Genomic DNA, 72,089 nt, shown 5'->3' on the forward strand with positions numbered 1-72,089 from the left:
GCACCACTACTGCAACTCCCTGATTTTGGTAAGACTTTTGAAATTGAGTGTGATGCTAGCGGATTTGGGATAGGTGGTGTATTGATTCAAGACGGTAAGCCTGTTGCATATTTTAGTGAGAAATTAAATGGGCCTAGTCTTAATTACTCTATTTATGATAAGGAATTATATGCTTTAGTTCGTGTTCTTGAAACATGGCAACATTATTTATGGCCCAAGGAATTTGTTATACATTCGGATCATGAATCACTTAAACATATTAGAAGTCAAGCAAAATAGACGTCTGCTAAATGGGTAGAATTTGTTGAGCCATTTCCTTATGTGATTACACACAAGAAAGGTAAAGAAAATGTCATTGCTGATGCCTTATCTATACGATATACCATGTTGTCCCAATTGGATCATAGAATTTTCAGTTTGGAGACAATAAAAGATTTGTATGCTACTGATTTGGACTTTAAAGAAGTGATAGAACATTGTAAAGAAGGAAGAGAATGGAATAAATATGTGTTGAATGATGGTTTGTACTATCGTGCTAACAAGCTATACGTTCCAGCTAGCTCCATTCGTCTTTTGTTGTTGCAGGAGGCACATGGAGGAGGTTTGATGGCGCATTTTGGAGCAAAGAAGACCGAAGATGTGCTGGCCACCCACTTCTTTTGGCCAAAGATGAGACGTGACGTCGAGCGCTACGTGTCACGCTGCATTACTTGAAAAAAAGCTAAGTCTCGCTTAAATCCACATGGTCTTTATATGCCTCTTCCTGTTCCTAGTGTACCTTGGGAGGATATTTATATGGACTTTGTTTTAGGGTTGCCTAGAACAAAGAGGGGGAGGGATAGTATTTTTGTGGTTGTGGATCGTTTTTCAAAAATGGCACATTTTATACCTTGTCACAAGAGCGATGATGCTACAAACATAGCTGATTTGTTTTTCAGGGAAATTATTCGCCTACATGAGTGCCCAATACCATTGTCTCAGATCGCGATGCAAAATTTTTGAGTCACTTTTGGAGGTCACTTTGGAATAAATTAAGAACGAAGCTACTGTTTTCTACTACATGTCATCCCCAAACCGATAGACAAACGGAGGTCGTTTTGAAGAAAAACTTGAAGCTGTGGAAAGAGTGTTTACGTCATATAGAGTTTGCTTACAACAGGTCCGTCCACTCCACCACCAAGGTAAGTCCGTTTCAGGTTGTATATGGTTTTAATCCACGTGCTCCTATTGATTTGCTACCTTTGCCTACTTCTGAAAAGTTGAATTTTGATGCTAAGACATGTGCTGAACTGATTCTTAAAATGCATGAATTAACTAAAGAAAATATTGAGAAGATGAATGAAAAATATCGTGCTTATGGTAGTCAAGGTAGGAAACATTTAACTTTTGAACCGGGTGATCTTGTTTGGTTACACTTGCGTAAAGATCATTTTCCCGAGATGAGGAAATCTAAATTGATGCCACGAGCTGATGGTCCTTTTAAAATACTTGAGAAGATTAATGATAATGCATATAAGCTTGAGTTGCCTATAGATTTCGGGGTTAGTCTCATATTTAACGTTTCAGACTTAAAGCCGTATGTGGGAGAAGAAGATGAGATTGAGTCGAGGATGACTCCAATTCAAGAGGGGGAGGATGATGAGGACATCACTCCTTCGGTTACACGCACCACAAATATTCCTCCTCCCGCTGCTATAATTCAAGGTCCTTTGACATGAGCTCGTGCACGAGAACTTAATTATCAGGTGAACTTGTTCCTCGCTGTCCATACAAATGTTTCTAAGGATTGGATGCTACTAACTTATTGCGATGATTTTATTATCCTTAGGAACCTGAGAGAAGATCCATATAAGCACAAGTGTAACCGGAGGGCTACCGCGTATAAATCTAGTTCTGTCCCCAAGATCAATTCGGAATCAGAATTACAGACAGCACCAAATTCAAACGACCATAACTCTTGATTCCGAAAAGTGGTCGAGGCCCATGAGTACTTGTTGGAAAGGTCGCGGAGTCTACTTTCATACGGATCCAACCTCATCTCCAAATACCTTCTGTGCTGTCCAAAATCGGAAAAATAAGTCACATCGCTCTTCCAGTCCGAATCAGTTTGGGCCTTGGGCCATGTAATTGAGTTGTATTCGAGCTCCATCAATTGTGGCCGAATCCTTTCTCCTCCTAGCTTATAAATAGATAGCCGCCCCCTCTTCTAGGGTTTGCGTTTTGCTTAGATTACAACTAGACAATTTGTTAATTTTTTGCCGTTCATCGGTTTGTGGAACCCCAACTCATGTGTTTCATCTTTATTAGCAATTCAGATTGCATCTTCCTTGTTCTTGTGAGTTACTTCGATTGCTTGCAAGAACAATAACCCTCGTGGTAAGGTCGATCGTGTGCGAGCGTGGTTGATAACGATAGTCGTGCGGGTGTAACGAATTGCGAGGTAACAATCTGCCGGTTGAAAGCCTCCAAGTGTCAATGTCCTTACGACGAAATCAATCGAACCTATCGGAAGATCGGGCCGCTGTTCTAATCAGCATCCACCTCGAAGGTCGCCACAAAAAAGAAATACAGATTATGATCCTACCTCAGGACCACACCTGGTTCCCCTGATCCTCTAACAAGAGGACCCATAGCATCGTCAGCATTCGAGTCAACAAGACCAAAGTCGAAGTCCACGAAGACCATGCCTCGCCATTGCCTCTGGCCGTGACCCACAATATCCAGGGAGGCTCGGTCCTTCCCCCGGTCATCGCCGCCACCCTGGCCCTCGCCTCCGAACTGATCGCTCACACTCCCAACCCGCCTTAGGTATTTCTTGTGAACTAGGGGTACCTTCGACGACTCAGACATCGAACCAGTATGCGAGCCTCCGGATGCTGATGGCCGCTAGGCCTGGAGCGTCCTTGTGCTAATGGTGGGGGGGGGGGGCGCACATGCTCGTTTTCTAGCAGACCTAGGCTCTGGAGGATCCCGCCATGCCGGAGCCCCCATGCCAAGGTAAAAACAGACACGATTGTACCACTCCCAACTCTGTGCTAGGGCCACCCGCCGCTCCTGCTCTGCAATAGTAGGGGGCCCAGGATCACCTCCGCGATCTCTGTCGCGCGCTCTAGTGGGAGGTAGCTCTCTAAAGAAAAAAGATGGCTCACATCGGTACATCGAGAACCCAACTACAAAAGGAACTCACCAGTGTTGACGGGTAGACCAGAATACACCTTCGGCCACTCTTCTGCACCTTTCTCAAAACCACAGTTCCAGCGTGTTTGGAGGGGCCGGACACGCAACATGGTGAACTCCTACATGAGGTCATGCATGCTCATCTTCTCGGACACCCTCCGAAGAAGGGCTAGCCATGAGGCGAACTGGTCGTCCGTAATCCCCGTCTCTGGCTCTGAAACATATGACATATCCCAGTTCGTGGAGCGAAGGGGCGATGCAGGGCCGACGCTATAGTAAAACCACCGCTGCAACCAGCCGGTATACCACCGGTCGTTGATAGCCTTCGCTGGGAAGGCATCGCGATACTGCGGCTGTATCCAGAAGTTGATACTCCTGAAACTGAGGGGCCTCTTTGTCTCCTTGAGCTTGATCAACTTCGGCTGGCAGTTGGCAAAGTGGAGGGCTGCGAAGAAATCCGCCCTCCCTTCACACCCCTCTGCCCACATGGCCCACTCAAAGGTGGCCAGGCGGGCAATGGCATTGGCGTGGAGTTGTGGGAGCTCCATGTAGAAGTGGCGAAGAACCTCTTCAAGCAACGACATCGAAGAAAAACCCAAGCCCGCCACAAAGAAGGCTTCAAACACCATGACCTCATGGACCAGAGGCTTCGGAACCTCCTTGCCCAGCAAAGGCTGAGCGACGGCTCGGGAGGGGATCTTTCCCACCCTAACCATCCGATCAAGCTCCTTGTCACCAATGACAAACGATCCCAGCATGGTGGTTTGCCGGGAGTGGCTTTTGCTGGCACGCCAGAGCTCCACTCCCGACGGCGGCCCCATCAGCAATGGGGAAGCCGATGACAGCTGAGGGTCACCTGCCATGGCTACTCTGGCCATCTCCCCTGCCGCCCGAGTTTCGGCTTCACTCGGGGTACTCAGGTCAGCCATATGAACCGCAAGAGGATGGTGAAAGGTGCTGAACGACGAGAGAGTGGGTAGTAGAGATCAAGGAACAACTCATGCAAGGTAAGAGGTGCCGAAGACAAAGGCAGATGAGAATGAGGAGTCAGCAAAAGGGTTGTTCTGGAAAATCCCCCTCCTGCTACAAATAGGGAGCAACTTGCCCCCCCAGGTGGTGGGCGCACGCAACATCCTTTCACCTAGCAGACCGAAATCATGGGGGAGTGAAACCGACTCCCTTGCCCCCCCCCCAACGACAAGACAACACGCGTCCCACGCTCCGCCAGATAGGGTTGGACTACACCTCTCCCCAGGGCGCATTTAATGTCCCCTTTCGCCAACGTCATCCAACATGTCGTTCTGTCACCCAGGTCAAATTGTCCTGGGCAAGCCAAGCGATTCTCGAACCACGAGCCATCAACCACAAGCCAGGGACACCGGGGGTCCTGCTTCCAAGGAACCGTGGGCCCGACCGCTCCGCTGGCTGCCCCCGGAAGGAGCTACTGTTGGGGGTCGTTATTAAGGACCCCCAACAGCCCCATGGCTTAATTAGCTCAGCCTCTCAAAGGCTGAGCCTATTTCCGCCTTCCGAAGCCCCGCCTTCCGAAGCCCAGCCTCCCGAAGGTTCATTTTCTGAGGCTTCAGCCTCCCGAAGGTTCGTTTTCTGAGGCTTCATCCTCCTGAAGGCCTGGTCCCCGAGGCGTCAGCCTCCCGCTGCCCAGGACGGCTTCCTAGAGATTACTGGGTGAGTCATCAGGCCTCAGGAAAAATCTGCCAAAAGGGAAGAACCAGTCGTACTTTGCCTGCGAGAAAGTGACCGGCATTAAATGCCTAGGCTAGTGGACGCCGCTCTGACACCCCAGCATGATGGTAACTATCCTAACACCCCTGGTGGTGTGGCACCAGGCCGCAATTTGCGACCGACTCGCCCCCTTCAAGGGACAGGTACCATGATAATTACCATGGCGGATATTTATCTCCCGATAAGATAGAAGGTAGTCATCCGGGATAAGGCTCAGTAATTTGGCCGGATCTTGGATATTTGTACATTATGATAATTTGTATGTCAAGCTACGCATGGCCCTATAAATAGGAGGCCATGGTCCTCTGGGCAGGGGACGGACGCAGAGCACGCATCACAGTGAACCTGTGATACTCCCCCTAGATCGATCCATTTTTCCTACCATCAATACATCCGTGGTGTTCCTTCCTCTTAACCTTCGTCTCCAAGATTGAGTCTCCTCCTTAGAAACTCTCACCGTACTTGCCGGGGCAAGACGAACTCTTGCTCCAACAGGCACCGCCGAGGGGACAACCAGACCAACCAGTAGGCTTTCTTTCCGAAGTTTCCTCTCGGGGCCCTTAAATCATTGAATTCATAGGCATAAGAGCGTCCCAGGCAGTGGTTCATTCAATGAGAAAGAAAGATAGAAGGGCAGGATTTGTCGTGTCGGGTGAATTCTTTCCGGGAAAAAAGGGGGAAGGGAGTCACCTGAGCTATGAGAAGGGAAGGGAGTCGTGGGCTGAGCTGGAGGTCCCTTTTCCCGATCCGTCTCGAAGGTTTTTTCCCTTTATCGCCCCATCATCGTACCCAATCCCGCTACCAGCTCAACCCTATCTATGCATCTCTTTTTTTACATGGATATTTTTCTCTCTCTTGTTCGTAGATCTTGAAAGCGGATCAATAGAAATTTCTCAAAGGATCTATCTATAGATAGATCTAGATCTCTATCATCATCTATCTCTATATCTAAATATGGAAGAACCCTCAAAGCCTATCCCCGACGACGATGCCCACTGGGCGAAAGGAAAGGGGCTGCCATTCTCTTTCTTTCCTCAGTCATTTTGATCATTTCTCTCATTCCCTTTTGTTTGTTTGGGGCCCCGGGTTGGCTTGTTTCCTCCTCCAATCTACACAATTCTCTATCTTCGTTTGTGATTTAGGTGAAAGGATAGGTATAAATTTTGTGGAGGGGCAGCAGTGAAAGGGTGATCCCCCCTTTTCCTTTGAAGTAGGGAAGGGGGTGATTGATCTTTTTTGAATTAGGCCTTACCAAGTGGTGGTATAAGCTTCATTGCAGATGAAAAGAAGTCCCTGTGAGCGGAGCTACAAAAGGAAGTTCAAGCTCATGAAATCCTCTCAATAGGGATTGGGCAAGCAAGCTGTTTGTTTATTTGATCTTACCCGGTTGTGAGATGGGATGTGAAGTCAACCAAGTACATGTGTGTTCATAGTGTCCCCGGCACCTTCCCCCTAGCTGAGTATGGATGCTGAAGTTCGCTGGAGTGTGGGGCGAGTGCGTGGTAGATGGAACTCCTATTTACTGCATTTCTTCTTGCACTTCCAACTTGAAGAGGAAGAAGCATCTCTCTTTTCATCTTCAATAGATAGGAAAAAAGGATCTTGACCGGAAGCCTTTGACCAAAGAAAGTAAGAGTTGGTGAAGTCAGAGGTGATTTTCCTTCCCTAGATTCATGGAAGGACTTTTTGACTCAAAGGTTCAAAATTGATCGAGAAATGAATGATGAGTTGTTTAAGTTCCTGTTGAATCCACTATTGTCAATGTAGGTAGAAGGGGTATAAAGCCACGGAATGCAGAAGGGAGCAGCAGGAAATAGATTTTGTAGGGAAGTGGGGCATAAAGTATTTAACTGTGCCAAGAAAAGGCCATTGAAGCCGATAAGGGCCCAGAGAGAAAAAATGGAAAAAGAGTGTCCTTTTATTCTCCCTCAAAAGGCCATCAAGTTTGAGAAGGAGATAGATAAGTTCCTTGTGGTCAAAGCTTCGGAAAACCTCATGGCGGCCAGCCGACGTTGAGTGGGAACTTCACTACTACTAGCGCGATGGATGGAGATGGTTGGCGAGGAGCATGGGGGAAAGTAGATTCTTGGTTGAATTTGAAAGCCCTAGGCTCTTGAGATGGGGTCCCTTGAAACAAATGGAAGGTTTCTTCACTTTGACCCTGGACCCCCGGAGATGGAGAACCCTAAGGATATGTTTGAGACATGGCTTAGGGTGAGAAGGAAAATATCTATAGACCCCTCAATGTGGTTAGATTAGAAAGTGTATGGCCATGCTAATTTGATTAAAGAGTTAGTCGTGAGTTTAGTAATGCACTACAAGATTGAGCGAATGATAGAGCTATAATAAAGATGGCCATGTCTTGCCTTGAGGTTGACTATTATCATAAGGCAAATTGATTGGTGCCTGTGTATATCAAGGTTCAACTGATATGATTTGTATGTATACTTGGGAGTCAATATGCCCTGCTAGGGACCGCTATTGATTTCGGTTCAGAAAAATGATTTATGACTTCTGACATTTATATATGAATCTAACCGGTCACATACTTAATGGATTGGAACAACATAAATGGATTGGATCCATTAGTGGGTTTGATTGGATTGTGATACATGGGGTATTAGAGTTCTAATGGGCCACCAACGTGGGAGCACATTATTAAGCTCTATATAAGGGGAGGCATGTGATGTGGGCATGCACAGTTCAGCCACTCCAAACCCTAGTCACACCTCTCCATGCGACCTCCCAACACCCTAGTCATGTGTGCGGTGCTGTAAGATCGAATATGCGCAAAATACCCAATCAGAGAGGGGTGAATGATCACGGAAACCAAATTCAAAGATTAACTCACCCAAATCAAAAATTGATTTAAACTCGGTATTGCACTCGAAATAGATTGTACATACTCTAGTAAAAACAATGTAGAGAAAGATCTGTTGGTCCGATTGCCCTGAAATTTGGACAACAAAAACTAAATTCAAATGCAAAATTATTCCATGAAGAATCGAGTCAATCGGATATATGGATCAAGAATTATGCCTAGTCCAAGTAGACTATATAAACCAGAATTGAGTAGATCAAAATCTAGTCAAGTTGACCAAAAAGCAACTCAAGATCAAACCAAAGCCACTTGAATTTTTCTCAAATAAAACACTAGATATTCTAGCAAAGTTTTTTATGGATTAAACTAAGATTAAACTTGCTAAAAATATGAAATTAATCAAAAACCAATATCAAGCTCGCAGAATATAGAACACAGAGAAAATTCCGAATCAGGAACTCATCAACTCACGAAACTTCATTTTCATTGCATAGATGAGTTTACAAGATGCCTCTTCAAAGCATCCAACAAGAATTTTCATGAAACCCCAAAACAACCCTCTCTAGGGTTTCTCTATCTTTCTTTCTATGGTGTTGTCTACCCAATACAACAGACCTCTCTACTTATTGCATAGCCACACGCACAAATATGACTGAATCGAACTCAACTCTAAGTCGTATTCAACCTAATCTCTATCCTCCTCTAATCACAAGAGGACAAATAATTTCCGCTAATTAAGCTAATTAGTCAAAACTCTCACATAATCATGCATGCAACATCTCACATGCATATATGCATGTACATGACCAACTCAGAGTCTGTCTCTGACACTAACTCTTGTCTCAAGTCCAGCCACCACATGACTCCCTCATGCCTGCTCGAACTCGAACACGAATTAGTCTTCACATCCTCTCATGATCAGATTGCCTCCTACGTCCATCGCAAAACCTTGTCTCCATATGAATTGTTCTCTCAGCTCGAACGTCCTGCATGACATCCTCGATCACCATGACCTCAGTTCCTCTTGAACCTAGTCGCCGAACCTTAGTTCTTCCCTGAACTTAGTTCGTTGATCCATCATCGACCATGTTTGCCTTTGAGCAACACCTGCATATGAACCAAATGAGTACAAGCACAAGTCCTTCCCAACTTGACTCAAAATCAGTTCACGCAACATTACTCATAACAGTATATTCCATCATCTCTACACTAACACCAGCGTATAAGCATATCTAAGCAGCATCTTAGCAACTCATGAATATTATCCTAATGTCATTATGCTAAATCACTTTGCTCTACCAAACCAATTTTTCATCACATGATCTCACAGGTGCTAGCACACCGGCGCACGCCATTCCACCCCAGGATGTGTGGATACCATAGAGGCGCTAATCGACTTGGCAACTAGAACTTTAAGCTACTGCTAATTAGATTCCTATTCATTTTTGAGTCAAAAGTTGGAACACTCCCGACTAGGAAGTTGATCCTAATTAGGAATTGGATTGCCAACATCTACTCGAGGAGACCGCGTGGAAGAGATGACTCCCCTGCTAAGTTCAGCTACTTCCTCTACATAGACGTACACAATGTTGGACCAGTTTGCTCTAACCCTTCTTCCGTTGTGCTACGCATCTAGTGGTAATGATACATGTGCCCTACTCGCATGGCTTCCTGGTTGAACGTGGTAGAAATTTTTATTTTGTGCTACCATAGCCTACCTTTTCCCTGTTGGAGGAACATCATGAGGTCAACGCCTTGGAAGCCAGGAACCAAGGGGACGAGGATAATCCCAAGATTCACCCATCTTCCATGGGCAACCAACCTATTACCACCATGCCACATGAGGGGTTACCTACAACTCCAACTGCAAGTAACGGACAACTCGTCCTTCTGCCTCCTCCGATGAACCCCCCTTGAGATGACTGACCAAACTCCAAGTCAAGACAATGGGATCTCTAATCCTTATGAACTTTTTCATCTAGTTTTCTAGCGCTCAGTACACATCCAATATGGCATGACTGCTGGAGCATGCCAAAATATTACTTTCTTACCCTCCAAAGGGATTGGGTGAAGTCGGTGTTGCGCACTAGATGCAAGAGATGGCTGGATGTATCGTTGGAGCTTAGCAACTGCCCGAGGCTTTTGTTCAATAGAAGAGCGGCATGCCCCATGGTAGTTAGCACCCTTCTAAAGGAGCTGAGTTGAGGCTTGCACCAGAGAACCTTTCTCCTCACCCCCTACAAAACCCTACTCGCAAGACCCCTATGGAGAACTTGAGGGAGGACACACATCGTGAAGTCAATAGTCAATACAGCAAGATGAGGGATCATGGAGAACCCTTTGAAAGACATTACCAGGTTCCCATAATTCAGACTCGACTGGATTTTGGAGGGTGAGATGAGAGTGATCAGAGATGTTCTGTGGTTATCGGATGTCGGGCTTTCACTCCTAAGCTCAGATATGTGCGTTGGCCGCATAGATTCTGACTAGTTCGATTGAAAAATACAATGAAAGTATTAACCCAATGGAATTTCTCTAGATCTATACAACAACTGTCCCCTCTACTAGGGGAATGAACAAGTCATGGTTAACTACCTCCCCAAAGAACTCATTCGTGGCTAACCAATCTATCTCCAGATTCAATTGATTCCTAGGGATGACTGTGTGACATCTTTTATGCAAATTTCCAGGGGACGTACAAATTCCCCAGTAAGGGGGATGATCTCCACCACCTCCGAAAGGAACTCAAGGAGTCACTCTGAGAGTTCATCAAGCAGTTCTGCACTGTAAGAAACACGATCCCATAGATTATCGATCCCTCGATCATTTGCACCTTCCAACAAGGCATAAGAGATCATAGGTTGATCAAAGACATGGCCATGTGACCTCCTCGAGACATTAAAGAACTCATCAAGTTAGCCAACCGTTGTGCATCTGCTGAAGAGACAATTTCCTAGAACTGGTAGATTTACAAAGGTGACTGATTGCCTCAGTCGAGCAAGGAACCTGAGGGATTCAAGTCAACTAAGAAGCACAAATCTAACAAGAAGTTGGGCAAGGCCAAGAAGTAGAACAAAACTGGGGGGGCACACTGTCATGGCCACATCCAACAACAAGACTTACACTTCTTGTAAGATCTCCAACAAGAGGAAGAAGTCAGCATTGGGAGAGAACTCGAAGAAGAGATGGTGTACCTTCCACGAATCGGACCCTCATGATTCAGAGTTCTACCACTCTAAGCTCAAGTAGCTCGAGCAACAATGATAGAACGGGCAGCACTCGGGGAAGGCCTCTGGCTCTAAGCCATCGAGGGAGGACAATGATGATCTCCCATTTCAAGAGGGCCCTCACAAGGTGAATGAAAGGATTAGTGACGTTCTAAGAGGGGGTGATGAATTAGGACACTCAAAACTAATCGGCTCAAAAAACTTCACAAGATAAACCTATATCAATTTCCATATAAATGTACTCTAGGTTCATCTAGTGTTTCTATTCTATCATTCAAAGGTTTGCAACCTATAGCAAATCCTAACAAACTACTCTATGAAGGTAAACATGCAAGGATAGATTGCAAGAAGTAAATACGGAAACGTAAATATGATAGAGAGAGCAAACTCGGCACAAGAGATTTTTATCTCGTGGTATTGATGGCATAAACGTCATCTCTAGTCCACGTTAGAGAAGCCACCTACGCTATAGCTCCCGGATGGTACCCGATCACAGCCCTTGAGCCACCTAGGCCTCAAGTAGGTTAAACCACCAAGCCACTAAGGTAAGTCCTCACCACAAGTCTCTCTTCTGGTCACTTGTCACCGTCTTCACTTTGAAGCTTAAGCCACCAAGGGAAGCATCTCCATATCTTCATACAAGAGTTTTGTCGTCACTCCACACCAAGTCGGAGGGTCAATAAGTATGAGCCACCAAGGCTCACAATGCCAGCGAGTCACCAAGACTTTAAGGTGCTGGCGTACCACTTGGTACAATGTAGGATCACTCCTTGATCCCCTCTCAAGGCAACAACACCTAGCAACAACTCTCTCTAGGACTATTAGCACTAATCACTCCTTAATCATATACTTAATTGCCTTGAATGATCACTTTAAGTACTTTAGTGGCTTGGATGTCTTCTCAAGTGCCTATGAGGTTTCCTGGACTCCAGCACACTCAAATGGCCGAGTAAGGGGCGGGGTATTTATAGCTTCAAACCCACGCACTAGCCATTGCTCTAACGGTCACCAAAGACAGTGAACACCGGATGATCTGATGTTAACACCAGTATAAACACCAGACCATCCGATGTGTACAGCAGTAGAAAACTAGCCATTGGAACCCCACTCAAAACTATTGTGAACACCGGATATTCCAGTGTAACTTTAAACTCCATCACCGAACTATCTGATATGTATACTTGAGCCGACCGAGCCACATCTTCTACACTGTTCATTGTCCGATGTGTATACTTCTGATCATCAAACTATCCGGTGTATATAACCACACCAGACTAGAATTTGCAAAAACTTCTGGAAAATACTATGATGAAGCCTCTGGTGTTTACTCCTTTTCATTACCAGAACATTCAGTATTCAAAATCTTTCTGTAACTGAAAAACACCTCCTAGAAAATGCTCTGGTGCTTCATACCAGTGAACACTGGACCATCCGGTGTACTCAACTACACCCTTTTGAAGAATTTGCACTCCTCTTGTAGAACACTCCGGTGTGCATATTGGTTCAACACCGGACAATTCGGTGAAGTCTTCATCTCTTTGCATATAACAAAAATCACATACATGACCCTCTTATTGAAAACTACAATTTAATCAATTGTTGTCCCAGTTACGATGGCTTCTTCATGTTTTGCGTCCATGAGACCTACTAAAATATATACTTGACACATATGTTAGTCCCATTTACTATGTTATCATTAATCACCAAAATCACACGCATGACCCTCTTATTGAAAACCAAAAACCAAATATAAATAGCACAAGGCCGTACCTACTTGCTTGGATGCATGATAAGAACAAACAACGATAGTAATTGCAAGGGAAAGATCACATCTTTATCATACGTTGTTCTTACTTTTATTTTATCCCTATTTTGTTGTGGCCGCCATGGAGATAGTTCTCCCCTTATCGCCACTACCTCCCTTGATCGATCCATACAAGAGCTTTTTCATTTTGTCCCCCTTTCGTTAATCTTGCCGCCCCTATATATTTTGCTTCCTTGCTTATTCTTCCCCTAGACATGTCATCTTGCTTTGGTTGCTAAACTTCTCCTCCTTTGTCAACAATCTCAAAAAGGCTACAAACACATGTTGATTTTAAGGAAAAAATGTTAGGGTAAACGGGAGAGAGCTTCACAAATTATGATCCAATGAGATGATACCACTTGTAGGAACAGATATAAATCATAATTTATGAAACTCACATAATATGGTCTAAACTCCCCTTATGTGTATGCATATGATTAGGCCCACTTGTGATGAACCACTTATAGATACGTGACAATACTTTCACACTTAACAATATATCAAGATAGAAAGTTTAAACCATATTATGTATAGAGGTAGCTTAAATGTACAAATAATTTGATAATGATACTAATTGAAGTCTTTAAGCATTGCATACCTCCTGAGATTTGACTTGCTACACATGTTAGTTTCAAAATCACAACTCATAGGATATTCTCCCCTAAATGTGTGCATACAAGTGTCAAATACTTGTGAGAGAGACACACTGGTCATTGATAACTATGGAGAATTTATCCTATAGATTAGACTCATGACACATAAATAAAAAAACTTAAAACATGTATCATAAAAAGAACCTACAACTAATAAACTATGTAGGTTGCTTATGAGTTAGAAAGACATACAAGCAATCCACCATATAAAAAACTTACGCTAGACAAGTTAAAAAAAATAAAATATGCACATACAATCCTAAACAAGATAAATATATTAAATATAAAATAATATGTATGAAAAAAATCTAGCTTCCATTACCGTTTAACTTTTGGATGGGGAATTTTTATTTTTTTAATATTTCATTAAATGTGCATGACTTGGATGGAAAATAGGAAGTCTTGTCACTCTTGAAAAGGTAACCTTGGAATTTGAGCCACCAATAATGCCATTTATTGCGATGTTAACTGCGGCACATTTCCAGAGCCGCTACCAAATTACTCTTCCCCGGCCCATAAGTAGGAGGGATACACCATGACCATTTCCATCTGCTCTCGCTTTCTCAAGCTCTCCATCTTCCTTAGTGGATAAGCTTTCCCCTTACTTAAACCTCTCACAACCAAGTCTAGGTCTTTCTCCTCCCTCCACTTGCGAATAGCAAGATTGCTATGGGTACCTCGTGGGCGATCTAGGCAAGTACGGATGCTCGCATCCAGGAGCTGGTGGCGGAGGAGTTAATTGCCGCCAAAAACATGATTTAGTGGAATTTGGCGGCGGGCGAGGAGTTGCCGAGCCCGGATACCAATAAGATTGTGGTGTTTGAGGACTGCATCTGCCTCCCCATCTCCGACTTCGTCAAGGAGGCCATGCGCTTGTATGAGATCAAGCTAGTAAACCTTGATCAATCTCCACTCCTTCACTATGCTGGCCATCTTTTCCTATCTCTGCAAGGTGTTCGTGGGGGTGAGGTCGTTCATCCTCCTCTCCCACTACTTCTGCCAGCAGAAGCTTCATTCAAGTGGTGGAGTAGTGAGCTTTTTCAGCTTCCGCCTCTGAAAAGGCCTTGTCGATGAGTACATCAACATTACCACAAAATCATCATGGTCCGGCTGGCACAAGCGATGGTTCTACTTTGAGTGCCAGGTCCAGCGCGTCCTCGAGCAGAAGGCCGAAGCCAATCTGGCAGGAGGCCCAACCATTCACCCCGCACCTCAAAGTCTTCGTCGACCGCATCAAGAAGCTGAAGGCCGTGGGCCTGACGGTGTAGCTAGGACGTGGCGCAGGACTTCATCCAGCACCGACTCACGCCCTTGAAGGTCTAAGAGCACCTAGCCTGGCCTCATTGGCTGAACGTGTTCTGTGATGTTTTTGGTGGCAAGATTTGTGTTTTCCATCGCAGAAATCATGCTGCACTCCAAGTATCAATAGCAGGTCCAGTATTCCGACTTCAAACCCCATCAATCTAAGTTGGTGGTTTCTTGTCACGACCAGCTAAAGATCATTGGCCATCTCACAACATCAACTCGGATGAATGACGTCAATTCCCTTTTCATGCCTAATTTGACTCTGGTTCCCCAACCGCCGGATCTATAATCAACAGCAAAGAAATAAAATGAAAAGTTGTCAGAAGAGAACCTTTGAGTGAAGACCAGACTAAAACACTCCTTGTTTGGTTATAAATAAGGGCATGTGTCCTCATTCCGACACATTCAGTAGGCTACAATCTTCAACTCTCACCTTTTTCTAATCCTCACATTCCACGATAAAGGGTAGCCAAAGCTTACTGTTATTTTATCACCTGTAAGATTGTCGACCGTATCCTTAGTTCCTTCCCTTGTCCACAAAGGGAACACCCCTCCCACCCCACCATCACCACCACCAATTATTACGGACTATAAGTACAAATTCTCGTAATGTTTAACAAGAAAAGAAATAGATGTTTTAGCTCTATAAAACATTGCAAGTAGTGACCAATTTCATTATTGACATGATAAGTATTGCTGATGCATAACTTAACTAGGCAGGATACATATTTGACAAAATAAAAAAGGAGTGTTTAAGAAACCAAGTGGATATATACTTAGTTTATATGTGATGAGTCATTGACAAATATAGAGGTGAGTTGGATCTGGTTTGCATGAGCATGTCTATGTATTACAATACATAACTATGATTATGACTACTCGGAGATGGAGAGAAATGGAGTTGGAGGAACTGTGCGATTGCCTTATGATGTGTAGGTGATCAATACAACTTGACGGTCGACGGAAGGATGATTAGGGCTAAGCAGGGTGTTTGGTGTCGGACGATCAAGGAGACAGGATGGAGTCAAGGGTGACCCTAGCTATAAATGTGGAGAGCAAGTAAAGCTTAAGAAGATAAATGAAGATGGCGTGTTGACAAAGTCAAGCGAAAGAGATACCGGTGCAAGTGACAAGGCGGCCTGAGGGATCGAGAGTGGGAGAGACTTTCCAGTAGTTGAGATCACAAGACTGAGTACATATGTCATCATCAGGAAGGTTACTTAGCATGCAAGAAATATAGGTCACTTGGGATGCAAGAAATCTAGAAAACTTGGTATGCAAGAAAGCTCATATGGCCTATAAATATGAGGGAAGGGCTGTGAGAGGCTCCATGAGCCATCTATTTGAGAGTTGTGTTCACGGTTTTAAAAGAGAAAGAGATGAATGCTTAACCTATGGTTTATGTGAGAGCTGTGTATCCAAAACCACTTTGTAATCAGTCGAAATAAGGCGCTCTTCTACAAGTAATAAATATTGTGTTGCATCTTACCTGTGTTCATCTCCTTCTAGTTTCCCTCTTTTGGCTCCCTTACATGATTGCAAGTTCTTTTGTTTTCGTGTGATTTTCATTTTTGTTGGAGAGCTGAATTTTTTCATTGTGTTGAATTTATTTTTTCTTGTTATTAGAGGGATACAAATCATCTATAAGTTGGTCATGAAGCATCCCTTACCTGTAGATCTATCAAACTGGAGAGTTTCTTCACTCGATGCCTAGTTCTTTGGATTTGATTGTTTCCTCATCGAGTTGCAAGTTTTTGTGAGCTATGACACTTTGAATGGTTTTATATGAAATCTAGGGTTCAGATCCATCCGTTGGAGCTATGATCAATATAATCTTTTTGGAGATGTCCGGTGTGATTTATTCTTATTTCTCTCAGTTTCTTGCTTCTGTTTTTATTTGAGGCGCATTGGGTAAAAGATTATGATAGACCATCAAATAATTTGGTGAGGCTCCTATTCACTCTCTCTAGTCGCCTTTCTCGGTCTCACAATTGGCATAATAACCGAGTTTGATGACTAGTTGACTTTAACCGATTTTGTGATTCGTAGGCGATAATGGCGAGGAATGGAAAATACCTTTTTTTGAGGGTAGTGACTATTCATATTGGAAGGTACGTATGGAGGCTTATCTCTTAAGTAGAGGAAGTGCTATTTGGGAAATTATTGACTCCAACTATGAAATTTCTACTGCTCCTACTTCTTAGGCCAAGACTGATCAATATGGGGCCAACAACAAAGCTAGAAATATCTTGTTCACTAGTCTGAGTCATAGCGAGTTTGATTGGATTCAACACCTTCACACTACTAGATAGATTTGGTCTACACTTAGTGTTTTTCACGAGGGCACAAACTAGATTAAGGCTAGGTGTCAGGGCACTTACAATCAAGAGTATCAATTATTTGTGCAGGATCCTGAAGAGTCACTAGATGTCATGTTTGAGATGTTTGACAGGAGTGTGAGCAATCTTAGAGCCACTATGGTTTTGCCTTATTCTGATCATGAGAGGGCGATCAAGCTTCTATATGCTCTTGACAATAGCATTTGGGAGGTGAAGATATCTAGCATTGATGAGCTTTTAGCAAGCTGAAATCCATAGAGATAGTTAAGGCAGCTAGGATTGGTCTAGGAAATCCCCTGTCCCAAAACATGGTGTTGGCTTCAGGATCTAGTAGTGGTAGTCATGCGAGAGGTGGTTTTTCTTGTGCTAACTTTTCACTTGGTGGTTTTGCTTTGTCTTCTTTGGTCTCTATTAAAGAGGAGTAGGTGGATGAACTTGATGATGAAGATCTAGCGTTGGTCGTGAAGAAATTTACCCACTTCTACAATAACTGATGAGACCAGAGGAGAGGTGGTCCTTGTGCTTGCTATGAGTGTGGTGACATTACTCATTTCAAAGCAGTCTTCCTCAAGTTCAAGAAGAAGGGAGACCTCAACCACGACTATGACAAGCACCTGAAGAACAAGAAGCCTTTCTACAAGAACCGCGATAAGATGGTCAAGAAAGCAGCCAAGGCAGCTTCACGAGCCTTCGTGGTGGCGCTCAGCGACATCAACACTTCCTCAGGTGAGGATGAGAGCTTGAAAAAGGAGGAGCATCTTGTGAAGAACAAGAAGGAGAACAAGGACTTCACCGGCCTATGCTTCATGGCGGGTGAGAACGACAACCTCGATCTTGATTCACATGAGGTACAACCATCTTATGATCAGCTTTTTGTTTAGGTAGTTGTTTAACTGATATGTTGATTAGTCAATATAGGGTGGTTCGCAGTGCAGCTATAGAGGTTAAGGAACTCAAGTCTAAGTTAGAGTGTTCATTGTCTGAGCTTGAGTTGCTTAGGTCTAGGGCTAACGATGAGGAAAAAGAGTGTGAAAGTTGTGTTGTAGTCATGACTGAGCTTTCCAAGCTTCAAACTTTTCATCCTCAAGTTGCCAGTCGGCTTGAGACTACTGAGATGAAGTTTCTTGAGGAGGAGTCTAGACCCACTCTTTTAGGTGCTTACAAAAATTGCACTTTACTCGCAAAGGATGTTGAAATGAAAGTCAAGTGCATTAAGGAGTTAGAGTCTAGATTGGAGAGTAATGGGTGTTCTAAGGATGTGCAGCTGAATTGTTCCACCTGCATCGTCTTTAAGGAGAAACTCAGCTAGGTAAGAGAGCAAGTTTAGAAACTCATGGCTGAAAATAAGTACCTCCTTTCTCTTATGGAGAAATGCTCCAAAGGCAAGGACAAGATTGGTTTGATTTTGGCCAAGAACAAGATGTGTACGGATAAGACAGGATTAGCTCTATGTTTAGGTTTTGAGAGAGTGGCTTACAATAGGTTTGGCAAGATTGCATTCACCAGATTCAGTACCTTTTAGACTGAAAAATCCAAGATCAATGCCACACAGCTTATGTCAGAAAAGAAAATTCCCATACCACAATGTATGAGAAGAGAGCTTCCATAAAATAACCTAGGAGAGCTCCTCAACTTGAGTGGAAGGCCCCTATGAGAGATTCTAGAGTGATCAGCAGGTCAGTTCCTGAGAGACGCGAGGGTCACCTAGTTGAGTTATATTTTTGCCGTAGGATAGATGAGCGACGTGAGTGGGAGTGGAGCACTCACGACATGTACCATCCTTCTTGTAACACCCTGGTTTTTAATTTTCTAATTGCCTAAAATTTTGCTAAAATTTTATTAGGGTTTAAATTAACAGATTAGGGTAAAACCTATTTTTGAAAAATAAATTGAATTTTACCCTAGGTTATATTTTTGTGTTGCATTCATGCTGGAGTAGATGTATTAGAGTTTTATGTGTGGAAATGAATTTTTTAAAAACCTTGAGGCACGTCGTTTAATTTAAAAAAAAGATTTGAAAAGGGTTCTTTAAAAGAAAATTCCTTTTTTCTCTACTGGGCCAAATCTCTCCTTACCCTTTTTCTCCCTTTTCCCGGTGGCCCATCCTTTTTTCCCTGGGTGGAGCCCGCTCTGCCCCTTCCTTCTTTCTTCCGCCTCCCCACCCGTGTGGGCCGTAGCCGCACCTGGCCCAGTGGCGCACCGCTTCCCGCTTGCACTCTCTCCCGATGTTTGCTGCCTCTTAGCACCGCTGACGTGTGGGGCCCGCTCATTAGTCGTCATCTCCGAATCGAGCTCGAGCTTTGGCAGAGTCTGCATCCTGCTCGATGCACCGCCGCCTCTTGACTGAATTCTAACAAACCCCAACTGAATTCGTTCACCCCCGCGTACCTCCGCCTATATAAGTGCGACCCCCTCCCCTCTTTTCCATTTGTGTCGCCCGCACCAATCCACCGCTGCCGCCATTGTTGCTCTCGTTCGAGCTCACCGACCGCTGCATTCGCCACCTCTCCGCTGCATCCGACCGCATCTTCGGGACCGCATGCTCGCGAGGAGCCGATTCCGCCACTCCTCGTCGCGTCCCTACCACTTTCTCAGACCGCGCCGTGCTAGGTAAGCCATCATATCGAAAGCCCTCACTCTCCCGAGTATTTTGCGCCGCTCGCCGTCGTCATCCTGCTCGGCGATGAGGTTTCCGCCAATCTACGGCAAGCCCGCCACCGTGGGTTCCCTCCCGCCGCCGGCCGGTTAATTTCTCCCTGAACTCTTAGCCGTTGGATCCGAGTTAGATGGCCACGATTAAATCCAAAATACCCCTTCGCTTGAGCCAATCACATGTTGCCACAAGGCCTCCTTAATCCAGCCAGCTGCCCAGGGCCACATCATCGTCCACATCAGCAAGCCACATCATCCAAACCGCCGACGTGTCAGCCACGTCATCAAGACCATTATCCAGTCATTATTCCTAATTGTTCTAATTCGGGAAAAAGGTCAATTTTGCAATAAAGCCCTAGGACTTTTCTGAATTTACCAAAAGCCCCTATATTTTAACAGTTTAGACCATGAACTTCTTTGTAATTACAAAAAGAGCCCTATCTTTTTACACTTAGGTCCCTAAAATTTTTTAAAATTACTTTTAGGTCCCTTTTTTTACAAAAAGGCCCCTGATCTTTTTGTTTTATCCAAAATAGGTCTTTTTCTTTTTCAAATTAATCCTAAAACTTGTTTTTAGCATACCTTTCTCGTTCTAGCTCCGATTTAGGCGATTTTCGTGCTTCTGCATTTGTAGCAGCGTGTACTATTGTTTAGTACCTTTTTCTCAGATGTTAGATACTTTTGGTGTATTGTTCTTAGTTAGTTTTATTGTGTATTTTTTCAGTATGTTTCGGGAGCAGACGAGGAGCAGTTCGAGAATCTCCAGGACCAAGTATTTGAAGAGTCTGAACAGCACGTTGGAAGAGGCTAGTGTCCTTGAACATTTTGATCCCAGTTTTTAAATGCGTCCTTTATTTCAAACATGCATGCTATTAATTCTGAATCCTATGTACTTATAGGATCCTGTTCCATATATTTCCTTGTCGCCTAGTTGTTAGCAATGGATATGATGGGTAGTTATGCTTAGCTTTGCACAAGAGGATGAAAGGGTTAATTGTTAAATATGACTAATGAACTATGCAACTATGAGTTGGGAATACTAGAGATGGTATAGAAACATGGAACCTTAGGCCTTGAGTATCACACCCGGTTTTAACGACCAAAACCAGATATGACTTATGTGTGCCCTAGATGTTCAACACACATAAGGGCGTCACAGGTGAAGTAACAAAAGTAATACTTTTATAGAATAAACGTTAAACTCTTACAGCAATTGACATATATTGTCTTCTATGAAGATATCTGCAGCGGAACAGAAGCACTGGTGCCCAACAACACTGCAGGCAACCGACCGGGAGACACGCGCCTAGAATGTCACAACCTCGTCTTGATAGTCTTCAACATCTTCACTCACTGAGCAGCAGCATACATGTCGCATGACATAGGGAAAATAGCAAGTATGAGCACATGAAGCGCTCAGCAAGTGTGGGAAAGATAATGATATGCAGGTTTATATCAAGAATAGGCTAACACTTGGTATATTTGCGTAAATGCGAGTAATGAAAACATATTTGGATTCAAAGGCATTAAGCAATTATTAAATGAATGTAACTCATACAGTCCAACACGCAGCATACAAGGCTCCCCACCTTGCATACCATAACCGTCTACTACTCCCTGTACTATAACTGAAATCATAATCATCTAGTACTCCCTGTACCAGAACCATAACCATAACCACAATCATCTAATACTCATTGTTCCAGAACCATAACCACAACCATCTAGTCCTCCCTATACCAGAACCATAACTACAACCAAACTCATAACTACAACCCACTAATCGCAACCCACTAATCATGTGAGGATCCAAGTCTCTCATAACCGCGAGCACGGCTGTTATAACAGTTTTACACTCTACAGAGGTTGTCCAGCTTTCCGCACGAGTCGTGATTTTCATGTTGCTGTGTTAGCTAGACACTTAGCACACGCCAGTGGTGTGTCGCCCGGAAAGTCACTTCAAAGCCGTTACAAAGTTTCATCCAGTATGTGCATGCCCGCTAGGTTTCACCGCCGTCAAAGTGGCATTCACACCACCTAGAAGCCCCCTTTTGCGCCTTGTAGCTCTAGAAAGTTTTCACCCTTCCCTTCCACTACACATCTCATACCACTAACCAAATGGTTCTGGCCTTTGTCGTCCCGACACATCCGCTCTTCCATTTGGAACGCACAAAAACCGGAATCCACTAATTAATAGGCCAGGCCTGTCCCATACCAGGTCTCATGGTTGGTGTGGCATTTAAGCATGCTTTTGGGATACTGGGAAGTGTCATAAGCTTGACTAATGAACATATGCAACATTGGTGGTTAATTTGTTAATGGTCTAGCAATATGGAACCTTAGGCCTTGAGCAAAGTAGTGTTGTTGATGATGATGGTTAAGTTGTTGGATTAGTGTTTGCTCAAGTGACCTAAGTAAGAACTGGTTCGTGGAGCGATAACCCAAGAAATGCCATACCAACCACGAGATCTGGTATGGGATAGACCTGGCCTATTAATTAGTGGATTCCAGTTTTGTGCATTCCAAACGGAATAGTGGTTGTGTGGGGACGGCAAAGGCCAGAACTATTTAGCTAGTGGTATGAGATGGGTAGTGGAAGGAAAGGGGTGAGAACTTTCTAGAAACTACAAGGCGCAAAAGAGGGCCTCTAGGTGGTGCAAATGCCACTTTAATGGCGGTAAAACCTAGCGGGCATGCACATATTGGATGTAACTTTATAATAACTTTGTAGTGACTTTCCGGGCGACATACCACTGGCGTATGTTAAGTGTTTCACGGACACGCAATAAGGAATTTCACAACTCGTGGGGAAAGTTGGATAAACTCTGCAGAGTGTAAAATCTGATATATCAACCGTGCTCATAGATATGAGAGACTTAGATCCTCACATGATTAATTAGATGAGTTTGGTTTGGTTCAATTGGTTTGGATGCCTGATGTGGGATTCACATGGTTGGGAAATATGTGGAAATGTTTCTAGGAGTTGGAAGTATAGAGATGATTCACCTAGTCAAATAAGATGCTTTTATAACTCTTTGTTAGCATAGTTAGCTTTTATGCAAATTTAAACTGTTATAGATTGTTCCTTATTTAAGCTTGTATGACATTTATTTTCCCACACTTGCGGAGTACGATATGTACTCATACTTGCTATTTCCTTCCAAATGTCCACAAAGCGCTGCTCAGACATTGAAGAAGAACTAGACTTCTACATCAATGAAGATGAAGGTTGCTAGGCTAACGGTTCCCCCGGTCAATTGCCTATGGAAGTTGGAGCTTCGCTGTGTTTAGTTCGTGAGCTTTTGTTTAAGACTTTGAGGTCTTTCTATTTCTATTTTAAGTAAAACGTTGTAATAATGACACTGTGTGTGATACACTGATGAAGTCGCTGCATGTATGAAACTTGATCTTGGTGTACATGTGGTTTACATCTGATTTTGTGCCTTTCAAAAACCCGGTGTGACACTTCTTTTGGTGTATATGAGCCTTTTACTTGCCCTCACTCGCGGGTTTCTGACACTTTCCAATTTCCTTCTAGAGGTGGTGCCCGAAGTAGATCATACTATGGTATATATGATTTTGGTCCACGTGTTAGAGGTTTTAGTTTTGGCTGCTCACGTTTTCCTCATTGTAGTACCTGCCCCCAGCGTGCTAGGTTTGATTTACTTACACCTGCTTTTACTGTTTTTCCTTGAGTGACTCACTACTTGATTCTTAAGAATTTTTTGACTTAGCCCAGCACTGAGTACTCAGACTCTTCTTACTTTGTGTAGAAGACAGGTGGAAGCCTGGAGAACAAGTGGCTCATTGATTCTCGTTGTTCATGCTATATGACTAGGGATGCATCATGTTCTCTAGCCTCACCCTGATGAAGCGGCATGAGTACAACATTTTCGGGGATGATAGAAAGGGAAGATTAAAGGCCAAAGGTACAATAAAGGTAAGTGAGAGTTTTACTTTCAAATATGTGGCTTTGGTGGAGCATCTGAGGTACAATTTACTCTCTATATCTCAGCTGTTGGATGAGAACTTGGAAGTGCGATTCGACCGCAATGCTCCCCGAGTTTTTGATTCCTCAGGGTTTTTAGTTTGCCGAATTTCTCAAGTTGGGAGAGTTTTTGTAGCTCACTTCTCTAAGTTTTTTTTATTCTTCTTGGTGTTTGATTACACAACCTTCTATCGAACTTTGAATGTGGCATAGTAGGCTAGGACACAGGAGTTTCAATTTGCTCACATAGTTGAGTGGCCTTAGCTTGATCCGAGGATTGCCTAAGCTCAAGTTTGAGAAAAATCTTATTTGCGCTCCTTGTCGACATGGCAAGATGGTTACCGCATTTGACCTGGCAGTTAATCTGGTGATGACTGAACGACCAAGAGAAATGATTCATATGGATACTATTGGTCTATCCCGAGTCAGTTTGGCGGATGGGAAATGGTATGTGCTTGTCATTGTTGATGACTACTCTCGTTATTCTTGGGTGTTTTTTCTTGCAAGCAAGTATTGGACCTATTCACACTTTTAGAGTTTAGCTTTAAGATTGGTCAAGAAACTCCTTGTTGTATTCAGAGGAAACCGTAGTGATAATGGCACCGAGTTTAAAAAATCTCTTTTCGATACTTTCTACCTTGAATATAGCATTAAGTATTCTATGTGTTGCATCCCTATCACGGATGCAACTAGGCGCCAAACCTTCTCTCTGAGGAAATTTGGTGTCCACATACTGATGTAGAAACAAGCGATCTGCAGAACTTCACACGCTGTATGAGTAAGCTCAACAGAAAGAACAAACAGCACACATCACCAGTAATGGTGTGGTGATACTCGCACTAGGCTCTGGCCGCCAATAAACGCCAATCTTCTTTGTTACGACACTGACCTCTGTGCATGACAAATTTTCTCTGGTGGAAGAAGATAGTAAGTCTACTTGTTCCTGGAGATGAAGATAAATGGCAAAATCATTGTGTCTATTATGGTATTCATATCCTACTCCAAGGAGTCCCGCGATAACTGATTAGATGGAACTTCATTCATCAATGTAGATTTGCAGACGCAGTGGTGAACGTAGATCTGAGCAAAACAGAAAACCAGAACTACTGACATAAGTTCCTTGATGGAAACACAAGAAAAAAAAATAAGACTGAAGCCGGTAATTTTTGTACCGGATCCGCACTGATCATGCCAAATCCTTTCCTCGCCTCACGCCGGTCTGTGGCTTGCTGGTCACAAGCAGGTAACTGTCGCCGCATCAGCCACACATGATTGGGCTGACAAACAGCAGCCACTCCTTCCACATCCTGCCACCAACGAAGTATTGCCATCCAATGCCCTTTGTTTGCGTATATGAACCGCTTTCTCAAGCCGGTGGCAGTACCACAGCTAGCTATCTCATCACCATATCGACTACGCAGTCCATTGGCTAGGAAGCAATGGCTCCCTCCGTGATGGCTTCGTCGGCCACCTCGGTTGCTCCCTTCCAAGGGCTCAAGTCCACAGCTGGACTCCCAGCGAGCCGCCGCTCCAGCAGCACCGGCTTGGGCAACATCAACAACGGTGGAAGGATCAGGTGCATGCAGGTAATAGAAGAGAGCGACGTTCTACTTGCTAGTTTGCTGATTTGGGTGTCCGCATATGAACTGAATGTCACTAAGGACGAACTGGTTCGTGCATTCTATCAGGTGTGGCCGATTGAGGGCATTAAGAAGTTCGAGACCCTGTCCTACCTGCCGCAAGCGATAATGTATTACTATCAGTTCACAAGGTCCAACTGCCGATCAATCAGTGAGCCGTTGAGAACCAGCAGTGATAAACACTACCACTGACGCGTTTTATTACAAACCGACAGAGACACAATACTGCTTGTTTGTATAATAGACCTACAGCGATAGTTGTGTTATCACTACCAGTTGGTTAAAAGAAACAGCAGTGTTGTATTACTGCTGGTTGGTGTTATGGACTAGCAGTGATATGTCACAGTACATAATGGTTCTGTCTCTAAGCCCGACTAGAATAGAGGAGCTCTATTTTGCACGGTTATGCTCGGTTTGTGGTAGTTCTTTGTGGCAAGCTTTCACGGTGAGGCTTAAAATTTTGGTGGAATCCACATGACCTAGGTGCTCTAAGCTTAGTAAGTTCATCTATATTTTATTTGTATTTAGATTTACTTACTAGATTGCTCTAAATTTTGGAAAACGGTGCTTGTTCTATGATGATAAATTTTGAAGGAGTTAGAGCTCCAAGTGACTTAGTGAATTTAAACTAATCGATATTAGATATACATTATCTAGGTAAGTTGGTTCATCTATATTTTATTCGTACTTAGATTTATTTATTAGATTGCTCTAGATTTTGAAAATAGGTACTTGTTCCATGATGATGAATTTTGAGAGAGCAAGAACTCTAATTTTGTTGATAATAATTAAGTAAATTGATTGTTGTTTTATATTAATGCAATGGATTTATAATAATTGATAAGATTGAAGATGGACCGAATATGAATGTACGATGCTAACCGTAGCGGCCCAGAGTTTTTTAATAGCATGGAAGCCTTTTTGAGCAGCTATGGCATACAAGTAAATTAATTGTGATGACTATATATATTGTTCATGCAATAATTATAAGAATGAGAAGTAGTTTTTAAGCATAGAGCAGATCTATGCACACTTGCTTTAGAGGAGTTTTAAGCCTGGCTATACACGTTGGACCAAACACGGTGAAGATGGGGAGTTTGAACATGAAGGACAACCCATTGTTGAAGAAGACAGAGACAACGATATGATGGATGGTGAAGATAACTATATGCTAGTGTTCAAAGATACTTTGGTCCACGACGATGAAGATGATATAACCAGATGTTGCGCGATAAGGAGGGGGACTTCATCAGTGAGAGACATCATCAAAAGTTCTATGACTATGATAGATGATTCTAAAACACCCATGTTTCTGAACTGTAAGGATGAGTACACAAAGCTACATACGATGCTGACACTATTACAGTTAAAGGCTAGCAACATTTGGTCGGATAAGAGCTTCAACGAGTTGTTACATTTCTTGGGTGACTTGCTACCAAAGGAGAATGTGTTGCCTGAAACCACATACCAGGTCATACAAGTTGCATGTCCGTTGGGTTTGGAAATAGAGAAAATACATTTATGTCCAAGTGACTGCATACTATATTGCAAATATTTTGCATAATTAGATGCATGTCCGGTGTGCGGAGCATCATGGTACAAGCGGCGCAACAATGATAATGATGTGCGGGTGAACCGTAAGAAGAAAAGACCCCCTGCTATGGTGGTGTGGTATTTCCATATAATCCTCTATTTGAGGTGATTATTTGCGAGCAAAAGACATGCCTAGTTGATGTGATGTTATGCCGAAGAGCGCAAGAAAGACGAAATGCTCAGACATCTCATTGATGGCATGCAATGGAGGAATATTAATAGAAAATACAAGAAGACATTTGCACTTGATGTGAGGAATATACGGTTCAGGTTGAGTACAGATGAGATGAATCATTTAGGCAATATGAGCAGTAGTCACACCACTTGACCTGTGACTCTCTATATCTATAACCTTCCACCTTATATGTGTATGAAGCGAAAGTACCTTATGGTGCCATTGCTGATAGAAGGGACGAGTCAACCTAGAAACGATATCGATATGTACCTACAACCTTTGGTTAAAGATCTCATAATGTGGGACAATGGTGTACAGGTATGCGATGAGTATAAATGTGAGAACTTCACCCTACGCGCATTGTTGTTCATAACAATCCAAGATTAGCTTGCTCTGTAACCTATCGGGGATAGTCGGTTAAAGGATACAATGGATGTGTCCAGTGCTTGGAAGATGCAATAGGCCGGTGTGAGGAGCCGTCCAGATAATATTCTAACTAATCACTAGGAGGATCATTATTCATAATCACAACCTTGATGATTAATCAGAATATTATCCCGGTAGCACCAGCACGTGTTTTGTGTTTAAGATCAGAACACATGTCTTTCCAACTTATACATCACAACAAAGCTTAAGAAAGAGCGAATAATTAATATTATATTATAGTTCTTAAGCATGCAACAGGTTATTACAATTTACAGCAAAAAGAGAGCTAAGAGGAGACTAAAACATGCTTAACTCTTAACCAGTAAAAGAAACTAAGCAGCGGAAGACTAAAAGCTATACAATAAAAGGAGGATGGAGTCATATGCCCTTAGGCTTCATCACAAAAGCACGCCAACTGAGTAGGATGCACTACTCATACCCGCCACCACCCGCGGCAGACATGAAGTAGCCAAACACTATCTCTTCCTCACCTGCAAAACCTGTAAAGCAGCTGAATACGAAGATACTCTCAAGACTTAATCCATACATGATACATTTAAATAACCCGACTCTAAGGATCATGCATTGAACTATTAGCAAGGAAACAACCACAAGGTTAAGTACATTTAATATGCTTAAGCAACCTAGACATATGTGTGAGCACCTATACTTAACCAATATAAACTGAAATACAACAACTGGTACATGAGTGTAAAAGGAACCAAAGTAATACATCAGAGCCAACATCAACATTTTCCAACCATCACCCATACCACCATTTACCCACAATGAAACTCTACGGTGGTGCGCATGGATAGAAAGCATGCTCATGATTTTGGTTGTTCGTGCTATATGACTAGGGATGCATCATGGTTCTCTAGCCTCACCCTGATGAAGCAATATAAGTACAACACTTTCAGGGATGACAGAAAGGCAAGAGTAAAGGCCAAAGGTACAATAAAGGTAAGTGAGAGTTTTACTCTCAAAGATGTGGCTTTGGTGAAGCATCTGGGGTACAATTTTCTCTTTGTATCTCAGCCGTTGGATGAGAGCTTGGAAGTGCAATTCAAGCACGATGCTTCACGTGTTCTTGATTCCTCAGGTATTTTAGTTTGTCGGATTTCTCAAGTTGGAAGAGTTTTTGGAGCTGACTTTTCTAAGTTTTTTTGTTCTTCTTGGTGTTTGATTGCACAACCTTCTTTTGAGCTCTGGATGAGGCATAGGAGGCTAGGGCACACGAGTTTCGATTTGCTCACACGGTTCAGTGGCCTTGCTTTGATCTGAGGATTGCTCAAGCTCAAGTTTGAGAAAAACCTTATTTGCACTCTTGTCGATATGGCAAGATGGTTACCACATCTGACCTACTAGTTAATCTGGTGATGACTGAATGACGGGAGAACTTCTTCATATAGATACTGTTGGTCCATCCCAAGTCAGTTTGACGGGTGGGAAGTGGTATGTACTTGTCATTGTTGATGACTACTCTCGTTATTCTTGGGTGTTTTTTCTTGCAAGCAAGTATTGGACCTATTCACACTTTTAGAGTTTAGCTTTAAGATTGGTCAAGAAACTCCTTGTTGTATTCAGAGCAATCCGTAGTGATAATGGCATCGAGTTTAAAAACTCTCTTTTCGATGTTTTCTACCTTGAACATAGCATTAAGTATTCTATGTGTTGCATCCCTATCACGGATGCAACTAGGCGCCAAACCTTCTCTCTGAGGAAATTTGGTGTCCACATACTGATGTAGAAACAAGCGATCTGCAGAACTTCACACGCTGTATGAGTAAGCTCAACAGAAAGAACAAACAGCACACATCACCAGTAATGGTGTGGTGATACTCGCACTAGGCTCTGGCCGCCAATAAACGCCAATCTTCTTTGTTACGACACTGACCTCTGTGCATGACAAATTTTCTCTGGTGGAAGAAGATAGTAAGTCTACTTGTTCCTGGAGATGAAGATAAATGGCAAAATCATTGTGTCTATTATGGTATTCATATCCTACTCCAAGGAGTCCCGCGATAACTGATTAGATGGAACTTCATTCATCAATGTAGATTTGCAGACGCAGTGGTGAACGTAGATCTGAGCAAAACAGAAAACCAGAACTACTGACATATGTTCCTTGATGGAAACACAAGAAAAAAAAATAAGACTGAAGCCGGTAATTTTTGTACCGGATCCGCACTGATCATGCCAAATCCTTTCCTCGCCTCACGCCGGTCTGTGGCTTGCTGGTCACAAGCAGGTAACTGTCGCCGCATCAGCCACACATGATTGGGCTGACAAACAGCAGCCACTCCTTCCACATCCTGCCACCAACGAAGTATTGCCATCCAATGCCCCTTTGTTTGCTTATATGAACCGCTTTCTCAAGCCGGTGGCAGTACCACAGCTAGCTATCTCATCACCATATCGACTACGCAGTCCATTGGCTAGGAAGCAATGGCTCCCTCCGTGATGGCTTCGTCGGCCACCTCGGTTGCTCCCTTCCAAGGGCTCAAGTCCACAGCTGGACTCCCAGCGAGCCGCCGCTCCAGCAGCACCGGCTTGGGCAACATCAACAACGGTGGAAGGATCAGGTGCATGCAGGTAATAGAAGAGAGCGACTTTCTACTTGCTAGTTTGCTGATTTGGGTGTCCGCATATGAACTGAATGTCACTAAGGACGAACTGGTTCGTGCATCTATCAGGTGTGGCCGATTGAGGGCATTAAGAAGTTCGAGACCCTGTCCTACCTGCCGCCCCTCACCACGGAAGACCTCCTGAAGCAGATTGAGTACCTCATCCGGTCGAAGTGGATCCCCTGTCTCGAATTTAGCAAGGTCGGGTTCGTTTACCGTGAGAATGCTAGATCCCCAGGGTACTACGACGGCCGCTATTGGACCATGTGGAAGCTGCCCATGTTTGGCTGCACCGACGCCACCCAGGTGCTCAAAGAGCTCGAGGAGGCCAAGAAGGCCTACCCCGACGCATTCGTCCGCATCATCGGCTTCGACAACGTCAGGCAGGTCCAATGTATCAGTTTCATCGCCTACAAGCCACCAGGTTGTGAGGAGTCTGGCGGCGCCTAAGCACAGCTAGGCTCACTCCTGCATCAGCGACCATGAAGTGTAACTTTGACGTTTGCTTTGGGTCACCATGATCTCCATTTCCTTTTCTTTTTTTTGATGTTCAATGGTCTGCTCGTGTATGCGATCTCTCTCTCTGGCCCGAGATTTACTGTGAGGTATACTGCTACTACATGGATACTAATAAGGATATCTGCCTGACTGCCTGCGATGTCGACTAAACTTTGCTACCATAGCACAATTGGGTCTTTACGTAATCTCATTTCAGGATATATTACTTACTAAATAGGCAATGAGATGGAGTGAATGATTGCCAAAGCCAAATTAAAAAAATTAAGCAATCCTAATAAAAAACCTAAATTAATCTCGTATTCCCACTATTATAAAAAGGGTCATTCACACCCTCTCTTCAATGCCGGTTTAAAAATAACCTACAGCGATAAGGTATTACTACAAGTTCACAAGGTCCAACTACCGATCAATCAGGGAGCTGTTGAGAACCGGCAGTGATAAACACTACCACTGACGTGTTTTATTACAAGCCGATAGAGACACAACACTGCTAGTTCGTATAATAGACCTATAGTGATGTTGTGTTATCACTACAAGTTGGTTAAAAGAAACAGCAGTGTTGTATAGCTTTTGGTTGGTGTTATGGACCAACAGTGATATGTCACAGTATATAATGGTTCTGTCTCTGAGCCCGACTAGAATAGAGGAGCTCTATTCTGCTCGATGGTTATGCTCGGTGTGGTGGCTTTTTGTGGCGAGCTTGCACGGTGAGGCTTAAAATTTTGGTGGAATCCACATGACCTTAGTAAGTTCATCTACATTTTATTTGTATTTAGATTTACTTACTAGATTGCTCTAGATTTTGGAAATCGGTGCTTGTTCTATGCTGATAAATTTTGAAGGAGTTAGAGCTCTAAGTGACTTAGTGAATTTAAACTAATCGATATTAGATATACATTATCTAGGTAAGTAGGTTCATCTACATTTTATTCATACTTAGATTTATTTGTTAGATTGTTCTAGATTTTCAAAATAGGTGCTTGTTCCATGATGATGAATTTTGAAAGAGCAAGAACTCTGATTTTGTTGATAATAATTAATTAAACTGATTGTTTTTCATATTAATGCAATGAATTTATAATAATTGATAAAATTGCAGATGGACCGAATATGGATGTACGATGCTGACCGTAGCGGCCCAAAGTTTTTTAATGGCATGGAAGCCTTTTTGAGCATTGCTAGGACATACATGTAAATTAATTATGATGACTATATATATTGTTCATGCAATAGTTTTAAGAATGAGAAGCAGTTTTTAAGTATAGAGCAGATCCGTGCACACTTGCTTCAGGGGGGTTTCAAGCCTGGCTATACACGTTAGACCAAACACGATGAAGAAGATTAAGACAACGATATGATGGCTAGTGAAGATAACTATATGCCAGTGTTCAAAGATACTTTGGTCCATGATGATGAAGATGATATAGTCAGATGTTGCGCGATAAGGAGGGGACTTCACCAGTGAGAGACATCATCAAAAGTTCTATGCCTATGATAGATGATTCTAAAACACCCTTGTTCCCGAACTGTAAGGATGAGTACACAAAGCTATATATGGTGCTGACACTATTACAGTTGAAGGCTAGCAATAGTTGGTCGGATAAGAGTTTCAATGAGTTGTTACATTTCTTGGGTGACTTGCTACCAAAGAGGAACGTGTTGCTTGAAACTATGTACCAGGTCATACAGGTTGCATGTCCGTTGGGTTTGGAAATAGAGAAAGTACATGCATGTCCAAGTGACTGCATACTATATTGCAAAGGTTTTGCATAATTGGATGCATGTCAGGTGTGCGGAGCATCATGGTACAAGCGGCGCAACAACGATAATGATGTGCGGGTGAATCATAAGAAGAAAAAACCCCTCGCTAAGGTGGTGTGGTATTTTCCTATAATCTCCTATTTGAGGCGATTATTTGCGAGCAAAAGACATGCCTAGTTGATGTGATGTTATGCCGAAGAGCGCAAGAAAGACAAAATGATCAGACACCTCATTGATGGAATTCAGTGGAGGAATATTAATAGAAAATACAAGAACACATCCACACATGATGTGAGGAATATAAGGTTCGAGTTGAGTACAGATAGGATGAATCATTTAGGCAACATGAGCAATAGTCATATCACTTGATCTGTGACTCTCTATATCTACAGCCTTCCACCTTATATGTGTATGAAGTGGAAGTACGTTATGGTGCCATTGCAGATAGAAGGGACGAGTCAACCTAGAAACGATATTAATGTGTATCTAAAACCTATGGTTGAAGATCTCATAATGTAGGACAATGATGTACGGGTATGAGATGAGTACAAATGTGAGAACTTCACCCTACGCGCAATATTGTTCATAACAATCCAAGATTAGATTGCTCTTGGTAACCTATCGGGATAGTCGGTTAAAGAATACAATGGATGTGTCCAGTGCTTAGAAGATGCAATAGGCTGGTGTGAGGAACTGTCCAGATAATATTCTAACTAATCACTAGGAGGATCATTATTCATAATCACAACCTTGATGATTAATCAGAATATCATTCCGGTAGTCTCAGCATGTGTTTTGTGCTCAAGATCGAAACATATGTCATTCCAACATATACATCACAATAAAGCTTACGAAAGAGCGAATAATTAACATTATATTACAGTTCTTAAGTATGAAACAAGTTATTACAATTTACAGCAAAAAGAGAGCTAGGAGGAGACTAAAATAAACTCAACTCCTAACCAGCAAAGAAACTAAGCAGGGGAAGACTAAAAGCTATACAACAAAAGGAGGATGGAGCCATATGCCCTTAGGCTCCATCACAAAAGCACGCCAACTGAGTAGGATGCACTACTCATGCCCGCCACCACCCTTGGCAGGCGTGAAGTAGCCAAACACCACCTCTTCCTCACCGGCAAAACTTGTAGAGTAGCTGAGTATGAAGGTATTCGCAAGACTTAATCTATATATGGTACATATAAATAACCCGACTTCAAGGATCATGCATTGAGCTATTAGTAAGGAAACGACCACAAGGTTAAGTACATTTAATATGCTTAAGCAACCTAGACATATGTGTGAGCACATATACTTAACCAACATAAACTGAAATCCAACAATTGGTACATGAGTGTAAAAGGAACTAAAGTAATACATCAGAGCCAACATCAACATTTTCCAACCATCACCCATACCACCATTTACCCACAACGAAACTCTACAGTGGTGCACATGGACAGAAGGCATGGTCATGACCTAGAGCGCGGCATTTTGAAATGTTTTTACACCCTGCAGGGGGATACTACTTTACCCACACGATACGAGGACTATTCTACTTGTGCCACCCGCTAAAGGGCACACAAGGGGTACTCATGACAAGCTTTCCCAATAATTTCCAACCATTTGATTCATGCATCACTTGGTGCGGAGGTATCCAGAACTACTCCCGAAGCAAACTAGATACCTCTACAAGCCCATTCGCTCACACCGTCGATGTTCGGGCCCAAATGATCACAGCCACAGAGGTATTCGAGTTACCTTACCATCAAATTAGCATGTAGTGATTACGGTAAGTGCTTAAGCCAATGGAGGCCAATGGTCGGTGCTTAACTGATGCAAAACAGTCTACAGTATTCGGGCTCCCTCTCTAAACTACCCTGGGAACCTCTTCTAAGGCAGATGATACCTGTAACACCGCCCACATATCGCCTCATCCTCACCACTCATCCAACCATCATCAATATTTGCAGTATGAACCATAAGTAAACCTATAGCTCACAAGCAATGGAACAGTCCACCACTCGACTTCTACCGGTGATCTATGCATTGCTAAGCATCTCGTATCACATTTATATTAACATCATTATATGAAGTCTAGGTTACAAGGATACGGATTCTTCAATAAGACAAGGTAGAGATCATGCATCAACATAGGTTCTACCCACATCGAGCTGACATTAACTCACTAAACATGCAAACATACATAAAGCATAATATATCAATTTAGATTCTACAATTCATTCAAAGGGTGCAATATGCTTAGATGCTTGCCTTGCTGCTCAGGTGACCGTCAGATACTCCCCTCACAACACTTACAAAACTCGGGAAGGTTGGTGTCACCTTCAACCACGGCCAGGTCACGCGCCGGTTCTTTACTCACTAAACAAGAACGCGTGCAATGATGTGCATGAATGAAGTGCAACAATGTATGCCACCATATGCATATGAAGAAAAGTCATGAAAATTATGCTTTGTAATGCATAAATATTTTTTTCCAGTTAGAACAAGTCATAAGAAGACTAGCAAAATTAGATTCACCAATTTTAGACTTGTAAAAAATTAACGGTTAATTTATGAGCCTTAACCTAATTATTTTATCCCAAAATGTTAATTTAATTATTTAACAGTTGGGGACACTTTTAATAGGTAGATGAGGTTATTATCAAACCAATAAAATTGGTTTCATAAGTTTTGGAGCTACAAGAATTTATTATGAAATTTGCAAGCTTCACATTGTTTGATGAACACTAACTACGGAGCCTCCGTGAATTTCAGTGGGGATTCCGCAATTTTGCGGAGTATCCGCGAATTTTTGTAGAGTCTCCAGAAAATTTTCCAGAGTCTCTGAACTTTCCAGAATAGCTATTGTTCATGGGGAAAAATGGCCAATTTTATTTGCGAGCTTCTCCAATCCAAAGGGAGACATGTTTGAGATAGTTTAGAGAGTCTAGAATTCACTGATCAACCTGTCAACACGATTCCTATCTCAAATCTCACAAATCCTTTAATTTAGTCCACAACCTCAAGAACTCATGAACTTCACAACCCTAGCTCAAAATTTGAAATCTATCCAACCAACACACGAATTCTTGCCTGGATGCCTAGGGGACTCACCCAAGATGCTTTGCTGAGCTTGGGGATTGTCGGCTGAAGGAAGAGAGCTCGGGGAGAGGAAGAACACTGGTGCTTCTTGTGCTTCAATCATGAACACCAAAAGACATCAAAATCGGTTCGAATCCTTCGTGAAAATGAAAATAAATTGGAGGGATGGATAGCTTACGAGCTAGTGATTGCATAGACACTACATGTGCACCTCGATTCCTTCTCTTGAGGTGGGATTTTGGGAGAGGAGAGAGTGCTTGAGAGAGAGGGAGAGGGAGCACGGTGGGGAGAGAGTGAGCTGAGGGAGAGAGAGGGGAGCAGGTGGGTGCTGCCACTTTGGATGGTTGGGATGGTGGGGCCAGCTAGGAGGGCCTGCATGGAAGAGAATGAGGTCCGTTTTAACTGTAATTTTATTTTTTTCTCTCTCAAAATTCTTTCTCTGACACGATTGACTCTAAAAAAATTGCACTGACATTCCAAAATACAATTACACAAAATTAAACATAATGCTTAAGAAGCTTGATTATGCTTAATTATGTGATTATGGATTTGGGACGTGACAAACCTCCCCCCGTAAGAAGAATCTCATCCCGAGATTCAGAAATCCTTTGGAGAAGGTGATTGCGATGAACATAGACACATGAGATGTTCCAATGTACACATATTACAATGGTAATTACAAGTTTTCAAAAAGCTCAGGATACTCGGAGCAGATCTTATCCTCACGCTCCCAAGTTGCTACGTACTCGGTGCGGTTGCTCCATTGGACTTTCACAAAATTGATAGAATGACGCCGAGTTTGGCATTCTGCTTCGTCCAAAATCTAGATTGGATCACTCACAATATGTAAGATCCGGCTGCAACTCTTGGTTTGCCACTTCAATGACTTCAGTTGGGATTTGAAGATATTTCTTTAGTTGCGACACGTGGAAGACATTGTGAATGGCGAAGAGGGATGGGAGCAAGTCCAACTGATATGCTACCTCTCAAAGCTGGGTAACAATTTGGAATGGTCCCATGTAACGAGGCACTAGCTTCCCTCTAACTTGAAAGTGGCGAACCCCTTTGAGTGGAGACACCTTGAGATACACAAAGTCTCCAACGGCAAATTCAAGATCTCGACGGAGACGATCCGTATAGTTCTTCTGTCATGATTGTGCCATGAGGAGACACTTCCGAACTTTCAGAACTTGCTCTTCTGTCTCTTTGACCAAATCTAGGACTAGAAAAGCTCTTCCACCGAATTTGGACCAATTCAGGGGTGTTCGGCATCTTCGGCCATAGAGAGCTTCAAACGATGACATCTTAATACTCGATTGATAGCTATTGTTATATGAGAACTCGACGAACGGCAAGCAGATTTCCCACTTCTTCCTATATGTGGGAACACAAGCTCGGAGCATGTCTTCTCGAATTTGTTCACTCGTTCAATCTTACCATCGGTCTATGGGTGGTATGCGGTACTGTGGAAGAGCTTGGTTCCCATAGCTTCATGGAGGCTCCTCCAGAAATGAGAAGTGAATTGAGTGCCTCGATCCAAAATGATCTTCTTCGGAATCCCATGGAGGCAAACAATCCGAGTGAGATACATCTCCGCATATTGCTTGACCAGATACGTGGTTTTGATAGGAAGGAAATGAGCAGACTTCCCCTCGGTGCCGCTGTACTCTCTTCCCCAGCCGACCAAACCATCATGAACCATTAGATCCAAAATACATGGCCCAGATTAGATCTAAAATGTATCGGTTCAGCAGCCAACTAGAGCATGCCACATGTCCACTTTAATCTGAGTCAGCCTCCACGCCCTGTCAGCCAGCCATGTCATCGCCACGTGAGCGCCACCCTAGTAGATCTTGCTGATATGTCAGCCCAGTCATACCCAATCAGTAGCCATGTAATAAATAAGGTTTTTCAGTACAAAAATAAATCTAATAATGCCCATAAATTGGTAATTTTGTAAATAGACCCTGAACTTTTCTGTAATTACAAAAAAGCCCTATCTTTTTACATATAGGTCCCTTTATTTTTACAAAAAGGTTCCTAAGCTTCCTGGTAATTACAAATTAGTCCTTTTCTTTTATAAAATAAACCCTAATCTTGTTTTCAGTGTATCTTTTCATCGTAGCTCCGTTTTAAGCGATTCTTGCGCTGTTAGATTCATTTCTCTGAGCTCTATCTTTCTAGATAGGTTTTATCTTGTTGTTCTTTTATTTTATGCTTTGTTCTTAGTGTGTTTGTTTGTGTGCTTTGCCGGTAATTATGCGATTAGTTGGCAATACCCTCGATCGATTTGAGGAATGTTAAGACTAGGAGCAAGAGTACACTGAGCAGCAGCAAGGAGAAGGAATGTATCCTTGATCATCTTGAACCTATATTTTAAATATTTTATTTTACAAAATTACATGCAATGTCTATCAACTTGATGGGTAGTCACCTATGTTAGGGTTTACCTAGTTCTTCCTTTACATTTCTTTAAACCTAAGTGGTAGTTGATATGAGTCTCTTAGGTAGAATTGCTTAGCCATGCTTTTGGGATGTTGGGAAGTGTCATATACATGTTTAGTGGATATATGCAATGGTGATGATGAACTTGTTTTAGTAACATGGAACCCTAGGACTTGGGCAAAGAGTTGGTTCAATAGTGGAGGTTTATGTGGTGGGATTGTGGATATGTTCCAAGCAGTGTTGTTAGGTTTTGTTGGTTGGTTATCGCCCTGTTGGATAGTCTTTGCCTGAGTATCACATATAAGAATCGGTTCATGGAGTGACAACCCAAGAAATATCGTACCAACCACGAGGCTGATATGGGTAAGGTTAGCATATTAGTTAGACTCCTGGCTAGCATCCGTTTGAGTACTAGGACCTAATCAATGGACAATGCTTCATAGTGATCTCCTGGCGGCACACCGGTGGTGTGTGTTAAGTGTGTCATGAACACGACAACATGGAAATCATGACTTGTGGGTAAAGTTGGACAACCTCTGCAGAGTGTAAAAAAAGTTGTTATAACAATCGTGCCCGCGGTTATGGGAGACTTGGATCCTCACATGATTAGTTAATTTTGGTCATCATCTTGTTGGTACATGAGTTACTGGATGGTGATAGTTTAGGGATGGTTACCTTGGATGGATAGTTGTTTGGGTGGTTTGGGATACATACACTTAACAACTGCTTGATATTTTTCAATTACATTACTATTTTATTTACTCATATTTATGCAAATATACCTTGTGTTAGCCTATTCTTGTTATAAGCTTGCATGTCATTACTTTACCACACTTACTGAGTACTCCATGTGCTCACCCTTGCTATCTCCCCCAATACATATGCTGCTTAGTGGAAGACTTTCAAGACTTTCAAGATGATGACTTGGTGTTCTAGGAGTGTGTTCCCCAGTCGGTGCCTGTGGAGTGATTGGTCGCCGATGTTTTCATCCCGCTGCCGTCGATTAGATGCTATCGTTTAGTTATTATAGTTGTTTAGGAGTAGTGTTTTTGTAAGAAGTAAATGATTGTAAGTTAAAGTATTACTTTTTTTACTCACCTATGACATCCTTATGTGTGTTAAACTTCCTGGGTATACATAAGCTGCACTCGGTTTTGTCCATTAAAACCGGGTGTAACAGAGGTAGTATCAGAGCTATACTGACTGTAGAACCGCAAGCCTAGATAGAATGGTCGTTCTAAGGTATTCCCTAGTTCATCTAAACCCATCGAAGCTTCTCCTTAGTTCTCATACTTATGTCTTTCTATCCATAAGGTTATTTCTTATACCCCATCTCCTTTTGTTTGATGGTTCGCCAGTTGCTCACCGCCTGAAACTCAACCAGAGGAAGTCCACCCATTCTTCAACATGTTCCAACTGAAGAGGAAATTTATGGCCCCACTTTTCGCAACACGGATCCTGTTCTCGACATCTACGAGAGTGACGATATTCACACTGGACACCTTCCTCGTGTGCTGTGGGGAATATTTTCTGGACTTGGACATACGCAGAAGCCGATCTACAGGGGAATTAAGAAGCAATACTTTGGATATGTGGAATGGAAGGTAGAAGCACCATCTATGACTACAAGCGAAGTGAAGATGAAGGAATGGATGTTCGTCGAGTTGTAGTCATTCACTCAGTAATTGCCCCAAGTGCAACCTTCACCGCCGCTATTCGAGATGCAGCTCGTCAAGCCATAGCCCATGTCTGATATCAATACAATAGCAAGATGGTCGACTCTCCTGATGCATATTGTCCCTGGAGAACTCGTGGAAGTAATGAACCGTTCGTGAAGCGTCCCTTTGGACAAAACCCCAAGGTATGGGAACAAGTTGCGTTCACTATGTCCTTGGAAGATGAACTAGACTGTGCCTTATGGGAGTTGGGAGATGTTCGCCAACGCCTTGCTTTCGTCACTACCCTTCTCGAGGACAAACATGATTCCAACCAAAAAGAATCTAAAGATGAAGAAGAAGACCTGTCTATCCACTCACCCCCGCGCAAGAGGATCTGCCTTGACGCCCCCCACCATAGATGAAGATGGATTAGTCAATTCCTCCCCCTCAGGATCCCGAACTAGAGAGGAGTCCCAATACTATAGTCCTTTAGTAGATCGTCTTAGCATCGTTAGAGTCAAGCGTCGATGTAATCGTTAAGGATAATAATATTGCTAGTGTGAGAATTGTTATGGTGCTAAGTGTGTGATTTGGATCTTTTGTTTGAGTGTCGATGTGAGCTGTGGAATGCTTTGGCACCTTGTCCATAGTTGCATCTTTAATATCTATAATATAATATAGTTGAGTTTCCTTAGTTAAATCTTTTCCAATCTTGCTTATCTACCCCTGTCTCTATTTCCAACCCTAATCAGATGGTGAACAGAAGAAGGAAAAGTAATACTAACGAGGAGGACAACATCAACCAGAATCCACCCCCACCTCCTCTATGACTCTGGAATAGTAGATGGCTATGCAGACTAAGATTTTGCAAACTCTACCTCAAACCATGGTGTAGATGCAGTAGCAACAGCCAAACCAAGTCCCACCACACCATCAACCTTCAAGACTTGGAGAATTCAAAAGAACTCAACCCCTAGTCTTCAGTCATGCAGTGGAGCCCATGGATGCAGATGATTGGCTAAAAGATATAGAAAGGAAGCTACAAGTTGCTTAGTTGAATGATAGAGAGATGATTCTCTATGCCTCACATAAACTCATTGGTCAAGCCCTAGACTGGTGGGAAGCGTATTGTGCCGCACATGAAAATCCAGCAACTATCACTTGGATGGAGTTCAAATCCAGCTTTCGTACTCACCACATGTCATCTGGTGACATCCGTTTGAAGAAGAAAGAATTCATGAGCTTGAAGCAAGGACCAGTGGCTGTGAGGGAGTATGTGACTAAGTTTACCCAGTTGTCTAGGTATGCTCCAAATGAAGTGGATACAGATGAGAAGAAGCAGGAACACTTTCTGGAAGGTCTGAATAATGTCGTTGAATATGCCCTACTTCCTCAGGAGTTTGCCAATTTCCAAGCTCTGGTGAACAAAGCTTTAGTGGCTAAGCACAAGCGCTGTCAGCTAGACGAGAAGAAAAGGAAGATGTCTTTCCAAGGACAATCAAGCAACACCTGACCTCGTGCGGCAACTCTAGCTCCTCCACAAGGCCCTATGTTCCATTCCAACAACCAGTACATGCCTCAGACACAAGCCCCTGTTCAGCGTTCCAACTACCATACTCCTCGCTCTACACCACTATCTACCTCGCAAATCAAGAGTAGCCCAGTTACCCCTGGTTCCAACAAAGGGTGTTTCCACTATGGAGGGCTAGGACACTATGTGAACCAGTACCCTAAGAAGAATCCAAACCTGGTCAACACCAACACCCCGAAGTCTACTCAATTCCAACCCCAAGTACGTAATGGAAATCAGACCCATGTTCAGAACAACCGGAGACAGCAGAACTTGGTTCAAGGGAGGTTCAACCACATCACAATAGAAGAAGCTCAAGATGTTCAGGATGTGGTGTACGATATGTTCCTTGTCAACTCTCATCCTGCATTAATTTCGTTTGATTCTGGAGCTTCGTATTCTTTCATAACTACCCAGTTTGTTCGAACCATGGTTTGCCTATGGTTACGATGAAATACCCTATGCTAATTAGTTCTCCAGGAGGAGAAATGAGAGCAAAGTATATGTGCACTAGGATAAAACTTAAAATAAGGGGGGGGGGGGAGGTAGACTTTCCAGTAAATCTTATAGTCTTGGAATCAAAGGGCATAGATGTTACCTTTGGAATGGATTGGTTAGCCAAGTTCGATGGAGTTATAGAATGTACCAGAAGGGCAGTTCACCTAACCAATGGAGATGGTACCAAAGTTGAGTTCGTAGCTACTGATCCAGGAGCAGAGGATTGCTCTCTCAATTTGCTTGAAGGTACAACCATAGATCAGATCAATGTGGTTTGTGAGTTTCCTGATGTCTTTCCCGATGAATTGCCAGAAATGCCACCAGATCGAGAAATTGAGTTTATCAGTGAATTGGTACCTGGTAGGGCCCCTATAACTAAATGGCCATATAGAATGTCTGCTAACGACCTAGTTGAGTTAAAGAAACAAATCCAAGAATAGATAGGTAATTGTCACACCCGGTTTTAACGGCCAAAACCAGATGTGACTTATGTGTACCCAGGATGTTCAACACACATAAGGACATCACAGGTGAAGTAACAAAAGCAATACTTTTATAGAATAAACATTAAACTCTTATAGTAATTGACATATATTGTCTTCTATGAAGATATCTGTAGCGGAACAGAAGCACTGGTGCCCAACAACACCGCAGACAACTGATCGGGAGACACGCGCTTAGAATATCGCAACCTCATCTTGATAGTCTTCAATATCTTTACACACTGAGCAGCAGCACATATGTCGCATGACATAGGAAAATAGGAAGTGTGAGCACATGACGCGCTCAGCAAGTGTGGGAAAAATAATGATATGCAGGCTTATATCAAGAATAGGTTAACACATGGTATATTTGCGTAAATGCGAGTAATAAAAAGATATTTGGACTCAAAAGTATTAAACAATTATTAAGTGAATGTAACCCATATAGTCCAACATCTAGCATATAAGGCTCCCCACCTTGCATATCATAACCGTCTAGTACTCCCTGTATTATAACCAAAACCACAACCAAATCCATAACCACAACCCATAATCACAACCCACTAATCATCTGAGAATCCAAGTCTCTCATAACCGTGAGCATGACTGTTATAATAGTTTTTACACTCTGCAGAGGTTGTACAACTTTCCCACGAGTCGTGATTTCATCACTTGCAAGCAGATGACTAAAGTCTCTGTGTTGCAATGCCGGCCAAGCATTATACACACATTAGTGGTGTGTTACAAGGAGATCACTATGAAGCCTTTATAAAGAATCCTCCCAGTATGTGTCACCAACACTCCAGGTTTCACCGCTAGGTGTTAACACCTAGAAGCCCCCTCTTGTTTCATGTGGTTTTTGACAATTACTTTCCCTCATCCACGCCTCCCATCTAGCCCACACAACACTGGAAGAACCCTAATTAATCAGCTAAGCCTACCCATCTCAGTCTCGTGTTTGTACGGAACTTCTCGGGTTGTCACTACACGAACCGGTCCTTACTTAGGTTACTTGAGCAAACACTAAACCGACATCATAACCATGACCACTATCACCAACATCTATGCTCAAGGCCTAAGGTTCCATGTTGCTACACCGTTAACAATTTAACCACTATTGTTGCATATGTTTATTAGTCAAGCTTATGACACTTCCCTATATCCCAAAGCGTGGCTAAGCAATCTACCCAATAAAAATACCTAACCATAAACCATCTAAGTTCCAAGGGATGATAAGGGAAAATCTAGAGAAAACCCTAACATAGGTGACTATCCATCATATTTATAGACACTGCATGTAATTTTGTAAAATAAAACATTTAAAATATAAGTTCAAGATGATCAAGGACAATTGCCTTTTACTCAATGCTACTCAGTGCTATCAAAATCTTGGTCTGGAAGTCCCTCGAACTGCTCCGGAATGTTATTGACTAATCGCGAGAACTACCGACAAACAATATAAAGGAAAACACTAAGAAAAACATATCAAACATCATCAAAATACTTTAAAAATACTATGGTTGGATAGGGATAATTTTAGAAACATTTATACGCAAGAATCGCCTAAATCGGAGTTAAGATGAAAAGAGAACAACTTTCGAGAGATGAATTAGACTGCAACGGAAATGCTGATTTTCCGGAACTATCTTCCTATGGGAAAGGCTTTATTGCACAATCACTGTGTCAGGCTTGACAATATCATTGCGCAAGATTCAAGAAGTGTAGGGCAGACCAGACTTCGCTAACTAGGCTGTGGAGAATGATGTGGCGCTTACTTAGCATGCTATGGAAGTACCATTGTGGATTAAAGAAGAGATATGCGGAGATCTAGTCCCGACCACCTATGATGGATCAAAAATGTTGTAGGGTGCGCTTCTAGGTGAAGGATACTACTGGTGACTCTATGTAGCGGTGGTGGTTTGGGTTTTGTTGGAGATGGTGATCGGGCGCGTGGCCACAGACATTGATGTCGGGCTTCAGTGTTGTTTCAGTGAAACGAGGGAAGCATAGCGTAGAACACGGAAAGACTAACTCAGTGGTATGGTTGGTTTTGGAAGGGTTCATCTAAGGTAGCGGCAAAACAGCGATGACTACTCTAGGTTTGGTGGTGACCGCGAACAGATGCAGGAACGAAGATGCTTGCGTTCCCAGAGATTGGCTATGAAATTTGAGAAACCGTTTGAATATAGATGTTCATATATCCTGGGAACACAATGCTACAGCATAGTTTTGGGTAGATCATCCACTGAGAGGAAGAATGATCAGCAGAGATGAGACGGGTGAAGGCTGCAACATGCTGTGGTTGGCAATAGCGTCCTGGTCGTGTCACTGCACAAACAGCGATGAGATCCTAGGGTCACGTAGAAGTCTTGATGGGATATGCCATGACGCGGTTGGTGCATCTATACGTCTTTCGGATAGATGGGTAATGCGAATGCAAATCTCGGGGCACGCGCAAAACACGTCCAAAAACCGGACAATGGGTATGTTGACCTTGATTACAGTGGTTTGGCTGCTCTACTGGCTGACCTGGTTGGTGAGGGCATGGGGAACATCATGGGACATGCACCGATGAAAGGGCTTGGTGATTTGACCTCTGGTCGGTCAGGAACGTCGGTGCCAATCGGCTACAGCGCAGTTGTCTACGATGGCAATGACCGTGGTGGCATAGATCGGGCTTTGGCTGAGGCTAGGGCTTGGCTAGGGACTTAGTATGTTGCTAAAATAGTAGTAAGGGAGGAGAATAAGGGGTCGTCACCTTGCTTTGATGGTCGAGGAAGAAGGATTCACGGAGAAGACAACGAGGTAGCACATCACGGGCGGTAGTGACGGCCGCTGCTGCGAATAGCAGCGCATGGATAGGGCAGCAGTGACTTCTAGGGTTTGGTGGCATGGAATAGGGGTAGGTGAGGGCGTGCAACTTATATTTATAGGGATAGGGGTGGCTGGTTGAGGTGGAGTCCAAGCCGAACATGAATCGGATTCGAGTTCGAGTCGGTTACAGTTTTCTTTTTCACAGCTCTCTATTCCGAGGATGATATATCCATTGTTCAGACTCCAAATTGGACGTTTCTTGCTTCTAAATTGTAGTAATAAAAAATATCTACAACTTTGGTATTCATTGGAACCTCTGAAAACTCCATCTTGATTTGCAAAAATGCACCACAAGATAAACTGTTTGAACTCGGACGTATCTATGCAGCACTGATTTCAGCGGCCATAACTCCAAGCTCCATTATCCAAAAGGGGACTTCCATAGGTTCAAATCGAAGCTCTTGACGAGACCTACAACTTTGTTATTGTCAAGATTTGCATTTGAGGTCGTTTTAAACTCCGAAGTTAGGGCTAGACTGCTGCTGTTACTGCTGCTTTACAGGCGGCTTGTACGACCCTGCAGACTGCGCTTGCGCTCTTCTCCCAGGTTCTAATGTTTCTTCTCCATGATGAACGCTGTGTCCACCAGCTTCTGGAAACTGGGGTACTCGTTGGTTGAGAGGGCATACTGTAAACCAGTTTTGAGACCCTCCAGGAAGCAATCTTGTTTCTTTTCATCAGTATCCACGTCATTGGGGGCATAGAGAGAGAGCTAGGTGAACTTGGTGAGGTATTCCCTTAGTGCCATGGGTCCTTTCTTCAGACTAAGGAACTCCCTCCTATTCAGCGTTACTTCACCATTAGGGACATGGTGTGCATAGAAGTTATCCCGTAACTCTACCCAAGTGATTTCCTGGGGATTCCCGTGAGCAGCAGTGTAAGCTGTCCACCACTCTTGAGCTGGTCCAATCAGTTGATGAGATGCGAAGAGAACTTTCTCCCTTCCATTACACTAAACTATCTGCAGCTTGCCTTTTATGGTCATTAGCCAGTCATCTGCCTCCATGGGCTCCACTGAGAGAAAGTGGGTGGCTGAGTGCTTAAGAAAGTCCTAAGCCTGGACTGCGGTTGCTGCGGCAGTGCTTACTGAGCTTGGGGTTGCTGATTGACAGCCTGAACTAAACCTTGGAGGATGGTCATCACTTGATTGGCATCCATCAGAGGTGGTAGGGGTGGAAGATCGCGCTGATTGGTGGCGTTGTCGTTGACATTGTCGTTGTCGTTATTGTTGACGTTGTTGTTGGTGTTGTCGTTGACGTTGCTGTTGCACCTGGTGTTCACCATCTGTTGGTAGCCAGGGTATGAGCGGGGGAGCATAAGAGAAAAGGAAGGGCGCAAAAACAAGAAAAGAATAGAAAAGAACATATTGGAACAAAAAGAAATAGAAAGAACGGACTCCCAACAATTATTATAATATTAACTGATGCAATGTAGAGGGGAAACCCCCACACTACACCAACACTCAAGCAAAGATCCAACTCATAACAAGGTTCACACAATAGACTCAAACACAAGCACACACTACCACAAACGACACACGAGACTAAACAATTTATTCAGCTAGGGACATCCTTCTAGCTCAACTCTACTCCTCACCTGCTGTGCCTGAAGGGCCTGCTGCATCTGCCTGATGGAGCTTCTTGCGTGGAGGGGAGCGGGGCGGTGCAGCCATAGGTGCCGGGAAAACCTCCCCGGGGAGAGGGAGCTGGTCGGGGGTCCTCCAGTAGTATCTCTAGCTCATGGATCATCTGCTCATACTTGGCGTGGCACTGGTGCATATCCTCTAGCTCGTCGAGTGCTCTGTCCAGCTCAGCATACACAGCGGCGGTGAGGCAGACCTGCTCTCTCAAACAGAGACTTAGCTCGTTGTTGACGGGCGCGAAGTTGACCTCCAGGCTGCCGGACGGGCACTGCGAGAACTTCCTGAACTAGGTGTGGTAGAGGTCTTGTCTGTTCTCCCTGCAGAGAATAGCCAGAGCCTCTTGAGCAGCGTCCTTAATCCCTACCTCAAACGTAGCTCTAAGGGCGGCGGCGGTGTGGACTCGGCGAACTCGGTGAAGACCATTGTCGGAGGGCTTCTTGAATATGGTCACCTCCACTGACTAGGAGTAACCACGGCCTCCAAGCAGAACTTTGACTCCCCTGGAGAGTGGAGCGTCGTGGTAGCCAAGTCCTTGGAGTAGGTACCTTAGCGTGCGGGTGAAGTAGCCAGCAAGCTGTCCATTGGAGTCGAACTCAGCTGGGGGTTGGTGCCTCCAGACTGCACCAGTAGGGATCTCCACCTCAGGAACCAACACACACTTGCGTGGAGTGATCTTCGAGCGAGCCATCTAGAATTTTGAAGAAGACAGAAAATTAGCAACAGTATTGTAAAGAGCAATAGACAAGGAGAGGAAAAACTGAAGGGAAAACAATTTTACGAAATTAGTTTGTATAAACATAGATCCTTAGCACATCCTTTCTAGCTAGGCCGTGTCCTACGGTCAACCTATCTCTGATACCACTTCTATAACACCCAGTTTTAAAGGAACAAACTGGGCACAGCACATATATACCACGATCAAGTTTCATAGATGCGTTTACATCATTAGTGTATCATTACAGTGTCATTATTACAATAAGGTTACTAAACTTATTACAAAAGGACCCAAGGGTCTAAAAGGAAACATAGTGAAAAACTAAAGAGATCTTCAGCGCCAGTAGGTTCCCAGTTTGTTCCTCTAAAACTGGGTGTTACAATATCAATCCTGGGAATCAGAGACTTATTCTTGACAGTGACCTCATTCAGCGGATGGTAATCAACACACATCCGTAGGGTACTATCCTTCTTCTTCATAAAGAGTGCCGAGCATCCCCAAGGTGAGGAGCTTGGACGAATAAACCCCTTCTCTAGTAGCTCCTTCAACTGCTTCTTCAATTTCGCCAATTCATTTGGTGGCATCTTGTAAGACCTCTTTGAAATCGGGGCTGTTCCGGGCAAAAGATCAATCAAGATTCCAGCACTCGGTCGGGTAGCATCCCTGGCAACTCATCTGTAAAGATGTTAGAAAATTCACACACCACAAGAATATTCATGAGATCTGTGGTGGTGATGACCTTCAGGGCATAAAGACAAGTATCAACTTCTTCAAGCTTCAAATGAGCTCGGGTGCCGGATAAACCGTTAAGGGTGTTAGTCCTTGGTGAGCCAATTCATTCCTAATATGATGTCTATCCCTTTGGAGTCCATCACTAACAAATTCGCACTAAAGGATGTGTTATTAATAACAACTGATGCTCTAGTAACGCATTGATTAATAAGAATCTTAGCTCTGGGTGCGTCTATGAGATATGGTGTAGGGTGGTGCTAACTTTTAGCATATGCCGCCGTGTATAACTTGTCGCTATGAAACAGTGAGAAGCCTTAGAATAAAAAAGAACAACTGCAGGAGTGATGACAGAATTAAAACTCATAAACAACGTACCCATCAGTACGTTGTCACCCTTGTGAACTCCATCAACAGTGGTATGGCCAGCTTGGCCACGCTTGGGGACATGCGAAGCCGTGGAAGCTTGATGAATGGATGGAGGGGCTAGTGGTGGCCTTGGAGCAGTCACCGTGGCTCCTGGTTTTGGATGAGGCCAATCCTACGCATAATGCCCACACGCCCACAATTGTAGTACAGGCCGCCGGGGCCACCAATCACACTCGCTTGAGAATCAGTAGGTCTTGGTGATTGTCCTTGTAGAGTGGAGAAGGACGGACACTGCACCACCCACAATGGCCATGGAGCAGTCGAGGCTGAGATGTGAGATAGTGGAGGCTGACTCTCCATACATGCATGTTGAGAACTCCCGGCCATGGAAGGCAACGGAACCCTCTTGTGCTTCTTCTCCTCTTGGTGCTTGCTTCTTCAACTTGAACTCCACCGTGAGGGAGGTGCTCACTATCTTATTGAAGTTAGCAAACTCATGTGCTGACAGCGGTCTTGCATCTTGGAGTTGTGGCCGTTCACAATGCGGTATTGCTTCTGCTCATTGGTGTTGACCTCATCCTAAGTGTACTGTGAAAGGTGGTTGAATACCTACACATACTCCATCACTAATCCACCTCCTTGCTTGAGGTCCATAAACTCCCGCCTCTTGATCTCCATAAGGCCCTTAGGAATGTGGAAGTTACGGAATGCCTGGCGGAACTCCGCCCAAGACACCCGGTGATTGGCGGGGTGCATGGCCAAGAAGTTGGACTACCACGCGCACCCATCGCACGCTGAAGCTGATGGGCGGTGAAGAGTGCCATCTCATGGTCCTCACATTGAAGGAGAGCGAGCTTCTGCTCAATAGTCCGGAGCCAGTGGCTGGCATCTAGAGAATCCTCAGCCCGTGAGAATGTGGGCGGCTGAGTCTGTAGAAAATTAGAGAAGTCATCTCAGTGCTCGGCCCCACCTCCTCCATGAGGGGCTGTGTTACACACGAGAGCCTCGAGAAGAGCCGTCTGAGCCTGACAGTTCTGCTTAATTTGCACGAGTACATCCGTCATTCTCGGCGGTGGATGCGGTGGAGGGTTGTTCTCATTTGAGGCCTTAGGTAGCTCACCCAAATTGCTGCAGGTTCTCATCCTGTATCTGGTGCTAAGACAAAGAAAAAAGAATGGTCAAACTTTGACATAGCATACTAGTGTTAGCGGGACACCAATTCCTTGTGACGCACACTAAGGCACATCAGCGAAAAAAATGCACACTCAAATGTGCGGAGAGTCCGCAAAAACTTGCGGAGTGTTTGCAAAAATGCGGAATGTCCACAAAAATCTTCGAAATCTTAGCACTTTTGCGGAGGATCCACAAAAATATGTGGAGTGTCTACAGTTTAGCAAAAATTTCATGCTCAAGTGTATGGTGCAAGATGAACAATAGAACATGAAAGTATGCTCGATCCTTATCTTTACGTTTCTTTGACGAATGCATCTCTCCCCAAATAATCATCACAACACATACATCACCTTTTGCACGACGAGAATAAGTATTTGCGCGAATGGTGCTTGTGCAACTCGCCACACAAGCAACATTTCATACGTGGTTGCCCACGTTCGCTCCCCATACCATCGCCGTACGAGACGCACCGGGCCCCTACCTCGCACCGGTTGAGCCCCCGATACTAGCCGCTATTGGGATGCGCCAATGCAACATGATTAACAATAACATGATGCTAAGTATGAGGAACCGTCCAAATAGTATTCTAATTAATCATCAGGAGGATCATTGTTCATAATCACAACCTCGACGATTAACCAGAATACCATTCCGGTAGTCCCGGCACGTGTTTTGTGCCCAGGATCTGAACACATGCCTTCCAACTCAAATATCACAACACAGTTTAAAAGAGAGTAAGTAATTAAGCTGTATTACAATACTTAAACATGCAACTGCTTCCATAATTTACAACAAAAGAGGAACAACAACAACTATGCAGCGGAAGATAAACCTATACAACAAAAGAGTATGGAGCTGTATGCCCTTAGGCTCCATACCAAAAGCGCCGGAGTTCGGAGTAGAAGGTGCTACTCCTGCCCGCCACCCTGATCGGCAGGCACTAAGTAGCCGAATACTGCCTCTTCCTCGCCAACCTGCGAACCTGAAAGCAACTTAAGGGCAGCACCCCTTAGTACGAAGGTACTAGCAAGTCTTACACAGTACGAGTATATATATTCTCGACTCCAAGGATCATGCATTTAAAGCTGTAGCAAGGATTAAGACATGTTTAAGTTCATTAAGCGGTAAGCAACCTAGACTCTAGGTGTAAGCAACTAACTTAACCAACCACCGACTCAAACCCTGCCATCCAACTGATCAGAACAGATATATGAACAACAAGTGTATAAAAACAAACTATTCCCACCAAACCACTAACCACATACCGACCAAACCCCCCCAATCCAACCATGCCACAACCCACATCGAAACTCTACAACCAAAACATGGTCGCTCGGTGGAGATAAGCGATAGCGATGCTCATGACCGAGAGCGCGGCAGTTCGAACTGATTATACACCCTGCAGGGGGATACTCCTGGACCCACACGACACAGGGACCATACGGCTTGTGCCACCCGCTAAGATGCACACAAGGGGGTACCCGTGACAACCTTTCCCAACCAGGCCCAACCATGTGGATCAACCATAGCTCGGCACGGCGGTATTAGAACTACTCCCCGAGCAAACTAATACCGCTAAAAGCCTGGACTCACACCGTCTATGACGAGGCCCACATGACTACGTCTACGAAGGTAATCAGCTCGCCTACCATTATATCAGCATGTGGTGAGTAAGGTATGTGCTAAAGCCGACTACACCGACGGTCGGTGCTTAACCGGTACAAGCGGTCTACGGTATCCGGGTTCCCTCCCCGAATTGCCTGAGGACTCCTCATGAGCAGATGACACCCCTAACACCACCCACACCTCGTCTCAACTCACCACTCACCAAAACCGACTCGTCATCAACACAACCATAAGTGTGAACAAGTAATAAGCCCTAGGCTCGCGACAACGGTGGACGCCGTCGTCGACTTCTACCGGAAAGCCTAAGTACCACTAAGCATAGCGAACTATAATTAGACCTCGATGACACCACTAGGCTCCAAGGAATAACACATGACACGTGACCGAAATGGGAGAATGCATCGGCATAGGTTCTACCCAACTCGGTACCCGACACATGCAATGTATACATAAGCGTAGATAACATATTAGATTTTGAATTGACACGGTGCAATATGATAGATGCTTGCCTTGCTGCCCTGGATCAGAAAGGTGGGGCGCCTCACGATCACCCACGGCCTCCGGGATCGACAGATCGGCGTTCACTATAGAGAGCAACGCGTGCAATGTAATGAGCATGTATGAAATGCGACCATATAAGAAAAATATGCTCCACAATACATGACAATATTTTCCCAGATCGCACTGTGCAAGACAAGAGTTTTCCCAGTGGTCTCACAACTTTCGAACATGGCATTGACTATTTGTGCTTTAACTAAGCTGAAATACATTTAATCAAAAAATAAATTATCAGAACGTATTTAATAAGTTTCAACATTTTTAACATGTAGTTCATGTTCATACGAAGCCAACGCAACTGGTCTCATGAAGTTTGGAGTTCGTACGAATTAACTATGAATTTTACAAGCTACCAGCTTCCAGGAAAGCCTGATAACCGCCCTGCGACCACTGCTACAGTGCTCGGGGTACCGGGGTGATCAGTGCTCGGGGTACCCGGGATGAACAGTACTCGGGGGCACCCGGGATGAAAATGCTCGGGTACTCGGGACGAACAGTACCCGGGAGTACTCGGGATGAACCGTGCTCGGTGCTTGGGGTGAACAGTACCCCCCGGGAGTGCTCGGGGTGAACAGTGATCGGGTGCTCGGTGAACAGTACCCCCGGGGTGCTCGGGGCGAACAGTATCCGGAGTGCTCGGGTGAACAGTGTATCACTGTTTTGGACTCTGTCGGGTCTTGGAATCATGTCGAGGTCAGAGTCCAGGTGTTGCACACCTCTTTCCACGGCTGCACAACCCTAGGTCGACCTCCTCATGTCCCCATATGCACATAAAAGTGGTATCAGAGCTTCAATTGCTCGTTAGGTAATCTCAGTTATCCCTTTTGTTTCATCGATTTTCATTACCTAGAGTCCAGAAAATTGCCCCACAAAAAAAAAGGATCTAGATCTTAGTTTTTCGCTGTCAAACCACTTTGTGCCTTTCGCAATTTTGTTTTCAATTTTTGCGTTTTTGAGTTTGAGTCCATCATCGGTGTCTTTATTGCTGGTCGAGTCATCATGTTCTAGTTTCTAGCATCGAGTCTTTGCTAATTTAGTCGTCGAGTTACTCGACTTGCCCTAGTCTGCTATAGCTGAGTTTGTGTCCCTGCTCAGGGTCCTGATTAGTCGATCGGACCACCCACTCAGGGTCTCGACCAGTCACTCCAACCACCCACGGGGTCCTGACCAGTCACTCCGACCACCCACTCGGGGCCCCGGCCAGTCACTCTGACCACCCACTTAGGGTCCGACCAAGTACTCTGACCACCCACTTGGGTCCGACCACCTAGCCGCCGTGACCACCTAGTCGGATTCACCCACCTTCTCAGATCGGACCACCTAGTCAGAGTCGCCCACATTCTTGGATCCGACCACCATAGCCGAACAGAGGTAGCCAAAGTTTAAGAGAGAGAGAGAGAGAGAGTATATTTTTATTACCTTTATACCCTTACTTCCCGAAAAACGTTTCTAACCCACGTACCTCACTAGTCTTAGAAAAGGTAGTAGAAGACTTTTGGGTTTGTGTAACATTTGCAAAAAAAAAGAGAAAAGTAAAGAAAGCAAGAAGCAAAGAGTGCCAAAAAAGAAGAAGCAAAGAGTGCAAAAAGGGAGCGAGAATGAAAAAGAAAAAATATATATCAGGTTTGCATTGCGCATTTTGTTCTATTGTGCTTGTGTCTGTTATAGTTTTTGGTTTGCTTAAGCTAGTTCTAGGAACGTGTTCGGGCCAGCAACTGTGACGAGCACTGTGGACTTTTATTCAGCTTTGCTAATCTGATTTCAATTATTACTATTCCTTGCTACTAAATATTGCCTGTCTAAGCTACACCTTCTCTCGGTCAGAACAGTTTCTCCCCTTGCAACTACCTCACTCGCACCTAATAAGGTATCACAAACTAGCCACCGGTTGTGCCAACTACTATGTTTGATAAGACCACTTGCAAGAGCATAGTAAGATGCTTGAGAGTGTGTGACTCTACTTCACTTTCCGCCACCTAGTAGTTGATAGGCATAATATCTTTTGTTATCTTCTGTCTGCTACTAACCATGGTAGGTGAAACATTGGATGCGAAAGTGTGTTTCGAGGGAAGAACTCACAATGTTGTTGGATGATCATCGACAAGCTATTAATGATGACACCGATAAGAAGCTGGCGGAGACAAACACTACATTGCAACGATTTATTGATAGTATTTCCATGTTCAATACACGCTTTGATCGAGTGGTTAATCAGCCACCAAACCATGGGCGTGTGGATCCTCATGGCGCAACCCATGAGCAAGAGAAGTCCGTCACAGATGATGAAATTTTGAGGCAAGAACAAGATACCTTTGATGCACGATAATGGAATCGATTGAACTTCAATCGTCAAGGTATGAGAGGTAATAATTTTCAGCAACATAACCCACGTGTTAATGATGATCCATTTGCTAAGGTTAAGTTTACTATACCATCTTTTGCAGGCTTATGATGCTGAAAAGTATTTAGATTGGGAGATGACAGTTGAACATAAGTTTAATGCTTATTTGGTTCTTGAAGTGCATAGAGTTAGGCAAGCCACTAGTGAGTTTAAAGATTTTGCAATCATCTAGTGGAATAGAGATTGCATCGATGGGTTAGCGCCTACTACACGGAATGCTTTAAAGGTTGCTATGCGTAACAAATTTGTTCCACCCTCTTTTAAATGTGATTCGCATAAGAAATTGCAGCGCTTAAACCAAGGTGATAGATCCGTAAAAGAATATTATCGGGAGCTACAAATAAGTCTATTGCATTGTGATATTATTGAGGATGAAGAGGCTGCAATGGCACACTTTTATGGAGAGTTAAGGCATGAAATTCAGGACATAGTTGATTACGAAGAATATGATAGTGTTCCTAGATTGTTCCAACTTGCATGTTTGGTAGAAAAAGAATTACAGGGATGACGAAAGAGGCCAAGGAGCAATTTTGGATGTATGACTACTTCAAAATCAACACCAAGACAAGTCAAAATAGCCCCACGTTAAGCTATACGGTCTGCTGCCCCCTTCTCGAGTAGGGCGCATTCAACAGTACTTTCGACACCATCACATACTCCCGATCCTGAGGTAAGTAAATCCGTAAGTGTGCAGGGTCCAGCCAAGAGCTCTTCTTTGGGTTCTTCTATAGGCTAATTGACTAGGATTGTATGCCACCGATGCAAGAGAATGGGTCACATCATGAAGGATTGCCCAAGTCAGCAAGCGTACATTGTAACAGAAGACCATGGATATGTAAGTGCTAGTGATGTTGAGGATGAATATGCTCTTGCAACTAACCATGCAGGTGACGAGGATGGATGTGAGATGGATATCGACCATGAGGAAGTGTTCGATGCCACTGCCACGGAGGATTATCAAATCCTCATTGTGCGGCGAGCGTTAAGCACTCAAATGGAGCAAGCGGAACAGCTACAACACCATAATTTGTTTCAGATGTTTCTCATAGTCAAGGATTATCGTGTTTGAGTCATTATTGATAAAGGAAGCTACAACAACTTGGTAAGCTCAGATATGATCAAGAAGCTTGCCTTGCTGACAAGGAACCATCGTCACCCTTATCATATTCAATGGTTCAACTACGGTGGTAAGGTGAAGGTAATGCAAATAGCTAGGGTGCATTTTTCTATTGGTTCATACCATGATTGTGCTGATTTCGATGTAGTTCCCATGCAAGCATGCTCTCTTTTGCTAGGACGACAATGGGAGTTTGATACTGATGCAACACAATATGGTAGAAGAAATACACTCTTATACATAAAGTAAAGAAAATAACTTTTCTACCTTTAACCTGAGCTGAAATTGTGAAATGTTGCAAGTTTTTGTGAGCTATGACACTTAGAATGGTTTTATATGAAATCTAGGGTTCAGGTCCATCCGTTGGAGCTATGATCAAAATAATCTTTTCGGAGATGTCTGGTGTGATTTATTCTTATTTCTCTCATTTTCTTGCTTCTGCTTTTATTTGAGGCACGTTGGGTAAAAGGTTAGGATAGGCCATCAAATAATTTGGTGAGGCTCCTATTCAATCCCTCTAGTGGCCTTTCTCGGTCCCACAATTGGTACCATAACCAAGTTTGATGACTAGTTGACTTCAACCGGCTTTTTGATCCATAGGGGATAATGGAGAGGAATGGAAAAATACCTTTCTTTGAGGGTAGTGACTATTCGTATTGGAAGGTGCATATGGAGGCTTATCTCTTAAGCAGAGGAAGTGCTATTTGGAAAATTATTGACTTCAACTATGAAATTTCTACTGCTCGTACTTCTTAGGCCAAAATTGATCAATATGGGGCCAACAACAACGCTAGAAATATCTTGTTCACTAGTCTGAGTCGTAGCGAGTTTGATAGGGTTCAACACCTTTACACTCCTAGACAGATTTGGTCCACACTTAGTGTTTTTCACGAGGGCACAAACTAGATTAAGGCTAGGTGTCAGGGCACTTACAATCAAGAGTATCAAATATTTGTGTAGGTGATGTGGACATCCCAACCAGTCATATAAACCAAGATGCTTCACCCCTAGTCCAAGGACCGATTACACGAAGCCGTGCCAAAAAGATACAAGAAGAGGTGAACTCACTTCTTATTGAGTTCAACTTTAAAAATGATGAGAATTTTATACAACCTAAATGTTTTATATTTGTTTTGCTAAGGTTTACACCTGAAGAGAAGGACATTCCTTTAGATACTAAGGCCTACGAGCAGCGCCACATAATCCTCGACCAGCTCCGAGCAGCGCCGCATACTCCTCAACCAGTTTTGAGTGGCGTCGCGTGCTCTTGGACCAGCTCTGAGCAGTGTTGCATGATCCTAGACTAGTTCTGAGAAGTGCAGCGAGATACTTGACCACGAAGAAGAAATAACAACCATGAAGAGGAAGTGGTCAATCTCAAAGAGGGGGCCTTGACTGTCTCCACAACTTTAACACTCTTAGTCTTGTGATAACTACTTCAACTTCCACGAGTCATGCGACCAAGCCTGTGATGGTTCAGCATGAATAATACACATGATTGGAAATATAATCAATTCTACTTTCACACCCAACAAACGGTTCATCATTTTGACTTCCCAATATGGAGTAATGGCCAATTTACTAAAGACTGCCAGAAGCTGAACAGGCCACGCGAGACTCTTCAACTTTAGATCTTTCAGCTAGCTTATCTTCAAGGAAACTCCACCAATCTTTCACACCTATCTAGGAGAGTTGTTTCTAGTATAAATACCCCCTTGTATCACTATTATAGGTAGACTTTTGATAATCGAAATACAAACCCCTTTGTTCAGCTCTATGCTAACAAATTCAGAGAGTGATATCTACCCCTTTGCTCTTGTGGTTTCCTCACGGGATTACAGAAGCGGCTGCATCATCGGCTCCCAATTGGTGCTCCTGGTCCATTGATTCCAGGTTGTGTTGGTTGGTTCTTTGAGAGTGTGGTTGGGCGAATCCTCGATTCAAGTTACCGATTAAAGACAGTGGTTGGCTTTGAGTTTTAGTTGCAAGGTTGCACTGTTATCCGGCTATTTGCAGATAGTTATAAGCTTCTTTGAAGCTAGTTATCTTGTTCGTGATCCTACATTGTGAAGATCGGGACACCATCTGTATCATCTGGTATCAGAACCTCCGTTGCCACGGTAGGATCATTTATCCCTATCTATATATATTTTGTGTTCGTCCTATCCACTGAAAAGCCAATAAAAAAAATAATAGCCTTTTGTTTTTGCATATGTTATTTTGGTTAGTTTCGTTAAGTTTCTATCCATTAGTGTCTTCATTTTAGTTGCTGATCATCCATCCTTCGTGCATCTTTTGTGTTGTTCTATATTTTTGCGTTGTTTCATATCTATAAGTAAAAAGTTAGAGACCAAGTTCATCATTTGCGAAAACTTTGATCCCATCAAGTTCTAGCTACTGGTTGTGTTGGGTTTTATATTTTAATTTGTGCTAGTCATATATCTGGTGGAATTAAAGTGTCAAAAAAAGAAAGTTGAAGAAAAAGGGAAAATTAGCAAAAGAAGTGAGAAAGATCAGTTTGTACAAGTGCATAAAACATCGAATCGAGTTGTGCAAATAGTTGTAATCCTTTTTGTCAAAGGTGCAGAGTGAAAGCCATCCCTCAATTACTAGACCAGTTTGCTATCTTTTCTTTGGTGCAAAATTTTGCTTGGGTTTGATTGCAACACTTGCATCTCGAGCATACTCCTTGTTTGCATCAAATCTGAATTTTCTTTGTGCGTGAGTTGATCCATATATTTCATTCATATCTTGTGATCAACACTAGGCATTGAATCTCTAGTTTGGATTGTTACTTAGCTTTACAATAACTAGAATCAGGTTGCTCCTTATGCATCAACTCCCCACCAATCTCCACAAACAAGCCACTGTAAACAGAAATCTGGTTGTGTATTTGCTTAACCATCACTTGTACCACCACACATTTACTTTTGTAATCTGCAGGGAAAACATAAGAGTTTGGGTTGGTAAGAAACGGTGAGGTTGTGCGATTCCACATACTTTTCTACTCGAGTATCACTAACCATGCAGGAAAGATGGCGATTAATCAGGAGGAATATGTGTCTCTTGCCCAATTCAATGAGTTGAAGCAAAGCTTGGAGGATAAACTAGAGAGGAGCTCACAAGACATTCAAGCCCTCATGAATCTTGTTCGTGGTCATCAATGGGCCTTTGATAGTGAGAGTAATCAATCCGAGGAAGTTGATGAAACTGATGCAGAAGCTACTGCCCAGTGTGCAAGACAATGACAAGAATGTGATGCTTTCCATGGTCATCGACCAGAACATGGAAACAATGATGTGCATGGCAAGGGAAGAGGTCGTGGTCAAGTGAATAATGATCATGAAGAAGAAGAAGAGGTCAAGTATGAACCATTACAAAATAATGGCCGTTGATGTCAAGGCAATCGAGCACGTAATCAGCCCCAAGAAGAGAGGTTTGGTAACTGAAATTTGCCATGCATAAATTTGATGGAGGATCTGATCCTGAATCTTATCTCACATGGGAGCTGAATGTTGATAAGATATTTTGCATGCATAACTATTCAGAAGAAAAGAAGTTGGCAATGGCTTCTCTCGAGTTCGATGGTTATGCTCTAATCTGGTGGGAGCAAGTTATCCGTGATCAAGAGGATGTGGGATAGCCTGCTATTGTCTCATGGACTGAAATGAAAAGAGAAATGAGAGGTTGATTTGTGCCGAGGCATTATCGGCTTGATCTTTTTGACAAGCTGCAGAATTTGAAGCAAGGTAATCTCTCTGTTGAAGAGTATTACAAAGAAATGGAGAAGGCCATTATCAGGGCTAATATAAATGAGCATGAAGAACAATCTATGTCACGGTTTATGTCAGGTTTACGCCGTAATATTCAATGCATTGTTGAATTTCAGCCATATCAAAATTTGGTCGAACTAGTGCATCAAGCAAGCAAAGCCGAGCGTCAATTGCAGCAAGATACGAAGTCAAGCAAAGTCAGCCCTTATAGCACTAGAGTTGCAGCCAATACAAGCAAGAATGCCTCATGGTTTACTGCAACTCGAGGAACCATTCCACGCTCGAGTGATGGTGTACGTTCCAATGCTCATAGTGGAAAGGAAATCACTGCTGCAAGTTCGAGCAGTAAACCTACAACATCCACCACTTCTTTCATAGGTTCTACAACTAAGAGTAGTGGAATTCAATGCTTCAAGTATGGAGGACATGGACATGTTATGAAAGAGTGTCCAAATAACCACACCATACTTGTGAATGAGAGTGCTGAGTATGAATCGGCTAGTGAAGAAGAGCAAGATGTTGAAGAAGATGATGCTCCTGAAAATGAGGATCCAACAACATGTGAATATGAGAGTGGTGCTGCTCTTGTTGTGGCTCAAATATTGAGTGTGCAGCTGAAGGAAGCTAAAAATGGACAACGTCATAATTTGTTTCAAACAAGAGCCAAGGTTGAGGGCAAGGTTGTCAACGTAATCATTGATGGCGGGAGCTACCAAAATCTTGCAAGTAAAGAGATGGTCAAAAAGCTTGATTTGAAGCTGCTGTGGCATCCACACCCATATCATGTGCAATGGTTGAATGATTCGGGAAATATCAAGATTGCATATAGGATAAAACTTCCATTCAAGATTAGTGAATATATTGATACTATAGAGTGTGATGTTGTGCCCATGATAATGTGCCATCTGCTCTTGGGAAGGCCTTGGCAATATGATCGTTCATCCCTTCATTATGGACGCACCAACCACTACACTTTCAAGTGGAAAAGCAAAGATTTCTTGTTTAAGCCCATGACCCCTCAGCAAATCATGGCTGAACATTTGCAAAAGAGTTTGGAAGTGAAAGTGGAGAGTGAGAGAGAAAGAGAAAAAAAGAATAATCTTAGTGCCACCCACAATTCGGTGAGTGAGAGCCACAAACCAAATGTGAGAGATAAAAAGAGAAAATACGGAGATAATCTAGTCATGTTAGCCAGCAAATCTGAAATAAGAAATGTGAGAACTCACCCAGATCAAGTACTCTTTGTGCTTATGTACAAAAATATATTGCTATCAGCTAACGACATAGCATCTCTTCCTAGAGTTGTGTCTCATCTTTTGCAGGACTATGAAGATGTGTTTCCAAAGGAAACCCCAGCTGGACTTCCTCCTTTGCGTGACATTGAACATCAAATTAATCTCATTCTAGGTGCTGCACTACCAAAACGACCACCATACCGCACCAATCTTGAAGAAACAAAGGAGATTCAAAGGCAAGTGCAAGAACTTCTAAATAAACATTATGTGCATGAAAGTTTAAGTCCTTGTGTTGTTCCTATGATCTTGGTGCCAAAGAAAAATGGAGGATGTGTGTAGATTGTAGAGCCATCAATAATTTCACTATTCACTATCGTCACCCTATTCCTAGGCTAGATGATATGCTAGATGAGTTGAATGGTTCCATAATATTCACTAAAATTGATTTGAGAAGTGGTTACCATCAAATAAGAATGAAAATTGGCAATTAATGGAAAATTACTTTCAAAACAAAGTTTGAACTGTATGAATGGTTAGTTATGCCTTTCGGTTTGACTAATGCTCCTAGCACTTTCATGAGATTAATGAACCATGTCTTGAGATCTCTCATTGGCAAATTTGTTGTGGTTTACTTTGATGATATCCTGATTTACAGTAAGTCTTTTAAGGAGCATGTTGATCATCTTCGGCAAGTCATGGATGTGCTTAGAAACGAAAGATTATTCGCTAACCTTGACAAGTGCAACTTTTGTACAGAACAGGTTGTGTTTCTTGGCTTTTTTGTTTCAGGAAAGGGGATTAAAGTGGATGAGTCAAAGGTGAAGGCAATCAAGGTTTGGCCAACTCCTATGAATATAAGCCAGGTAAGAAGTTTTTCTGGTCTTGTTGGTTTTTATAAGAGATTTGTGAGATATTTTAGTACCCTAGATGCACCCTTGAATTAATTGACGAAGAAAGGTGTTGCATTTGAATGGGGAGAATCACAAGAACATGCTTTTCAAGAACTAAAGAAATGTTTGATAAAAGCACCTTTACTGATTTTACCTTATTTCACTAAAACTTTTGAATTTGAATGTGATGCTAGTGGAATTGGTATAGGATGTGTGCTCATGCAAGAAGGAAAACTTGTAGCATATTTTAGTGAAAAATTAGGAGGTGCACAACTGAATTATTCCATGTATAATAAAGAGTTGTATACTTTGGTTCAAGTACTTGAAACTTGGCAACATTACTTGTGGCCAAAAGAATTTGTTATTCATTCAGATCATGAGGCTTTAAAGTACTTAAAGGGCCAAGTTGAACTGAATCGTAGACATGCCAAGTGGGTTGAGTTCATAGAAACGTTCCCATATGTTATGAGATACAAGAAAGGTAAGGACAATCTTGTAGATAATGCTTTGTCTCGTAAAAATGTCTTGTTGAATCAGCTAGAGGTGAAGGTGCCTAGCCTAAAGAGTTTGAAAGATTTTTATGGTAGAGACTCTGAATTTTTAGAACCATACGTGCAATGTAAAAATGGGAAAGGATAGGAGAAATATCACTTGCATGATGGGTTCTTGTTTCGAGCTAACAAGTTGTGTGTTCCAAATTCTTCGGTTAGACTCTTGTTGTTACAGGAGGCACATGTAGGTGGATTGATGGGTCACTTCGGATGTGATAAGACCTATGAGCTGCTAGCCGACCATTTCTATTGGCCAAAGATGAGAAGAGATGTTGAGAGATTTGTGCAGCGCTACGTCACATGCCACAAAGCTAAGTCAAAACTGAACCCCCATGGTTATATATTCCACTTCCTATTCCGAGTGTTTTTTTGGGAGGAAATTAGTATGGATTTTGTGTTGGGATTACCTAGAACTAAGAGGGTAAGGGATTCTGTTTTTTTGTTGTTGATAGATTCTCAAAGATGGCGTATTTTATATCGTGTCATAAAAGCAATGATGCTTCCCATATAGCAAATCTGTTTTTTCAGGGAAATTGTGAGATTACATGGGATGCCAAAGACAATTGTTTCAGGTCACGACATGAATTTTTGAGCTACTTTTGGAAGACGTTGTGGGCAAAACTTGGAACAAAGTTGCTGTTTTCCACAACATGTCACCCACAAACGGACGGGCAAACTGAGGTAGTGAATAGAACACTTTCAATGCTACTGCGAATGATGATCAAGAAGAATTTAAAAGAGTGGAAAAAAATGCTTACCACATGTGGAACTTGCTTATAACAGGGCAGTACACTCTACCAGCAACATGTGTTAATTTGAAATTGTATATGGATTCAATCTGATTGCTCCTATCGATTTGCTGCCTCTATCATTGGAGGAAAGGAGTAACATGGAAACCTCAAGGTGTGCTGCATTTGTCAAGAAGATACATGAAAAGACTAAGGAAGAAATTAAGAAGAAAACAAAATGCTATGTTATGAAGGCCAACAAGCATCGCAAGAAGCTAACTTTTGAGCCGGGTGATCTGGTTTAGGTACATCTACGCAAGGAACACTTTCCAGACAAGCGTAATTCCAAGTTGATGCTTCAAGCAGATGGACCATTCAAAGTCTTAGCCAAAGTCAATGACAATGCATACAAGATTGCGCTTCCAGAAGAATATGGTGTGAGCACAACATTCAATGTTGCTGATTTGTCACCCTTCATCGATGAAGATGAGTAAGAGTCGAGGAAGACTCCGTTTCAAGAGGGGAAGGATGCTGTGGACATCCCAACCAGTCCTATAAACCAAGATGCTTCACCCCTAGTCCAAGGGCCGATTACACAAAGCCGTGCCAAAAAGATACAACAAGAGGTGAACTCGCTTCTTACTGAGTTAAACTTTAATAATGATGAGAATTTTATACTACCTAAATATTGTATAATTGTTTTGCTAAGGTTTACACCTGAATAGAAGGATATTTCTTTGGATACAAAAGCCTACAAGCAGCACCACGTAATCCTCGACTAGCTCCGAGCAGCGCCGAATACTCCTTGACTAGTTCTAAGTAGCGCCGCATGCTCTTCGACCAGCTCTGAGCAGCGTCGCGTGATCCTCGACTAGTTCCAAGAAGTGCAGCGAGATACTTGACCATGAAGGAGAAACAACAATCATGAAGAGGAAGTGGTTGATCTCAAAGAGGGTGCCTCAACTGCCTCCACAACCTTCAACACTATCAATCTTGTGACAACTGTTTCAACTTTCACGAGTCATGCGGCCAAGCCTGTGATGATTCAGCATGCATAATACACATGGTTGGAAAGATAATCAAGTCTACTTTCACAACCAACAAATGGTTTATCATTTTGATTTCCCAATAAGAAGTAATGGCCAGTTTACTAAAGACCGCCAGAAGCTGAATAGGCCACGTGAGACTCTTCAACTTTAGACCTTTCAGCTAACTTATCTTCAAGGAAACTCCACCAACCTTTCACACCTAGCTAGGAGGGTTGTTCCTAGTATAAATACCCCCTTATATCACTATTATAGGTAGATTTTTGATAATCGAAATACAAACCACTTTGTTTAGCTATGTGCTAACAAATTCAGAGAGTGATCTCTACCCCTTTGCTCTTGTGGTTTCCTCGCGGGATTACAGAAGAGGCCGCATCATCGGCTCGTAATTGGTGCTCCTGGTCCGTTGATTCCAAGTTGTGTTGGTTGGTTCTTTCAGAGTGTGGTTGGGCGAATCCTCGAGTTAGGTTACCGGTTAAAGACGGTGGTTGGCTTTGAGTTTTATTTGCTAGGTTGCACTGTTATCCGACTATTTGCAGCTAGTTATCTAGTTTCTTTGAAGCTAGTTATCTTGTTCATGATCCTACGTCGTGAAGATCGGGACACCATCCATATTAGGAGGATCCTGAAGAATCATTAGATGTCATGTTTGCGAGGTTCGACGAGAGTGTGAGCAATCTTAGAGCCACTGGGGGTTTGCCTTATTTTGATCATGAGAGGGCGATCAAGCTTCTCTATGCTCTTGACAATAGCATTTGGGAGGTGAAGATCTCTAGCATTGATGAGCTATTTAGCAAGATTAAATCCATAGAGATAGTTAAGGCACCTAGGATTGGTCTAGGAAATCCCCTGTCCAAGAACATGGTGTTGGCTTCAAGATCTAGTAGCGGTAGTTATGCGGGAGGTGGTTTTTCTTGTGTTAACTCTTCACTTGGTGGTGTTGCTTTGTCTTCTTTGATCTATTACAGAAGAGTAGGTGGATGGACTTGATGATGAACTTCTAGCGTTGGTTGTGAAGAAATTTATTCGCTTCTACAACAACTAACGAGACCAGAGGAGAGGTGGTCCTCGTGCTTGCTATGAGTGTGGTGACATTACTCATTTCAAAGCAATCTGGCTCAAGTTCAAGAAGAAGGGAGACTTCAACCACAACTATGACAAGCACCTGAAGAACAACAAGCCTTTCTATAAGAACCATGATAAGATGGTCAAGAAGGCAGCCAAGGCAGCTTCACGAGCCTTCATGGTGGCGCTCAGCAACATCGACACTTAGGTGAGGATAAGAGCTCGAAAGAGAAGGAGGAGCCCGTGAAGAACAAGAAGGAGAACATCGACTTCTCTGGCCTATACTTCATAGTGGGTGAGAACGACGACCTTGAGCCTGATTCACATGAGGTACAACCATCTTATGATCAGCTTTCTGTTTAGGTAGTTGTTTAACTGATACATTGGTTAGTCAATATAGGTTGGTTCATAGTGCGGCTATACAGGTTAAGGAACACAAGTCTAAGCTAGAATGTTCATTGTCTGAGCTTGAGTTGCTTAGGTCTAGGGCTAAGGATGAGGAAAAAGAGTGTGAAAGTTATGTTGTAGTCATGATTGAGCTTGCCAAGCTTCAAACTTTTCATCCGCAAGTTGCCAGTCGGCTTGAGACTGCTGAGAAGAAGCTTCTTGAGGAAGAGTCTAGATCCACTCTTTTATGTGCTTGCAAAAATTGTCCTTTGCTTGCAAAGGATATTGAAATGAAGTCAAGTGCATTAAGGAGTTAGAGTCTAGATTGGAGAGTACTGGGTGTTCTAAGGATGTCTAGCTGAATTGTTCCACCTGCATCGCCTTTAAGGAGAAACTCGGCTAGGTAAGAGAGAAAGTTCAGAAACTCATGGCTCAAAATGAGTACCTCCTTTCTCTTGTGGAGAAATGCTCTGAAGGCAACGGCAAGATTGATTTGATTTTGGCCAAGAACAAGATGTGTGCGGATAAGGAAGGATTAGCTCTATGTATAGGTTTTGAGAGAGTGGCTTACAATAGGCTTGGCAAGATTGTATACACAACATCCAGTACCCTATTGACTGATAAATCCAAGATCAATGCCACACAGCTTGTTTCAGAAAAGAAAAATCCCATACCACAACGTATGAAAAGAGAGCTTCCACAAACATAACCCAGGAGAGCTCCTCAGCTTGAGTGGAAGGCCCCTATCAGAGATTATGGAGTCATCAACAAGCCAGTTCTTGAAAGAAGCTATTTTTGCACTTACTACCAGAGAGAGGGTCACCTAGTTGAGTTTTATTTTTAACGTAGGATAGATGAGCGACGTGAGAAGGAGTGGAGCACTCACGACGTGTACCATCCTTCGTTTGGTGTATATGAGCCTTTTACTTACCCTCACTCATGGGTTTCTGAGGCTTTTCAGTTTCGTTCTAGAGGTAGTGCCTGGAGTAGATCATACCATGGTATATATGATTTTGGTCACGTGTTAGAGGTTTTAGTTTTAGCCACTCACGTTTTCCTCATCGTGGTACCAGCCCCCAGCGTGCTACATTTGATTTACTTACACCTATTTCTACTCTTTTTCCTTGAGTGACTCACTGCTTGATTCTTAAGAAATTTTTGACTTATCCCAGCATTGAGTACACAAGTTCTTCTTACTTTGTGTAGAAGACAGGTGGAAGCCTGTAGAACAAGTGGCTCATTGATTCTGGTTGTTCGTGCTATATGACTAGGGATGCATCATGGTTCTCTAGTCTCACCCCGATGAAGCGACATGAGTACAACACTTTCAGTGATGATAGAAAGGCAAGAGTAAAGGCCAAAGGTACAATAAAGGTAAGTGAGAGTTTTACTCTTAAAGATGTGGCTCTGGTGGAGCATCTAGGGTACAATTTGCTCTTTGTATCTCAGCCGTTGGATGAGAGCTTGGAAGTGCAATTCAAGTGTGATGCTTCACGAGTTCTTGATTCCTCAGGTATTTTAGTTTGTCGGATTTCTCAAGTTGGAAGAGTTTTTGGAGCTGACTTTTCTAAGTTTTTTTGGTTCTTCTTGGTGTTTGATTGCACAACCTTCTTTTGAGCTCTGGATGAGGCATAGGAGGCTAGGGCACACGAGTTTCGATTTGCTCACACGATTCAGTGGCCTTGCTTTGATCTGAGGATTGTCCAAGCTCAAGTTTGAGAAAAATCTTATTTGTGCTCCTTGTCGATATGGCAAGATGGTTACCACATCTGACCTACCAGTTAATCTGGTGATGACTGAATGACCAGGAGAACTTCTTCATATAGATACTGTTGGTCCATCCCGAGTCAGTTTGGCGGGTGAGAAGTGGTATGTACTTGTTATTGTTGATGACTACTGTCGCTATTCTTGAGTGTTTTATCTTGCAAGCAAGTATTAGGTCTATTCACACTTTTAGAGTTTAGCATTGAGATTGTTCAAGAAACTCCTTGTTGTATTCAGAGCAATCTGTAGTAATAATGGCACCGAGTTCAAAAACTCTCTTTTTGATGCTTTATACCTTGAACATGGAATTAAGTATTCTATGTGTTGCATCCCTATCACGGATGCAACTAGGCGCCAAATCTTCTCTCTGAGGAAATTTGGAGTCCACATACTGATGTAGAAACAAGCGATCTGCAGAACTTCACACGCTGTATGAGTAAGCTCAACAGAAAGAACAAACAGCACACATCACCAGTAATGGTGTGGTGATACTCGCACTAGGCTCTGGCCGCCAATAAATGCCAATCTTCTTTGTTACGACCCTCTGACCTCTGTGCATGACAAATTTTCTCTGGTGGAAGAAGATAGTAAGTCTACTTGTTCCTGGAGATGAAGATAAATGGCAAAATCCTTGTGTCTATTATGGTATTCATATCCTACTCCAAGGAGTCCCGCGATAACTGATTAGATGGAACTTCATTCATCAATGTAGATCTGCAGACGCAGTGGTGAACGTAGATCTGAGCAAAATAGAAAACCATATCTACTGACATAAGTTCCTTGATGGAAACACAAGAAAAAAAATAAGACTGAAGCCGGTAACTTTTGTACCGGATCTGCACTGATCATGCCATATCCTTTCCTCGCCTCACGCCGGTCTGTGGCTTGCTGGTCACAAGCAGGTGACTGTCGCCGCATCAGCCACACATGATTGGGCTGACAAACAGAAGCCACTCCTTCCACATCCTGCCACCAACGAAGTATTGCCATCCAATGCCCCCTTTGTTTGCTTATATGAACCGCTTTCTCAAGCCGGTGGCAGTACCACAGCTAGCTATCTCATCACCATATCGACTACGCAGTCCATTGGCTAGGAAGCAATGGCTCCCTGCGTGATGGCTTCGTCGGCCACCTCGGTTGCTCCCTTCCAAGGGCTCAAGTCCACAGCTGGACTCCCAGCGAGCCGCCGCTCCAGCAGCTCCGGCTTTGGCAACGTCAGCAACGGTGGAAGGATCAAGTGCATGCAGGTAAGCAAACAACAACATATTCGCCAACTTTTTAGTTGCTCGTATTTGAGCTGAATGTATGGGGTAACTGAGCAACAACTGATGGTTGTCTTTGCATTCGCTGTTCAGGTGTGGCCGATTGAGGGCATCAAGAAGTTCGAGACCCTGTCCTACCTGCCGCCGCTCACCACGGAGGACCTCCTGAAGCAGATCGAGTACCTCATCCGGTCGAAGTGGATCCCCTGTCTCGAATTTAGCAAGGTCGGGTTCGTTTACCGTGAGAATGCTAGATCCCCAGGGTACTACGACGGCCGCTATTGGACCATGTGGAAGCTGCCCATGTTTGGCTGCACCGACGCCACCCAGGTGCTCAAAGAGCTCGAGGAGGCCAAGAAGGCCTACCCCGACGCATTCGTCCGCATCATCGGCTTCGACAACGTCAGGCAGGTGCAATGTATCAGTTTCATCGCCTACAAGCCACCAGGTTGTGAGGAGTCTGGCGGCGCCTAAGCACAGCTAGGCTCACTCCTGCATCAGCGACCATGAAGTGTAACTTTGACGTTTGCTTTGGGTCACCATGATCTCCATTTCCTTTTCTTTTTTTTGATGTTCAATGGTCTGCTCGTGTATGCGATCTCTCTCTCTGGCCCAAGATTTACTGTGAGGTATACTGCTACTACATGGATACTAATAAGCATATCTGCCTGACTGCCTGCGATGTCGACTAAACTTTGTTACCATAGCACATCTGGGTCTTTACGTAATCTCATTTCAGGATATATTACTTACTAAATAGGCAATGAGATGGAATGAATGATTGACAAAGCCAAATTAAAAAAATTAATTCATCCGAATAAAACACCTAAATTAAGCAAGCGATAAGGTATTACTATCAGTTCACAAAGTCCAACTGCCGATGAGTTGTTACGTTTCTTGAGTGACTTGTTACCAAAGGGGAACATGTTGCCTGAAACCACGTACTAGGTCATACATGTTGCATCTCCGTTGGGTTTGGAAATAGAGAAAATACATGCATGTCCAAGTGATTGCATACTATATTGCAAAGATTTTGCATAATTAGATGCATGTCCGGTGTGCGTAGCATCACGGTACAAGCGGCACAACAATGATAATGATGTGCGGGTGAACCATAAGAAGAAAAGACCCCTTGCTAAGCTGGTGTGGTATTTTCATATAATCAATCCCCTGTTTGACGTGATTATTTGTGAGCAAAAGACATGCCTAGTTGATGTGATGTTATGCCGAAGAGTGCAAGAAAGACGAAATGCTCAGACACCTCGTTGATGGCATGCAGTGGAGGAATATTAATAGAAAATACAAGAAGACATTCGCACATGATGTGAGGAATATACGGTTCGGGTTGAGTACAGATGGGATGAATCATTTAGGCAATATGAGTAGTAGTCATAGCACTTCACCCGTGACTCTCAATATCTACAACCATCCACCTTATATGTGTATGAAGCGGAAGTACCTTATGATGCCATTGCTGATAGAAGGGACAAGTCAACCTAGAAACTATATCAATGTGTACCTACAACCTTTGGTTGAAGATCTCATAATGTGGGACAATGGTGTACGGGTATGCGATGAGTACAAATGTGAGATCTTCACCCTACGCGCAATGTTGTTCATAACAATCCAAGATTAGCTTTCTCTTGGTAACCTATCAGGATAGTCGGTTAAAGGATACAATGGATGTGTCCAGTGGTTGGAAGATGCAATAGTCCAGTGTAAGGAACCATCTAGATAATATTCTAACTAATCACCAGGAGGATCATTATTCATAATCACAACCTTGATGATTAATCAGAATATCATCTCGGTAGTCCCAGCACGTGTTTTATGCCTAAGATAGGAACACTTACCTTTCCAACATATACATCACAACAAAGCTTAAGAAAGAGAGAATAATTAACATTATATTACAGTTCTTAAGCATGCAACAAGTTATTACAATTTACAGCAAAAAGAGAGCTAGGAGGAGACTAAAACATGCTCAACTCCTAACCAGTAAAAGAAACTAATCAGCGGAAGACTAAAAGCTATACAACAAAAGGAGATGGAACCATATACCCTTAGGCTCCATCAGAAAAGCACGCCAACTGAGTAGGATGCACTACTTATGCCCGCCACCATCCTCGGTAGACGTGAAGTAGCCAAACACCACCTCTTCCTCACCCGCAAAACCTGTAAAGCAGCTGAGTACGAAGGTACTCGCAAGACTTAATCCATATAGGGTATATATAAATAACCTGACTCCAAGGATCATACACTGAACTATTAGAAAGGAAACGACCACAAGGTTAAGTACATTTAATAAGCTTAAGCAACCTAGACATATGTGTGAGCACCTATACTTAACCAACATAAACTAAAATACAACAACTGGTACATGAGTGTAAAAGGAACAAAAGTAATACATCAGAGCCAACATCAAAATTTTCCAAAAATCACCCAAACCACCATTTACCCACAACGAAACTCTATGGTGGTGCGCATGGACAGAAAGCATGCTCATGACTGAGAGCATGACATTTCGAAATATTTTTACACCCTGCAGGGAGATACTCCTTTACCCACATGACACGAGGACCATTCGGCTTGTGCCACCGCTAAAGTGCACACAAGGGGTACTCATGACAACCTTTCCCAATAAGCCCCAACCATTTGATACATGCATCGCTTGGCGCAGAGGTATCCAGAACAACTTCCGGAGCAGACTAAATACCTCTACAAGCCCGTCCGCTCACATCGTCGATGTTCAAGCCCAAATGATGACAGCTACAGAGGTATTCAGCTTACCTTACCATTAGATTAGCATGTGGTGAGTACGGTAAGTGATTAAGCCAACAATGACTAATGGTTGGTGCTAAACCGATGCAAAGCGGTCTATGGTATTAGGGCTCCCTCCCCGAACTACCCCGGGAACCTCCTCCTAGGCAGATGATACCACTAACACTACCCACATCTCGTCTCATCCTCACCACTCATCTAACCACCATCAATATTTGTAGTATGATCCATAAGTAAACCTATAGCTCGCGAGTGATTGAACAGTCCACCACTCGACTTCTACCGGTGACCTATACATTACTAAGCATCTCGTATCACTTGTATATTAATAACATTATATGAAGCCCAAGTTACAAGGATACAGATTCATCAATAAGCCAAGGTAGAGATCATGCATTAACATAGGTTCTACCCACATTGACTCGATATTGAATCACTAAACATGTGAATATACATAAAGCATAATTTATCAATTTAGACTCCACAATTAATTCAAATGGTGCAATATGCTTAGATGCTTGCCATGCTCCTCAAGTGACCGCCTAATACTCCCCGCACAAAACTCACAGAACTCGGGAAGGTTGGCGTCACCTTCAACCATGGTCGGGTCACGCGCCGGTTCTTCGCTCACTAAACAAGAACACGTGCAATGCTGAGCATGAATGAAGCGCAACAATGTATGCCACCATATGCATATGAAGAAAAGTCATGAACAGTATGCGTTATAATGCATGAACATTTTTCCCAGTTAGAACAAGTCATAAGAAGACTAGAAAAGTTAGATTCACAAATTTTGGACTTGTAAAAAATTAACAGTGAATTGATGAAGCCTTGACCTAATTAATTCATCCTAAAACATTAATTAATTATTTAATAGCTGGGGACATTTTTAGTAGGTAGAGGAGTTTATTATGAAACTAAAAAAGTGGTTTCATAATTTTTGGAGCTACAGAGAATTTATTAAAAATTTTGCAAGCCTCACATTGCCTGATGAACTGTAACTGTGGACCCTCCGTAGATTTCTGCGGAGACTCTGCATTTTTGCAGAGTATCCGCGAATTTTTGCGAAATCTCTGGAAAATTCTAAGAAGTCTCTGGACTTTCTAGAACAGCTGTTCTTCGTGGGGAAAAATGACCAATTTGATTTGCGAGCTTCTCCAATCCAAAGGGAGACATGTTTGAGATAATTTAGAGAGTC

General features: G+C 43.1%; 3 protein-coding genes across 3 annotated transcripts; all 3 read left to right on the top strand.

Moving 5' to 3' along the window:
* The first annotated feature begins 25,066 nt into the window (after positions 1–25,066).
* LOC133906293 (ribulose bisphosphate carboxylase small subunit, chloroplastic 2-like) lies at positions 25,067–25,556 on the top strand. Its single transcript, XM_062348155.1, has 2 exons — positions 25,067–25,295; positions 25,398–25,556. The coding sequence occupies exons 1-2, from the start codon at positions 25,149–25,151 to the stop codon at positions 25,539–25,541; spliced, it is 291 nt and encodes a 96-aa protein (XP_062204139.1). The 5' UTR covers positions 25,067–25,148; the 3' UTR covers positions 25,542–25,556.
* Positions 25,557–29,911: 4,355 nt separating this feature from the next.
* On the top strand, positions 29,912–30,809 carry LOC133906175 (ribulose bisphosphate carboxylase small subunit, chloroplastic 2-like). Its single transcript, XM_062347982.1, has 2 exons — positions 29,912–30,138; positions 30,240–30,809. The coding sequence occupies exons 1-2, from the start codon at positions 29,992–29,994 to the stop codon at positions 30,618–30,620; spliced, it is 528 nt and encodes a 175-aa protein (XP_062203966.1). The 5' UTR covers positions 29,912–29,991; the 3' UTR covers positions 30,621–30,809.
* Positions 30,810–67,880: 37,071 nt separating this feature from the next.
* LOC133906214 (ribulose bisphosphate carboxylase small subunit, chloroplastic 2-like) lies at positions 67,881–68,787 on the top strand. The gene is made up of 2 exons (XM_062348037.1): positions 67,881–68,095; positions 68,204–68,787. The coding sequence occupies exons 1-2, from the start codon at positions 67,949–67,951 to the stop codon at positions 68,582–68,584; spliced, it is 528 nt and encodes a 175-aa protein (XP_062204021.1). The 5' UTR covers positions 67,881–67,948; the 3' UTR covers positions 68,585–68,787.
* Positions 68,788–72,089: the final 3,302 nt, after the last annotated feature.

Source organism: Phragmites australis, chromosome 23 (assembly GCF_958298935.1).
Source record: "Phragmites australis chromosome 23, lpPhrAust1.1, whole genome shotgun sequence".
Lineage (NCBI taxonomy): Eukaryota > Viridiplantae > Streptophyta > Magnoliopsida > Poales > Poaceae > Phragmites > Phragmites australis.

What these genes read in the sequence shown, in the direction of transcription:
- LOC133906293 (XM_062348155.1), top strand. Translation starts at nt 25,149, where the DNA reads ATGGCTCCCTCCGTGATGGCTTCGTCGGCCACCTCGGTTGCTCCCTTC. An exon ending in GAAGGATCAGGTGCATGCAG is followed by an intron (nt 25,296 to 25,397) that starts GTAATAGAAGAG and finishes GCATTCTATCAG; the next exon opens with GTGTGGCCGATTGAGGGCAT.
- LOC133906175 (XM_062347982.1), top strand. Translation starts at nt 29,992, where the DNA reads ATGGCTCCCTCCGTGATGGCTTCGTCGGCCACCTCGGTTGCTCCCTTC. An exon ending in GAAGGATCAGGTGCATGCAG is followed by an intron (nt 30,139 to 30,239) that starts GTAATAGAAGAG and finishes TGCATCTATCAG; the next exon opens with GTGTGGCCGATTGAGGGCAT.
- LOC133906214 (XM_062348037.1), top strand. Translation starts at nt 67,949, where the DNA reads ATGGCTCCCTGCGTGATGGCTTCGTCGGCCACCTCGGTTGCTCCCTTC. An exon ending in GAAGGATCAAGTGCATGCAG is followed by an intron (nt 68,096 to 68,203) that starts GTAAGCAAACAA and finishes TTCGCTGTTCAG; the next exon opens with GTGTGGCCGATTGAGGGCAT.